Here is a 60,948-nt window from a genome sequence, read left to right as displayed (position 1 = left end):
GTACAAACGGTCAAAACTGGGGTCATCTCGGGGTGGGCACTGCTCATTATCCTTATAATTTAAGAAGCGAAATATTGCCTCATAATGCATCCTGGACATGGCCATATGGTACATTGGGGGTATGGTATAAGATGTCCATGCTCCAGTAGGTCCTAATGGATGGCTTTTTCAGAAGCCCCATGTTCAAGTGAAGTCCCCAGAACTTGCCCAACTCTGCTACATCTACAGGGGTACACCTGTAGGATTGGGCATAAAATGATGTAGGGTTCTTAGTAATATACTGTTGGACATATAAATTTGTCTGGGAGACCATAAGATCTATAAAGTCATCAGTGAAGAAGAACTTGAAAAAGCCCATTTCACTGAGCCCTGCCGTATTAAATTTTAACTCTGGGATTTTGGGCTCATAAATGTCTGGTGTGGGGGTCCAAATGGGGGCTTGAACTGCGGCGGGGTTATTTCGCTCGGGGGTTTCAACTGCACTGGTGGTCAAGGGGCATCTCCTAGGAGGTTCCTCTTCTTCATCACTGGATGAGGAGGTGGATAAATAAAACAGAGTCTCACGATCCGACGACTCTGTGTCGGAGGCAAGAAATGAATATGCCTCTTCGGCACTAAATGTCCGTTGGGACATGTTTGATTGCTTTCCTAACTAGGAGCAATAGGCTGCTACCTAAACCAGCTCAAAAAATTGGTGTTTTTATAGAACGAGTGGGCTTCCCTGAGACTAAACCTAACAAGGGCGAGGGTTCCTAACACTAAACCTAACTAGATTTTATTTGAACTTCCCTGAGACTAAATCTAACTACGGCGACTATTCTCTGACACTAAACCTAACTAGATTATTCTGAGCTTCCCTAACACTAAACCTAACTACGGTGACGGGTGCCTGACACTAAACCTATCTAGATTATTCTGAGCTTCCCGGACGCTAAACCTAACTACTGTGATGGCCACTAACGCTAGATCTAACTATGGTGATGGATTCCTGACGCTATACCTAACTATGCTTTTTGACAGTTCCCTGACACTAACTAACACTAATACTAAACTAACTAGATAAATTGTCTAAATTAACAGGTTTTTTTTTCGTTTTTTTTTTTTTATATATATATTTTTATTTTATTTGTTTTATAAAGAAAAAAATAATCCCCAGGGACCAAGAAAATGGTCCTGAAGACTAAGAAGTGGTCAGTGATAGGAGATCACTGACCAAAAATGTGGGGCGAACACAAGGAGGAAGGGTAAAGGACTGGGTAGTGGATTGGGGAGGTGGGAAGCAGAAAAAAGTTGTCTTTTTTTCACTTTTTTTCACTCTTTTTCTTCTCTCCCTCTACTCACAACCGCTCTGAACGCCTCGCTATCTCCATCTCAGGGCGGGTGCGGCAGGATGTGATGTCAGGGAGAGGAAGTGAAGAGACCGATTGCCACTATTGGACAGTTACTCACTGACTGACCAATAGTGGCGATTGTGGAGGCGGGACCATCGCAATAGGTCCCGGCGTATTGAGCTGTGATAGCCTGCTGTCGGAAACAGCAGCTGTCACAGCTCGTGCACGCGCCGGTGGAAAATGGTGATGCATTTTCCCTGCAACATAATATTCCGTCGCTGAGCGCGAACGGGGCGGTCAGCGCGATGGAATATTACGATGCTGAGCTCGAAGGGGTTAAATACATTGAATACACAGTGCCAAGAAACTTTAATTTCACTTTTTCAATGGTTTTCAGTGACTTAAAGGAACAGTGTCATCACAAATTATTTTTTTATATGTTAAAGATGTTAGTGCTTTATTAAAAACGTTTATATTCATTTGTGTGTTTGTGTTTTACTTTTTCTTATTTTTACACTTTTTCTTCCCTATGGGGGCTGCCATTTTCTGTTCAATTTCTGTGTGTGTCGATTAACGACACATACAGACATGGAATACGGCAGCCACAGTCCCATAGGGACTGCGAACGGCTCCCGTCCCATTGACTTCAGTGTACGGCGTCTGTGTGGGAACTGCGCATGCGCCGCTTCCACACAGTCCAATTCGAAATTGGCGCCGTCCGGCGCCATTTTCCTGTGGACCGGAAGTCGCGGCCGGACAGTAATATTACTACTTCCGGTCGCGGCTTCCGGATTTGTGCACTTGGACCAGCGGCAGCAAACGGAGCGGACGGGCCGGAGGGAGCCGCGGCGGCAGGAGCAGGTAAGAGATTTCAATGTATGTTCGTGTTTGTGTGTGTTTACTACTGTATGTAAACCTACTACGCTGTGTGTTAGCTCAAAAAATGGCGACACACAGTGTAGGAGGTTACACCGTTCAAACCCCTCGTTTATCCCGGCACTAGCCAGGATAAAGGAGGGGGGGGGATGCTGAGAGCTCACTAGAGCGAGGGCTTTTAACCCAATTTTGCAATGCTGCAATTTTGGGAAATAGCTCCATCTAGTGACCAAAAATGGGTAGTATTATAAATTAGAAATAATTTATAATATTTCCTGACTCGTGAAAAAAATAAAAAAAATTTGAACAATGTTTAATCACCCACACACTAAATGTTTAATTAAAAAAAACAAACATGTTTTTCTGGCAACACCATGCCTTTAAGTGATAAATTATCACGCTGCAGCAAGTTATCAGAGTCAGGATAAGGATTGCTATATCTGTACATGACTCCAAACAAAGAAACAAGAAGTTCATCTGCTCACCAGGCCGTCCATGTGTCCAATAAACTCTCGGTGGGCGGATAATTGTCCGGTAACTTTATCCATTAAAATGGAGACGATCCAGAACTTAGGCTACATTCACACGACAGTGAAAAAAAATGGCCATTAAAAACTGATCAACTGTCAGTTTTTCATGGCCGTTTTGCATCATTGTGTCTGCAAATTTTTATACACTTCCAGTCCGTCTGTCCGTTTTTAATGGCCGTTTGACATCTATTTTGCATCCGTTTTTCATGGCCGTTAAAAAAACTGATGAATTTCATTTGTCTGGCTTCTTTTGTCCCAACCCCCTGAAAACACCCAAACAAAGGTCATTGTCAAGATTGTTTCACAGCCCCCCTGTAGATGATGCCACACAGCCCCCCTGTAGATGATGGCACACGGACCCCCTGTATATGATGGCACACAGCCCCCCTGTAGATGATGCCACACAGCCCCCCTGTAGATGATGGCACACGGACCCCCTGCATATGATGCCACACAGACCCCCTGTAGATGATGAAACACAGACCCCCTGTAGATGATGAAACACAGACCCCCTGTAGATGATGGCACACAGAACCCCTGAAGATGATGTCACACAGACCCCCTTTAGATGATGGCACACAGCCCCCCTGTAGATGATGGCACATAGCCCCCCTGTAGATGATGGCACACCACCCCATGTAGATGATGGCACACAGCCCCCTTGTAGACGATGGCACACAGCCCCCCTGTAGATGATGACACAGACACCTCTCCAGAGAAAGCACCACACCCCCCCTCCCTGTGGTAATTACCCGGGACTCTCTCTGTAAATTCAGGACCGTGCCGAAAAATTTGCTACAGTAGACAACAATGTCCCCTGTACTAGCGCCATGCTACCATAGTAGTGAGCGCAACAATATCCGTAATTTTTGTCCGCCTGAATGCCCTACATACTCACCGATGCATGACCGTCTACGTCACGAGTGATCTCTAGTCTCACTGGTTCTGCGAAGGCGACGCGAGGACGTCATCTCGTCACCTTCGCAGAACCCATGAGACTAGAGACCACACCTGTAGAGGGCGGCGCTGCATCGGTGAGTATGTGTCATTGCGCCGCCGATTACCAGCAAGGGAGCCAATAGTTCCCTTGGCTCTTGAATCCCCAAATCACAGAACCGTTTTTAACGTCTGTTACATGTATTGACGGCCGTTAAAAATTCATCCATTGACTTCTATGGGGGCCGTCTGGCCGTGAAAGCGGCCAAAAATAGGACATGTTCTATTTTTTGACGGCCAATATTCACGGGTGGTTAAAAAAAGGCCGTGTGAATATACCCATAGAACATCATTGTTCTGAAAGCGGACGTTTTTTACTGTTGTGTGAATGTAGCCTAAAACGAATTTCAATAAAATGTATCCTTTATTAGTTCAGATGTTGCCGTCTTTACCTTGACTTTTAACGCATTAAATAAACAATCCCTTATCTTGACTTTTTCAATGGCTTTTGTTGTGTGATATCACGCTGCAACAAATGATATTTTATTTCACATATAGCGAAAAGTAGTAATCCAAAAATAGGTTTTTAACGTTTCGGTCTATACATTCAACCTTCTTTAGACACGGATATGCGGCGCTTGTGACCTCGGTCGCTGTTGGGTAATGGCGCCATTATTTTTGGATTACTACTTTTCGCTATATGTGAAATCAAATATCAATTATTGCATAATACCTTGGAGTGCTGAGTTCCCATTTTTTACACATTGGCGTGGAAGCCTACTCACGCACACTTGAAACACGGAGTGCTGCGGGATCAAGAAAGTATCACGCTGCAACAAGTTATCAGAGTCAAGTTAAAGATGGCTATATCTGTATTACAGTATAAAATCCATCTAGTAACAGATTACACGTTTCATACATTACATGTTCTTAGTCATAGCCCCTATAACCACACATGTATCTTTCTTCCATGTTTATAAACAGCAGTCCCATGTAACGCCTATATCCAGTGTATGCACAGACAGTCTATCCAGGCAGTAGGAGATAATTAGATGATGTAACAGATACTGCAGCCGCTTATGATGTCACTGATGATGTCATAGACAGTACTAGCCGTTAGGTTCTATGTGCAGCTGGATTACATATTTTTTACAATTTCTGCCAATGACGTCTGGACCGGGACTGTGTTTGACTGTGTGATTGACAGGTAAGATGCAGCATTTTATCATTAATTCTACAGTTACTGGACACATGAAATATATACGCTCTAGAATTCTCATATAAGGCCAGATTCACACTGGACATTACTGCAGCAATTTCTAACCACACCAACACCTCACCACAACTATATGATTGTAGAAGGATTTTTTTCTGGTGATTGTCGGGGGTTGTTTTTTTTTTTTAGACAAACAGTTCAAGTTCCAGTAAAATGTTTCTATTAATGCAAGTAACAACTGAACATTTTACATTCAGATTTCAATGTTTCATATTTTCTCATTAAAGTTACAACTCAGTACAACAGAGTATGTTCACACAGCCTATTTTCAGCCGTTTTCCTGGCCGTAAACACCCCGAAAAACAGCCGAAAATACGGAGGCTGGACGCCTCCAAACATCTGCCCATTGATTTCAATGGGAAAAACGTTTTTTTTTTTCCGATGGTGCATTTGACATGGGCGTTTGATAAAGCGGCGCATAAAAAACACCCTGTAAAAAGAAGTGCATTTCACTCCTTCGGCCGTTTTTGGAGCCGTTTTTCATTGTCTCAATAGAAAAACAGCTCCAAGAACGTTGGTAAAATCGCCTCAAAAAATGTTTGTGGTTTAAAAAAATGGCTGAAAATCAGAGGCTGTTTTCCCTTGAAATTTCCCTGTATTTTAGAGACGTTTTTTAGTTAAGTGTGTGAACATACCCTTACCATTGTCTGAGAATTGCAGCTGTCAGTAATGTGGAATGTGACTTCTCAGTCGTTTTCAATATGATGTCTAATTAAATTAAATTAAATAGTCTTAAAAAGCTACCGTATATTATCCTAATAAGGCTCAGCAGTAGCCAGGGCCGGCCTTAGGGGTGTGCGACCTGTGCCATTACATAGGGCGCATCCCTCCAGCAGGTGGAACGGGGCGCTGCGCTGGCTCCCTTCCACTGCTTGTGTTTTAGAAGCGGCCAGGCAACTCAGCAGCTGCCTTTCCGCCTGGGTGCTTCTCTCACTGACATCGCGTTTCTAGCAGCGAAAATCGGGATTCCTCTAGGAGATGGGGGCATTGGGGATTGGCATTTGTAAATTGCCCACATTGTGACCCCCCCCTAATGTCAGTCATGGACACCTGGGCCTGGGTGTGACTGCAACCTCTTCACCCCTATAGTTATGTTCCCTGGGTTTACACTAACATTACAAAATGTTTTCAATGTCTGACTCGTCCTGTGATAGAAAATGAAAGGTGTGAAAGTAAATATATTATTATTCATTCTAGATATGGGGTTATTTTATGTTTATTCCATTATGTATTTTACAGACATTTATGACATCTGAATATGTGGCACCAGTGACAGCCGACATGCTAGGACATACACTGTATATATGTAAGTATTATAGCAAATGACAACCTATAGAAATTCTATAATCTGATGTCATCCAGAATGTTCCTATAGAGACACATGACAAGACTGTGGGAACAAATTCCCCAATGTTGTTCATCCAGGGCCTGTCTTAGGGGTGTGCGACCTGTGCGGTTACACTGGGTGCATCACCTGTCACTAATGAATGGGGCGCCACTGGTCTTGATGTCTGGGGCACCCATTGCTTGAACACTCAATCCCACTCTTCATGTAAAAAAAGTAAAGGGCACTGCTCAGGATGCAGATACAATTCCTTGATAATGGATTACATTACAGTGTGGCAGACAATACTTGTCTGGCAGTGTTATTTGGGCACTGTATGATTGCAGTATTTGAGTACTATATTCTACGCCATAAAGCTGAATTCAGACGCTGCAGATTTGCTGCGCGGCAAAATTCACAAGTGTTACAGGTGAATAGTTACAGTCTCAAAAACTCATCCACATGTAGCAAAAGTAAACGCTGGGAATTTTGCTGCAGCTTTATATTATTATTATTATAGAAATGCTCCATAAAGAATATATTATGGTATTAGTAATATATAAGGGACTTGTTATTTATGTCATTTCCTAATACACATTTGGCTTATGGGGGAGCACACAGCGCACACAGAGTGTCTACATTACCAGTACTGCAGTCTGTGCGCCACCATACAGGTCCGTCCACATGAAGTTGCTGTGTACATGAGCCCTAATGTACATTTCCTTCATTGTTGGGTGGTCTATACTGAGCACACGTCTGTCTGGAGAAATAAAACGACACAATTATTGTTTTTTCCAGAACACCTTAAGATCGGCTGCCTGCTGCCAGGGGGACTCTCTGAAGCAATATTTCATCTATGCAAGGTGCGTCTCTTATTAGTTACTATATGCAGTATCCACCAATACCCTCCACAGTTAGAATGACACTTTTTGTATGTCCTGGCTCAGAATGCCCCTTTTGTATGGCCCCACAGTAATGAAGCCCCCTTTTCTAAGCCCCGACTCAGTCCTTTTATCCCCCATATTAATAGTGCCCCCTTTGCTCCTATAAAATAAAAAATTATACTCACCTAATAGACGACCAACCGGGTCAGACATTTCGCTTCCTCCCTGCGCCGTTATTGTTTGTCCAATTTCAGGGGCGTATGGAGCCATAGAGCTGTGGGCCACCCCAAATCCCTGGACCCCAGCCGGTCATCCTATTTACCCCTTTGGTAATTTTACACTGGTTGGGGACTGGACTCTGTTCTAGATAGAAATGTTGCCATTGATTGAGATTTGTCCTAATACATTGTCTTTCTTTCTCCTAGAATTAATTCCTCATAAGAGTTAATGATAACCACACGTCCCAGGAGGGCAGATCAAAGATTAAGCAGAGCCCTCCACCTCACATCACATAACGTTCTACATTCAGTCGGATGTATTCAGTAGGAGAGTCCAAGGTCAGTGTATTTTATTAACTGCATCTCTAAATGATCACATAGTGTGTATTACTGGTCAATACTGAAGAGGGCACTACCACCATAGATGGCCTGGGCACCCTCAACTTACACTGCCGATCCGGCATTTAGGGCCCAAACCTATAATATAAAAAAACAGAAAGATACAATCCCTAGTTTATTGACTGGGTGATGTTATTTGGGCACTGTATGATTAAATTATTTGGACACTACATGGTGCATCATAAGGGGGAGGACGTCACAGATACTGCACATGTCACCAATAAACCTAAGGCCGGCCCTGGATGTGACACAATAGCTGCCACGTGACATGCCATCCACACGGACATGACCGCTGTGGCCTAGCAACTAAAGACAACAGAACCACCAGCGCAGGAGCCACAGGGAATTTAAAAAATGAGTAGGGACAATTTGTTATTTTTAGCCATATGCGGCTTAGACTAAGGTTTATGAAACTGTCAGAAAACCCCTTTAATAATTATTTTGTCTGTTGAATCCAGAAATCCAATTTACCATTTTCTACTCTCTCTACTCCAGTCCAAAAGACTCCACAAAAGACAAATTAGAAGTTTTCCATTAAGGATTATATTATATAGAACAATAACAATAAGCTCCTGGTCCCTGATACAAAATCTATACCAGGGTCCTCCAACTATTATGTGCCATTATACTGCTGGTGTTATTTGTGTGGCAGAGGGGCATTGGACTCGCCCTGGGATAGAAAATGAAATGTGTGAAAGTAAATATATTATTATTCATTATAGATATGGGGTTATTTTATGTATGTGCATTAAACCCATTATGTATTTTACAGACATTTATAACATCTGAATATGTGGCACCAGTGACAGCCGACATGCTAGGAGATCCACTGTATATATGTAAGTATTATAGCAAATAACAACCTATAGAAATTCTATAATGTGATGTCATCCAGAATGTTCCTATAGAGACACATGACAAGACTGTGGGAACAATCTCCCTGATGTTTTCAATAGGCTGAACATATATTTGTTGATATGATGAACCATACTAAGCGCACGTCATAATATCTTCACAGTTTATACTTTTTGTTCCAGAATTTCTTGAGATCGGCTGCCTGCTGCCAGGGGGACTCTCTGAAGTAATATTTCATCTATATGCGGTATGTCCATCATTAGTTACTATATACAGTATCCACCAGTAGCTCTGTACATTGAAAAAGTCATGAGCGGGCAAAATGCCAAGAAAGGCGTAGCAGTGGGGAACCTTGGATAGTTGGTAGGAATAGGCATAATGTAAGTTAGGGGTATCTTTGTCCAAAATGCTGGCCACATGGCTCGGTTTGGGACTGAACGTAGGTGTAAGGTAATTGGGTGAGGGAGTGTAGGGGGATTTTAGACAGCTTTGGTCTGCCAAGAACATTTGCGATGTGCCAAGGCCTGGATGCAATAGACAAGGACTTAAGTGAGTTTCATTACACAGTCATAATCTGCAGGCATAGGTGATAATGGACACTGGCAGAATGTTTTTATATTTACAGCACTCAAGCGGAAAGCAATGGAAGGTGCCAGGATATTGCCACGTATAGAGCCCCCACAAGTCATGCAGCACAAGGACCTGGACTTGGGGTGTACTGGATTGTTTGGAGCAAATGGCATCAAGGAAGCAAGGCAGGTATCCTCAATGGTATCATTCTAGCAAAAATTTGAGGGAACATGGCACGATGATGGGCCAAGTGCCAGGATCCTTGCGCAGGGATCCAGGGTCGATGAAGGCAGCAATATCCCAGTAGGGCCTCATAATCTCAACATGGTAGAGGGACACCTTGGGGTTGCCAAAATGTTTAGAACACAGGGTACTGGCACAATGTTTGGAATTACAGGAGCAGCGCATCTGGATGTAAAGAGAAGCAGAAGAAGGCAACAGTAGCTGGTTGAGTCTGATTCTGATCTGTCAGATGATAATAAGTGGTCTGATGTTGGGGATAGATGGGCTAATGGGCAAGACGTTTAAGATGCTGAAAAAAATGTTTACGCAGGATTAAGTAAAAAGGTAAAAGCGAGGAGGCGTGATACCGAAAGCCAATCCTTTACTGGAAAGAGGGGGTAAAGTTTGGGGCAAGGAAACATGTTTGTTGATTTCTACCTACACACACTTGTCCCAGGAAATGTTGGGAAACATAAGGGAGGAAAGGCTTGTCTAGTTTTTATGATGTCTATGGAAGATTTTGTTTAGTATTGCAGTGTTATGGTGGTGGAGCAAGGACCCCCTTATTGATCAGGTGCCAATAAAAAGGGATGGTGCCTGTGAAGCAGGCTGGTAAGTATAAAAAAAATACATCTGTCGCATCTAAAAGAGGCATCAGTAAACGATGAAATAGACAAGGAGTTGAGTGAGTTGCATCATTAAAGCAGAATCTGCAGGCACGGATGACAATGGATACTTGCAGAATGTTTTTTGTGCCTACAGGACTCAAGTGAGAAGCAGTGGAAAGGACACGGATATCGCCACGGATAGGGCGTCCACGAGTCATGCAGCACAAGGAACTGGACTTCTGATGTAATTGACTGTTTGGAGGAAATGGCGTACATTTGAGAAGAATGTAGTTGGCTTTCGAAGCGCGTAAGCAGTCTTGTATCATCACTTCAACATGCCGTGTGGTTTATAAAATGTTTTTCTAATAAAGTCATCACATTGTCATGAGGATTGCTGGACCGTATTTTCTTCTGTTTACTGTATATTTATTGGACAGTGCTAACGCCATACAGCCCTCCCTGTAGAGAAAGCCATACAGCCCTCCTGTAGAGAACGCCATACAGTCCCCCTGCAGAGAATGCCATACAGCCCCCCCTGTAGAGAACGCCATACAGCCCCCTGTAGAGAACGCCATACAGCCCCCCCTGTAGGGAACGCCATACATCCCCCCCTGTAGAGAACGCCATAGAGCCCCCCCTGTAGGGAACGCCATACAGCCCCCCCTGTAGGGAACGCCATATAGCCCCCCCTGTAGGGAATGCCATACAGCGTTCCCCCCCCTGTAGGGAACGCCATACAGCGTCCCCCCTCCCAAAAAAATGCGACCTACAGTGTGTCCTACAAAATACATGTATCCCCTATCCACAGGATAGGGGATACATGTGTGATCGCTGGCAGCGAAAGCTGCTTCTATCCTCTCCTCAGGGTCCCCGGCAGTCACTGACAGCCGGAGACCCGACATTCAGCAGCCAGATCGCACGGGCAGTAAGTTAAAACCAGAGTCGTAAAAAGTCTATGGCTCGGGTTTTAAGGACCCTGACCGCTGGCCGTAAAAATGCAGCCAGCGGTCGGGAACCAGTTAATGGCAGAGCGGGGAGATACCTCCCTGCTCTGCCGTAGTGTTCAGTGGTGTCCCGCTGTAGCAGCCATAGCGGCTGCACAGCGGAGCCTCCGGCCATGGTGGGGGCCCGTGCCGGCGGGCGACACGGGCCCCCTCATGCCGCGGGCCCCGTAGCAGCCTCTACGGCTGCTACAGCGGTAGGTACGCCACTGCTCAGTACATATATACAACACCAAAAAAAATCTCAGTGTTATGACTGCGGACCTCTGTCGCTCACCCTGTGATGAACGGCCGCGACCACAACTTCCTGGCCACCTCCCCAGAGACCACGGCTGGCGCGGCCTTCCCTTCCTGGAGTGTGCGAGGAGTGCCTTAAAGGGCCAGCGTGCGCACTTCCTAAAAGTTTCCTATCCTACCCCAGTGCACCCTGGATTATAAAAAGGTCTCTGCCCTTCCACTCCTTGCTTGAGCGTTGTTTGTACTTTTCCCATGTTTGTATTGCAAAGGGTCCCTTAGTATTTTCCTGCTTGATCCCAGAGTTCCCGTTCCCTGCATCCTATTTCCTGTATCCCTTGCTGTTTCCTAACTGTGCCTGCCTTTTATCAGAGTCGTGTGGTACCGCCGGCTGGATATGCCACGTCTGTGTGTCATCTACCATTCCTGGTGCCATCCGCTTCGTCTGGCGCAACATGCCACACCTAGCCCTATCTGAGCCGGAGCCCACGGCCTAGTGGGTCCACATACGGATGTAGCCATCTTTAACTTGACTCTGATAACTTGTTGCAGCGTGATATAACACAAAAATAACCATTGAGAAGTCATTGAAAAGGTCAAGATAAGGGATCTTTCCACTGTGTATTTAATGCGTTATTAGTCAAGCTAAAGTCAGCTACATATGTTCCCTAGATTGTGACAGTACGCTCAGGCCATGGAACCCGCTGGCCAGCCTCAGACCACAGTTCAGGTCATACAGACGGATATGCGTGACCTATATGCACGTCAGCAATTACTAAGGGGTGGACCCCAATAATATATATTATATCTATATGCACGTCAGGATCAACTCCTCGTGGCTGTAAACTCCATCATCGCCCGACTGGATCAACTCCCTGTTCCTTCCCCAGAGACTGCTGCCGTTCCACTGCCTAATACTCCTACTGTCTGTTTTCCGGATCCACAGTTGCACTGCCTCTTTTTCCTCGCTATGACTGCGTGCTCACCATTTCTCCTCTGCTGAGGTCAAGGTAGCGTTCATTATTTCCCTCCTCGCTGGCAAGTCCCTCGCATGGGCGAACCCCATACTGGAATGACAGGGGCCCAAATTTTCGGACTTAGCCCTGTTCTTACAGACTTTTTGTGACGTGTTCAAGAAGCCGGGCCGAACATCCTTAGCAGCAGCCACTCTGCTAACCCTCAAGCAAGGGGGTCCACAGCAGGAGAGTATGACATCTCCTTCCGTACCCTGGCAGCAGAGTTGGCATGGAACAATGAAGCATTGGTGGCGACCTATGACATGGACTGTCCTCACACACCATGGACGAGCTGGCAGCCCGCGACCTCCCACCTACCTTGGATGCCCATATCCTGTTGGCTACCCGGGTCAACATGAGGATCCAGGAACGCGATGAGGAGGTTCGGTGGAGAGACGTTTTCACAGATTAGCACCCTCGTTCCAGAGACCACTACTGCCCCCTCTTGTTGCTCTACCTGAGGAACCAATGCAGGTAGACAGAGTCAAGTTGTCCGAGCAGGAGAAACAGCGCTGACGCTCTTCAGGTCTGTGTTTGTATTGCGGCCTTAAAGACCCTTTCGTGCGCCAGTGTCCACAAAAGCCGGGAAACTCCAGCTCCTAGAGAGGCAACTCTAGGTGGGATGATGCCAAACATCAAAACCTCTTCCAAATTATCTATTCCTGTGACCATCATCTCGGGAGAGACATCACACTTCTCCTCTGCCTATTTTGACTCCAGGGCAGCTGCAGATTTCATCCAGCAGGATTTAGTAGACCGACTACATCTACCCACAGTTCTTCTAGAGAGATCCCTTGCTGTTGCTTCTGTAAATGGACTACCATTGCCCGATCCTATTGTGGCTATCATGAAACCACTTACGTTACAAATCGGAGTCCTTCACTCAGAACAGATCAACTTCCTCGTCCTGCCTAAAGCCATCAAACCGGTTCTGCTGGGTCTGCCTTGGCTTCGTCTACACGCCCAGGTCCTTCACTGGAGTTCTGGAGAGGTCCCCCAATGGAGGCCAAGATGCCTTAGCCGCTGCCTGCAACAGGTTCGCCCTGTTTTGCCTCCACTGCCTAAGTCACTCTCCGATCTACCATCTCATTAAGCCAGTTTTGAGGACATCTTCAGTAAGACCAGGTAGATAAAAACAGTGGGAACCAGGTGGGATCCACTGTAAAAAAGAGACACCATACAGGCGCAATACTTTTTTGAGAAAAAATATATATATAATTAATTGTCTAAAACAATAGATCATAATAAAACATACATAAAAAAGAGAGATAGAGGGTCTCTTGAGGTACAACGCGTTTAGTGGAAACAGAACCACTTTATCAAGTAAACATGAGACCATAAAGTTTTTTCCAGAGAACCCCTTTAATGACCACCGTGAAAAGGCGTATTGTCATTAAGGGGTTAAATTCGCAGTGTTGGACGGTCATCTCCAGTTTACTGTTGTATCATTATTATACCGAAATTTATATTATATTATATAATATAATAATATATTATATAATATATATATTATTATATTATACCTGTTAGGAGATGATGTCACCCCCAGATGAAGGCTGTGCCGAAACGTGCGTCGTGGTTGGCGCCATCCCGGTTGTGTCATATAGATGGGTATACATTGAGGCATGTTATTTCATATGCTGTACTCTTTTGAACATGTGTTGCACCTATCCTAGGACCATCACTAATTGTATTTAGCTTCTTGTCCATGTCCTTGTCCATCCTGCAGTATTGTAAAGACAATTTATATTATATATGGTATATATATCCTTATTTCATATATATTGCTTAGCACTATACACTTTATAAATAAGATGTATCTGTATTGTTATGGGCATGTGTTCACCCTGTGTATTTCACTCTGGAGATGTTGCTATATCTATTGTGTGACACTTTTTATTCATTTGTCCTCTATATTTAATAAAGTTTTTTGATACTTTTCAAAAGCATCACTATTGGTGTTTGGTGCCATTATTGTTTAGGTCAGGTTTGCCCCCTGCCGCTAGGGGCTGTGGGGTAGCACAGCAGGAGGCGTGTGCAGATGCCTGAGGGACTCAGTGGTGTGCCTGCTGAACATGGTGGGCGGTTCCCTGGTGAAGGGTGCGGGTCCATCCCAGGTTTTCGCGTGGGCGGTCCTGTAAAACATTTTCCCTTGTTAACCCTCTTCCGGTGAGTTATGAGGCGGTTGCGGTCTCAGTCCAGAAGAGGCTGGAAGCAGCCTGCAGGGCTTAGGAAGGAAGCCACCATGACGGACCTAGTAGGGAAAGGCTTAACTACGAGGGAGAGTTAGAAGGAGGTGGATTAGAGACAGGGAGGAGTTAGGGGGCCGTTACCAGGCTTCCCGCTGTTTTCGGCATTGAGCCGGAAGCAGCGGGAGGAGTAACACGTACATTCATAAGCTCCCCGTTGTCCCGCTCTGTGTCATGTCGGAGGCCGACATTCTTGCGCAGCTGCGCGCTGCTGCTGTGCACCACGGTCCCGGCTGGTTGGAGGAGACCGTGGCGGCACTCACCAGGATCCCGGACGCCGAATCGCCACGTCAGGCCCGGCAAACAAGGTCTGTTGCTGATGGGGACAGGCTCCCCCCCCTTCCTAGCAGTAATATGGCGGCGGGGGGGAGTCGGCAAAACCCGCTCCTGCTCAGAGGAGGCAGAGAGCGTCGCCAGGGGCGGCGGGGACTCAGGCCGGGTCTACTCGTCGCTCCAGGCGGTCTCGCCCTCCAGAACGCCTCAGCCCTGAGGTGGTCCCGCGGACACGGCGTCGCAGGGGGAGCCCTAAAATGGACGCTGCAGGCCAGGCAGCTGGGAGGGCCGCCTCTTCCCAGGCCCTGCGTACTGGCAGGAATCTCCAGCCGCGACGGGGTCCGGCGGTAATCAGGGAGTCGCAGGCCGGGCTCCCTGTCACCCCTCCCCCATCGGATGCAAGATTTGGAGGACAATCTATGGCCGCCCCGCCGGGTGATGTTCCGGCCAGGGGGCAGGCTTCATCGGGATCGTCAAGACGGACGCTTAGACCTGCAGCGACGACGAGGCAACAGGTCTGGTCGGAAGTCTGGGTCCCAGCGGTCGGGCGGCAGGTTGCTGGCCCATCTGTCAGCGCGTCATTATCCCCGTGTAGGAGATGTCGGTGGGATGGCCAGTCGTCTGCGAGAGAGGAGCTGGACGAAGGTGAACTGGACGTTTATCGGCGAGGTCAGGATGGTCCGTCTGACGGGAACACAGCGCCTGTGCAGCCCGGTGAGTGCATAACTCCGTCTTTGTCATATCCAGCGATTTTTATGTCGGGTGTCGGCGGGGGGGCTGCTAGCGTCGCAACGGCCGCGGGAGCTGGTCGGGCGTTTAGATAAGGCGGCGGCTCCAGTAGTTACGGAGGTGTCCCCGGCGGTAGTTTGGGAAGGCCCCGGTTGGCGGCTAAAGAGGCGGTCGCGGTGTCAGTACAGACCGAGGCCCAAAAGAAAGGCGATAGGGTGTGTATTGATGATCGTGCTCAGGGGGAGGTGTATGTTTGCTTCAAAGGTCCGTTGGGGGCGCATTTAAAGCAGGAGGTGCGCGAGCGGATCTGGAAGGACGAATATGTCGAGATTTTTTCTCTCCTGCCGCTTGCTAAATTCAATTTGGATAAGAGCAAGCGGGACGAGAGTAAGAAGGATGAGGAGGAACGTCGGCGGTATTGGCTTATCCCGCAGACGTTCGTCAATTGGTCGCAGGCGTTTGCCATATTAGCCAGTGTAATAGGGGAAAAGGCGCCGGAAAATTGTTAGGCGTTGTTTTGCTATTTTGATGCCATTGGGGAGGCTCATAGGGCGTACGGGGGGCAGGCGTGGCTAAGATACGACGAGCAATTCCGAAAAGCGGTTCGGCCGGCGATTAGGTGGGACCAGAAGGATATTGCTCTCTGGTTAAGGGTTACGGCTCCGGTTAGGCAGTCCTTTCCCGGGAGCGTCGGCCAGGGAGGCCAGTCCAGCCGGGTCGGGCAAGGCGTCGGGGCAAAGCTGGGATTCTGCTGGCAATTCAACGATGGCCAGTGTAAGTTCGGGGCCACGTGCAAGTTCAAGCACGTGTGTTCAGAGTGTAATGGTGCATCCCACGGGGCCGGAAAATGTATGCGAAAGAAGAGGTCAGGGAACCAGCCCTCCTCGGCTAGTCAAGGGGTTGTCACCGGTGAGGGTGGAAAGGATGGTCCCTTATCTAAATGAGTATCCGGATAGGGCGGCGGCCAAGTTACTTTACGAGGGGTTTTGTGTTGGTTTTATTATTCCTCCGCCTCCTTATGAGGTCCCGGTTACGCGGAGGAACCTTAAGTCGGCCTACTTGCATGCCCAGGTCGTGTCAGAAAAATTGTTTAAAGAGGTTTCGTTAGGTCGCATGGCGGGGCCTTTCGTTGATCCGCCGACGAAAGATTTAGTGGTGTCCCCATTGGGTATTGTTCCAAAGCGCGAGCCTCGGAAATTTCGTTTAATTCAGCATTTATCGTTTCCCAGGGGTTCGTCGGTGAATGACGCGATTGATCACGAGTTGTGCTCCGTAGTGTATACCTCATTCGATAAGGCGGTGGGGTTGGTTCGTGCTGCGGGTCCCGGCGCGCTGTTAGCGAAAACCGACATCGAGGCGGCTTTCCGGTTGTTGCCAGTTCATCCAAAGTGCCAACGGCTGTTGGGTTGTTTTTGGAATGGGGCTTTTTACGTGGATAGGTGCCTTCCGATGGGATGTTCCCTTTCTTGCGCATACTTCGAGGCGTTTAGTAGCTTCGTTGAGTGGGTGACGAAGGGAGTAGCTGGGGTCGACTCTTTGATACATTACTTGGACGATTTCTTGTGCGTCGGCCCGGGGGGTTCGCCGCTTTGCTGTAATTTGCTTCATGCACTGCAGAAGGTGGCGAGGGATTTTGGGATCCCTTTGGCGCCAGAAAAGACTGAGGGCCCGGTGCCTACGATTTGCTTTTTGGGTATTGAAATCGATTCGGTGGCAATGGAGTGTCGTCTTCCCGCGGATAAGTTGGGGGCTTTGATTCAGGAGGTACGCCGGGCTTGTAGGTTAAAGAAAATTACGCTGCGCGAGCTTCAGTCGTTGCTGGGGAAGTTGAATTTCACTTGCCGGATCATGCCAATGGGGAGGGTATTTAGTAGACGTTTGGCGGCGGCAACGGCAGGGGGGATGACTTCTTGGGCCAGTATAACGGTCGCTCGCTATGGATGGCTCCAGCACAGGATACGAGTGATTTAAATATTTTTACGGATGCGGCTGGGGCGGGCGGTTTTGGAGCTTACGGGGGGGGTCCGTGGTGCGCAGGTCAATGGCCGGCTAGCTGGGTGTCCAGTGGACTCACGCGGAATCTGGCCCTGCTCGAGCTGTTCCCCATCGTGGTTGCGGCAACCATTTGGGGGGATCGGCTCAGGGATAAGAAGGTTCGTTTTTACTGCGATAACATGGGGGTGATGCTGGCCATTAATAACATCACGGCATCCTCTCCTCCGGTAGTTCAGTTGTTGCGACATTTAGTGTTGGTGTGCTTGTCGTTGAACGCGTGGGTGGTGGCGGTTCATGTGCCGGGAGTAAGGAATTGTATCGCTGATGCTCTTTCTCGCTCGCAGTGGGATCGGTTTCGGCAATTGGCACCAGAAGCGGACCGTCTCGGTTTGGCTTGTCCGGAACATCTCTGGGATCTGGTCTCTGTCCCGTAGAACGATTGGTGGAAAGGTCTTTGGCGCGCACAACGTGGAGTGCTTATTCTGCTTGTTGGAGGCAGTGGGAGGAGTGGGTAAGAGAGTTGGGTGACGTCAACACGGATAGAGACAGGTTGGTGGCACTTTTGTACTGGTTAGGGGACGCCTGGGAGGCGGGGTTTTCATTGGCAAAGGTTAATCGTTTCATGTCTGCGTTCGCGTTTGGTTTTAAGTTGCGGGGTTTTCGGGATATATCTAGGGAATTTTTAGTGGGACAGGCTTTGAAGGGTCTGCGCCGAGGTAGGGTCGAGGCGGATCGTAGAAGGCCTGTGTTGTTTGCTCTGCTTAGCTCTTTGGGCGGATCTTTAGCATCGGTCTGTCGTTCTTCGGCCGAGATGGAGTTGTTTCGGTTAGCATTTTCTTTAGCGTTCTTTGGGGCATTTAGAATTGGCGAGCTGGTGTCGCCTAGTACCAAGCGGGCAGGGGGGTTGAGACTGGGGGAGGTGAGCCTACATGCGGATCGGCTCGAGGTATGGTTGCGCCGGTCAAAAACTGACCAATTGGGAAAGGGAAAGCTGATAGTTCTGTTCGCCCTCCCGGGTTCGGCTATGTGCCCGGTCGCTTGCATGAGGGGTTTTAAGTCACGAGGGGGGTCTCCAGAGTTGCCATTGTTATGTCATGAGGATGGGTCATTTTTGTCCAGATTTCAATTTGGAGCTGTATTTAAAAAATGTTTGGCATCGGTCGGTGTCGCGGCGGGCCCGTATTCATCTCATTCATTCAGGATTGGCGCAGCTACAGAAGCAGGGCACTGGGGGTTGGATGATGAAGGGGTGCGGCGCATCGGGCGTTGGGAGTTCAACAGATTTAGGTCTTATGTCCGCCCCCATTTGTTATGAGTCATGTTGTTAGCGTTTAAAAAATGTTTGTGTGCTGGTATCTAACTTTCTTTTTCGTTTCAGATCCGCCTCCGTGTCTGGTGTGGTTGTTGGGCCACTCTTACGTGCATTGGGGGGCTTTGAGGGCGGACGTCCGCCCGGACGGTCGCCAGTTGCGCATTCCGCTGCAGGATGCGGTTTTGCATTGGCTGGGATTTAGAGGTATGTCATGGAGCAGGGTGTTAGCAGAATTCCAGACATATGCCCGGCTGGATAGGGTCCCAGAGGTTTTGGTATTGCACGTGGGTGGGAATGACTTGGGGGTCCGCCCCTTTCATGAGTTGGTGCGGGATATTAAACACGATATGTTGTGTTTGTTGGTTTCTTATCCCAGGTTGGTGATAGTGTGGTCGGACATTGTCCCAAGGAAACATTGGCGACTGGCTAGGTCAGTGGAAAGAGTCAATAAGGCTCGCATTAAAGTTAATCGGGCGGTGTCCCGTTTTGTAGCCAAAAATGGGGGCATTTGCGTGCGGCACAGGGATTTGGAGTCAGGAGTGGGTAACTACTGGAGGAGTGATGGGGTTCATTTGACCGAGGTTGGGATTGATCTGTGGAGCCTGGCAATAGCAGAGGGAATTGAAAGGGCGGTGGTGGTGTGGCGGAACTCACAGGCTTAAGGTGGTCAAGGCCTGTTTTGCTGTGGCGGGGGGAGTCCTTGAGGTCAGTCAGTACAAAATGGTGGGGGGGTCGCATCGGGGGTATGCGTCCCCCAAAAAAGGTACATGGTTGAAGACTTCATCGGGTGTTATCCCTTTGAAGTGGTCTTCTGGTGGTTGGAGCCATCTGCAGAGGTGAGCGGTGCCTCCGAGCTGGTTTACGGCTAGAGGTAATTGGTTGGTGGTGGTTGCAGATGGCTAACTCGGGGTGTTTAAAAAGGAATATCTAAAATGGCTTCGAGGACTTCCCCTGCTCGGATTAATGTTAATGTTAAATTGTTATTTATGATTCTGACCCATGTTGGGTCATGTGAATTATTAGGAGGAATTCTCCGGTTGGATTCCTAATTAGTTATCCGAATGTTTCGGATTTAAATTGTATTCTATTAAACTGTGAAATTAATAAACGGCTGCTGTGGCCATTTCACATCCAACCTCGGTGTCACGTGTCTTTTCTAAAAGGTGGGGTGGAGGGATAGGAAGGGATAAGTGAAGGTTCACTGACACACGACTCTACTTAGGCAGGTCAAGAAGAGGCTGGAAGCAGCCTGCAGGGCTTAGGAAGGAAGCCTCCATGACGGACCTAGTAGGGAAAGGGTTAACTACGAGGGAGAGTTAGAAGGAGGTGGATTAGAGACAGGGAGGAGTTAGGGGGCCGTTACCAGACTTCCCGCTGTTTTCGGCATTGAGCTGGAAGCAGCGGGAGGAGTAACATGTACATTCATAAGCTCCCACCCTCCCGCCCTTTGTTCGTTATCCCTTGTGGTCTTTATGTGAGTCCGTCTATGAGTGTTTATTTTTACTGTGTGCTTATCTAAAATGTTGTTTTATTTTTATTCGGAGCAGGTCCAGGTGTCATAGCAGCTGGCGGGGGGAGTCCTTGAGGTCAGTCAGTACAAAATGGTGGGGGGGTCGCATCGGGGGTATGCGTTCCCCAAAAAAGGTACATGGTTGAAGACTTCATCGGGTGTTATCCCTTTGAAGTGGTCTTCTGGTGGTTGGAGCCATCTGCAGAGGTGAGCGGTGCCTCCGAGCTGGTTTACGGCTGGAGGTAATTGGTTGGTGGTGGTTGCAGATGGCTAACTCGGGGTGTTTAAAAAGGAATATCTAAAATGGCTTCAAGGACTTCCCCTGCTCGGATTAATGTTAACGTTAAATTGTTATTTATGATTCTGACCCATGTTGGGTCATGTGAATTATTAGGAGGAATTCTCTGGTTGGATTCCTAATTAGTTATCCGAATGTTTCGGATTTAAATTGTATTCTATTAAACTGTGAAATTAATAAACGGCTGCTGTGGCCATTTCACATCCAACCTCGGTGTCACGTGTCTTTTCTAAAAGGTGGGGTGGAGGGATAGGAAGGGATAAGTGAAGGTTCACTAACACACGACTCTACTTAGGCAGGTCAAGACTGAGACACCTAATTAGGTAAACAGGGATAACTTGGCTGTGTATGTCTGTTTCGAGGGATCGGTGCCCATCTTAAGCAGGAGGTCAGGAAACAAATAGGGAAGGATGAGTATGTGGAGATGTTCTCCCTCCTCCCCTTGGAGAAGTTCTATCTGGATCAGGGGAAGAGGGGCTAGAGCATAAAAGAAGGAGGAGGAGAAAAGGCATTATCTCCTGATTCCGCAAATGTTTACCAATTGGTTAATATGGTGAACGTTTTCATTTGCGATTCTAGCTAGAGTGATTTGCGAAAAGACCCCGGAGCACTGCTCGGCCCTTTTATATTTTATGGATTCTATTGGGGAAGCATATAGGGTGTATAAGGGCCTGGTATGGCTCCGTTATTGTAAAGGGAAGTGTCCATATGTATGTATATATGTGTATATATATATATATATATATATATATATATGTATATATATATATATATATATATATATATATATATATATATATATGTATATATATATATATATGTATATATATATATATATATATATATATATGTATATATATATGTATATAGTATGTATGTATACAGTGTGTGTGTATATATACTTATACACATATATATAATATATATGTGTATGTATAGTACATATAATGTATCATGAGCCAGGGCTGTAACTACAACAGCCCTGGTCATGAATGCGGTTGGAAGCAGAGCAGGACAATTAGCATGTCCCTGCTTTGTTAGGAAACCATGGAGACAAGGGATAGTTATCCCCTGTCTCCATTTCAAGTCTCCCGCGCGCACGGACTGTCTCGTGCTGGCTCTCATGAGTCGGCTGGTGATACATTATCACCATGCCGACCCATGCTAGCCTGGGGCAAGCGCCACACTCTCCGCTGCGAGCGTACCGACAGGGTTAAACAGCCCTGCATCGGTAAGCTCAGGAGCCGAGCTCAGGAGCCGAAGCTGAAGAAGATCAGCTGAGAGCTGCCTTCACACACCACCGACCTCTCTCTCTCTCCTCCAAAGACCTGGGTTCTTGCTGCTGCCTCTGCTGCTCCACAAAGTCACCAAGTGTAGCAGCAGCTACACTTAACCCTGTCTCTCCCTGTCTCCTCCTGCTGTAACCCTTGCTTCCCTGAGTTACTGTCCCTACTGTCCCTGAGTTAACCCTTGCTTCCCTGAGTTAACCCCTTGATACTGTCCCTACTGTCCCTGAGTTAACCCTTGCTTCCCTGAGTTAACCCCTTACTCTCCCTGAGTAAGTTAACCCCTTGCTCTCCCTAAGTTAACCCTTGCGTCCCTGAGTTCCTGAGTTAACCCTTGCTTCCCTGAGTTAACCCTTGCTTCCCTGAGTTAACCCCTTGCTCTCCCTGAGTTAACCCTTGCTGTCCCAGAGTCCCTGAGTTAACCCCTTGCTGTCCCCTTGTTCCTCCTTATCCCATATTAACCCTTAGTGTATAGGGAAAGTTATATTAGGAGGGAGTGGGATAGAGATAGAGAGCGTGTGAGAATCACAAGTAACTTATGTTTATTGTGTTGTAACGTAACTGTATTCTGTGTATGTTTATGTAAGTGGGTGGCGGTATAATATCTTGATACCGTGTTTATACTGTACAGTGATTAGTTACTGTATTATACATATGAGAGTGATTACTGTATGTTAATAAATATTACCTTTATTTACTATACGGTCTTATTCCCTTGAGTAGCCGCTAAAGCAATTAGATCGACGTTAGTATAAGGAAAAGGTAGGGGAACTAGGCATAACCCTAGTGACCCTGTTTATAAAGGCGGTAGTAATAGTGGGTGTCACTAACCAGTGAATCCCGCTATTACCTCAATCCCCTTTAACATTGGCGAGCCAGCCAGAACTGCTTTAAATTTATTTCTGTTACATAGTTACATAGTTACATAGTTAGTACGGCTGAAAAAAGACACATGTCCATCAAGTTCAACCAAGGGAAGGGAAAAGGGAAGGAAAAATTTCTACACATAGGAGCTAATATTTTTTTGTTCTAGGAAATTATCTAACCCTTTTTTAAAGCCATCTACTGTCCCTGCTGTGACCAGCTCCTGCGGTAGGCTATTCCATAAATTCACAGTTCTCACTGTAAAGAAGCCTTGTCGCCTCTGCAGCTTGAACCTTTTTTTCTCCAGACGGAGGGAGTGCCCCCTTGTTTTTTGAGGGGGTTTTACAAGGAACAGGATTTCACCATATTTTTTGTATGTGCCATTAATATATTTATATAAGTTAATCATGTCCCCCCTTAGTCTTCTTTTTTCAAGGCTAAATAGGTTTAATTCTTTCAATCTTTCCTCATAACTTAAATTCTCCATGCCCCTTATTAGCTTCGTTGCTCTTCTTTGTATTTTTTCCAACTCCAGGGCATCCTTTCTATGAACTGGAGCCCAGAACTGAACTGCATATTCTAGATGAGGCCTCACTAATGCTTTGTAAAGTGGCATTATTACATCCCTGTCCCGCGAGTCCATGCCTCTTTTAATACACGACAATATCCTGCTGGCCTTTGAAGCAGCTGATTGACACTGCATGCTGTTATTGAGTTTATGATTTACAAGTACACCCAGATCCTTCTCAACAAGTGAATCCGCCAGTGTAGCGCCCCCTAGGACATATGATGCATGCAGGTTGTTGGTACCAAGATGCATAACTTTACATTTATCTACATTAAACTTCATTTGCCAAGTGGACGCCCAAACACTTAGTTTGTTTAAATCTGCCTGTAATTCATGAACATCTTCCATAGTCTGAACTATATTACATAGCTTGGTGTCATCTGCAAAAATAGAAATAGTGCTATTAATCCCTTCCTCTATATCATTAATAAATAAGTTGAATAATAGTGGTCCCAGCACTGAACCCTGGGGTACACCACTTATAACCGGGGACCATTCAGAGAAGGAATCATTGACCACAACCCTCTGGATACGGTCCTTGAGCCAATTCTCAATCCAATTACAAACTATGTTTTCTAAACCTATAGTCCTTAATTTACCCATTAGGCGTCTATGGGGGACAGTGTCAAATGCCTTTGCAAAGTCCAAAAACACTAAATCCACAGCGGCCCCTCTGTCTAGACTTCTGCTCACCTCTTCATAAAAACAGATTAGGTTAGTTTGACAACTTCTGTCCTTAGTAAAACCGTGCTGGCTGTCACTTATAATGCTATTTATTGTCACATAAACCTGTATATAGTCCCTCAGTTCTGTCTTTTGTACAATAAAACTGTGTTAAAACGTGAACTGCAGATAGGCGGCGAGGCGTGGACAGGTAACGTACGTACACGGTGTAGTGTCGTGTTATGCTGTGCGCCTAGACCTTTTTGAAGTTCAGACGAGTAACACAATTTTATTTAAGGCTTGGTACAGGATACAATTGAACAGCAAACGTATTGTTTTTTGTTTTGTTTTCTGAGGTATTAACGTCTTTTATTTTGCTTTGCGGTGTGCTGCTCTACGGCGACGAATCGTCGGGCGAGCGAGCAACTTACACAAAAGAGTTTGCAGAAGTATCAACGTCGGTGTTCTTCCGGTGAAATCCAGCTGATCGGGAAAAGGCGTTCCGGAAGAAAAGGACCTTTTTCAAAACATCGGGTGACAAGGAGGACAACGCAGACGGAGATGACTTCTGGAACAGTGAGTATGGACTTCTCCACACTTAAACACCTCGCCAAAAACAGTAAATTTAATCCAGTAACACCCACGACATACAAGTCAGCAGGAATGCTGTGGTCCACTCTGCTGGACGAGGCTTATGCACATGATAAGTTGTGAATTAGCAAGAGTAGTGTTCTTAACAAAACCTCCAAACGTCTCCACATGCTCGCTAAATTAATCTGTGTGTGAGGAGACGTGGAAGCCTGAACACTCAGAAATGAAGAGTGATTCCCCAAATCTTCACTGCCATTGTTGTGTCAACAATGTGAAGCAGGTTTGTGATTTGCAGACACAACTGGCAGAGAATGCCCAATGTAGAGATCAGAAAATTTGCATGCTGGAATCGCAGGTGATAGATTTGAGAAATCATGGTGATGATATTGATGCACAGCTGACTGGGTCTTATGCTGTGATCAATGCATTTAAGGTTAAGGCAGCATCTACGGATGCCATCATTGCCAAGTTGAATGATGAGCTTGCTACTAGGTCACAATTGGTTGCCAGTATGCAAAACATCATAAAAGATTTCTCAAAAATGTTACCGGGTTTGTCTTTTTCAAGGCCTGATTCTGCTGTAAGTTTGCCCTCTACAGGGCAAAAAGGGGGGAGTAGTAAGAGTGATGGATCAGATGTCCCAAATCGTGATCCCATCCGGAATCCTGAAGGTAACATTGTTACGAAAGTGTTACGCAGATGTAAGCGTACAATATTTAGAAGTGCGTCCCTAGCCATGCAGAACTTTAAGAGATCATGCACTGCTGACTGCCCTAAGTCCAGCAGAGCATGTACTGTTAAATGTTTTGCATGTGCCGGATCAGGCCACATTGCGAAGTACTGCGAGTCTTTGAGTACTAAGAAATGTGGTCCTGTTAAATGCTTTAAATGTGGTCAGATGGGACATATTGCGAGGAACTGCCACGGCATAAGCAACCATGGAAAGCCCAGCGAAATGGCAATAGAAAATGGCCACGTCACAACAAAACGTGGGTTTAGACAAAATGGCTGAACAAGAGTCTCCTTACAGCCTTATGTGCTCCGCCACGTACTTAAGGGTCTAAATGACCGACCACAAATAGGGAGGAGTTTAGGTAGTTGGCCATAAATTGCTTGTTCAGTCTGGTGTTACGTCTGTAATGGTTGTTTATGGTCTGTTGTGTTTGTCCCCAGTTGTCCGTTTGTTTTCATTTGTGTTTTCATTTTGTGGTTCTTTCACATATTCTATTGTGGTATATCCCTGGTTATCAGTAATATGTATTTATACTATTTGGGTGTTGCCTGTATTTATAATGTATAATTAGAAAACCACTCCAGGAAAACAACTGGAGAATCAACCATTGGATAGTGGTGTATTTGCGCCCAATGTTTTAATTGCTCTCTATTAGGATAACGATGAAGTTGTTATTATACTGTGAACTCAGGTTGGGCGGTGCAAGCAGGTAACATAAGTTCACGGTGTAGTGTTTTATGTTATTCTGTGCACCTAGACCTGGGGGGTTCAGACAGGTAACACAACTTCATCTGAGGCCTAATGCGAGTGCAATTAAATACAGCGAATAACAGTATGGCTGATTCTTTTGTGTTTAACTGGAGTTAGGAAACTTTGGACAGGGGGAGGTAACCCTGGCATTACACCCATATCTTGATTTTAGATAATGGGTTTGGTAAGACAGGGATATAGTTCAACAAACCTGAGAATTGTGAGGAACCACAAAAACAGTGCTTCATCCACAGCTCCCCTCGGATATCCTGACCTACACCAGTGTTGGGATACCGAGGGGTCCTGTGAAATGAAGGCCAACCCAATACCCTCTTCAAACTTAAACTACATAGGTCAAGGATATTGGTGCTGGTATCAAATACAGAACGTTCATATACTATCCACGCGACTAACTGCACCGAAAGAGGCATACTCCTCCCCGGAGCATACTGTACCCTTAATCCTGTATTAGGCGTTGATGTGGCGGATCAAAAGGGAAGAACTCCGGTGACACCTGAAAAACGGCTCGACATCTGTGCGCCTAGACCTTTTTGAAGTTCAGACGAGTAACACAATTTTATTTAAGGCTTGGTACAGGATACAATTGAACAGCAAACGTATTGTTTTTTGTTTTGTTTTCTGAGGTATTAACGTCTTTTATTTTGCTTTGCGGTGTGCTGCTCTACGGCGACGAATCGTCGGGCGAGCGAGCAACTTACACAAAAGAGTTTGCAGAAGTATCAACGTCGGTGTTCTTCCGGTGAAATCCAGCTGATCGGGAAAAGGCGTTCCGGAAGAAAAGGACCTTTTTCAAAACATCGGGTGACAAGGAGGACAACGCAGACGGAGATGACTTCTGGAACAGTGAGTATGGACTTCTCCACACTTAAACACCTCGCCAAAAACAGTAAATTTAATCCAGTAACACCCACGACATACAAGTCAGCAGGAATGCTGTGGTCCACTTGTAGTGTCCTGACAATACCATAGAGGAGTATTGTTTACATTGTAATGCATTGAACATAATGTTATATGTTGTGTTATGCTGCCACCTAGTGATGCAAATCTATTTTTCCAGCCTGTAAAGGGTGTGGCTGGAGAGGAGGGTCTGAGGCAGTTCCCATGAGGCTTTGCAGCAGAAAGTAGTAGAGGAGTCGGTTCCAGGAGAGGAACGAGGGAAGACAGCCTGTGAGGAGAGCTGAGATAATACTGGGCCTCACAGCATATTTAGTTCAGAAAGCTTCTGGCCTGAACTAGAAATTAATACAGGGAAACAAACCTGCTTAAAGAGAAGGAAAGCAAGAGAGAAGAAAGTTCATTTTGCTGCTTGCAGATAGGAAACTGTCCCAGCCTGACTCATCCCGCCTGCCCTAGCTGGATAATAACTTCTATGTGGAGCCAAGCTGCAGCCTGCAATCTTCCAGTAAAGAAACTGTGAGTTATTATTATACCAAGTTACATCACCGTCTCCTGCGTGTTAATCTGCACTGCACCCACTAACAACAAGGGCACCCCATATCCCATCCACCAGGAGACAGCACCACAGGGTGTGCCCCAGGGGGAATCAACAACTACCACCCATACATATGCAGATCCCCCTCCTTCACTGTGCCAGCTCCGCAGGAGTGTGAGAGGACTACAGCCACCGTGAGTACTACAACTCCCAACATTGGTCTCCGCACTTTCCCTCATGCCCATCGGGCTGTTGCACATAAATTGGCGTCACGAACAGGATTAACACACCTCTGTGCCTGCTAAAGAGACTTTATTGTTGCAAGAAATTATCACCAGCACATGTGGGGTTAAGCAGCCATCTTGGAAAGACTGTTACTTATGGAACTTGTGATAGAAATTGCTGTACTGACAGTGAATGTGATTAGAGACTTTTACATTGAATTGATCATTGTTTTAGCAGAAGAAAAGTGACATTAGAGACTGTTTGCATTGAATTGTCTGCTGCATCACAACTGCTCTTAGTTCCACCCCCGCTCACTTGAAGGCGGGAAAGCAGAGAATCTGCCCAGCAACAGCAAGGAACCTCATGTTACAGACCACTACAGTGGAACCAAAGTTCCTACCTACTGTTGCAGTGGGGAAGGAGAAACCAGCCGGAACCACCGGAAGTAGATGGGCGCCGCCATCTTGAAAAGTACAGAATCTGAGTCACAGCGGCCGCTTATATTTCAAAAAGACAGAGAAAGAGGTTCCAGCTCCAAAACAGTGAGTACCGCTGAAAGTTTTTACAATTCAGCCCAAGTAAAGATGAACTTGTCGCATCAGTGAGCACAAATAAGAGACTTACTACACATTCTGCTACTGAGCATCTCTTTGCTAGGGGCAACGATAGGAATTTATATTAGAAATGTCTGACGACAGCGATAACGGCTCCCCCAGCCGAGGTGGATCACCCACCACCAGGCATATGATGACGCTGACCATGCCGTATTATTTTGGAGCACCCTGGCTCCCCCGCTACAAAGGTGAATCACATACCCTGAGAGAATTTAAAGGGAAAATGCTTGCTATGTTCCGGTTATATCCAGTGTCAACAGAACAGAAGGTGGAAATTCTCATTGGCCAGCTAGGGGGCGCTGCATTGAGAGAGGTAAAGTCATGGCCTCATTCAGAAAGAAAGACAGTAGAACAGATTCTTGAAAGACTACTGGTCACCTTTGAAACCAGGACGGTATCAGAATTGAAAATGCGCTTCTTTAGCAAGAAACAACAGCCCGGTGAGTCCCTTAGAGACTATGCTTTATCCCTACAGGAGGCACTGAGGGCCGTTATAGAAGTGGACCCACGTGAAGCACAGAATGCAGATAACACACTGCGGGAGCAGTTTATTGAAGGAGCTGAAACAAAGTCTCTGAAAAGTCAACTAAAGATGCTGTCTGCTCAACATCCTGAAAGTACGTTCCTGGATTTTAAAGAATTGTCCATCAGAATCCTGGGGGTAGAACTCAACCAAGAATCAACCAAATTTGCTGTGTGTCCTGCTGACAGTTATGGAGATGCTAAGCTCATGTGTCCTGTGTCTCCAGGAAATTTTACTCTCCTTGCTGCCCAGGGTGCACAAGTACAGATTCCAGATGCAGTGGCTGATTTAAAGGACCAAGTCGCAATCCTGACTAAGAGCTTGGAGAAGGTGTGTCATAAGCTTGAACAGTTAGAGATGTGTCCTCAGCCAGAGTGTGAGTCCCCACAGCATAGGAGTCGTCCTACTGACAGTGCGAGCAAGGGATACTACAGGAGATCTGGAAGATTGCCTACAGACAGGTTTGATACTCATGGAAGGCCCATCTGCAGACACTGCCACAAAAGTGGTCATGTGGAGAGAGAGTGCTGGCGGTCAAAAGAACATCCCTCGGGTGGAAGAACACTAGGTCCAGAAGATCCAAATTGGCTGACCAGGTATGTCGGGCCCCATCCATTAGTCACCATCCACATTAATGGGGTACCCTTTACAGCTCTGCTGGACACTGGTTCGCAAGTCACCACCATACAGAAAGCCATGTTTGAGAAATACTGGAGCAGCGACCTATTGATGCAGCCACCAGAAGTTTGGCTGAATGTTATTGCAAGCAATGGTCAGACAGTACCCCTGCAAGGTTACTGGGAACCCACCGTTCAAGTGGGAGAGACTAACCTAACACAGCAAGGTGTGATCGTTGTAAAGGTCCATGATGAAGACATGCCTCCAGTGGTGCTCGGAATGAACATCCTAAGGAATTGTTATGGGGAAATGCTAGATGCCCTACACCGATCCCTGCCAACAGCTTCACACTCTGCGCAGAAAGTAATCCAACAGACTATTCGTGTGCTGTGCGCTCAGCAGAAGTTTGCCAACATCAGAGGAGAGATCTGCCGTGCCCGCATTAGAGATGTCCGTCCAGTGATCCTGAAACCCGGTACTGAAACCCTGCTGTGGTGCCATGCTCGCCCAGGGATACGAGGCCAAGACTACCAAGCCTTAGTAGAACCCCTCCATCTTGAAGAACATCCTATGGTGCTTGCTGCAAGAAGTCTAGTGACCGTTTCCCACGGAAAGGTACCCATCCGCCTCTTGAATCTGAGTGACATCCCTGTGGAATTAAAGAAATACTACTCTGTTGCCCAGTTATTACAGGTCACATTCCAAGACATTGTGGAAGTTTCAACAGTAGCTGCCCAACAGTCCACTCAAATACAGAGTACACAAGAAGAGAATTCCTCTACACCATGGTGGTCAGAAATTTGTGTTGGGGATATTGCCACGCCTGCTGAACAAATTGAAGGAGTATTGGAAGTCTCAAGAGAATACCATCAGGCCTTCAGTAAACATTCCCTGGACTTCGGGAAGACCAGCATAATGAAGCACAATATCCCAACTGGCTCTCATCCTCCAATTAAAGAGAGATACCGGCCCATACCACCCACTATGTACCAACCTGTCAAGAAGATGATAAAAGAAATGAAGGATGCCAAGGTGATTCGGGACAGTCACAGCCCTTGGGCTGCACCTATTGTCTTAGTCAAAAAGAAAGATGGCAAGATGCGATTCTGCGTAGACTACCGGAAAATTAACAATATAACCCACAAAGATGCCTATCCTCTACCACGCATAGAAGAGTCCTTGACTGCTTTGGGAAAAGCTGCTTATTTCTCCACCCTGGATTTGACAAGTGGGTACTGGCAGGTACCTATGGCCCCAGAAGACATTGAGAAGACAGCATTTACCACTCCCATGGGCCTATTTGAATTCAATTGCATGCCCTTTGGACTCTGTAACGCACCTGGAACTTTTCAGAGGTTGATGGAGCGCTGTCTGGGCCACAAGAATTTTGAGACTGTTCTGCTGTATTTGGATGACGTGATCATCTACTCTAAGTCCTATGAAGACCACCTACAACATCTGGCTGAGGTCTTCCAGGTTCTCATTAAGCATGGTCTCAAGGTGAAACCCTCCAAGTGCCATCTGCTGAAGCCACAAGTCAACTACTTGGGACACGTTGTTAGCTCTGAGGGTGTGATGCCTGACCCAGAAAAGATTGCTGTTGTGAAGGATTGGCCTACTCCCACCACAGTAAAAGAGGTGAGAAGTTTCCTGGGATTCGCAGGTTATTACAGGCGCTTTATACCCTATTTCGCCCAGATTGCAGAGCCTCTACAAGAGCTTCTTAGAGGACACTCAAAGGAACATCTGAAAAGACCAATTCCTATTGAATGGACTGAGGATCAAGAGATTGCCTTCCAGCTGCTGAAACAGAAGCTGATTGAGCCACCCATCCTTGGTTATCCAGACTACAGTCAACCTTTCTGCCTCTACACGGATGCCAGCAAGAAAGGTCTTGGAGCCATCCTGACCCAAATGCAAGAGGGAAGAGAACGGGTAATAGCCTTTGGCAGCCGAGGGCTTAAAGGGACTGAACGAAATGACCAAAATTACAGCTCGTTCAAATTGGAGTTCCTCGCGTTAGTGTGGGCTGTAACCGAGAAGTACAAAGACTACCTCGCGGCAACACCATTCGTAGTCTACACAGACAACAACCCCCTTGCACATCTGAACACAGCCAGGCTGGGAGCCCTAGAGCAAAGGTGGGCATCTCGTCTTGCAAACTACGACTTCGTGGTCAGGTACAGAACCGGCAAATCCAATGAGAATGCGGACGCATTATCCCGCCTGCCAACCGATGAAGTACCTGCTCAGAATGAAGAAGACTGGGAAGAAGTAGAAATGCCATCCTTCTACACCCGCTTCACACAGCAGAACACAATCACCATCATGGAGAAAGGACTTTGCTCGCAGCAACAGAGTTCAGAATCACTCCAAGAGAAGGAGCAATGGATTAAACTTCAAGCAGAGAGTCGGGTGATGGGAGAGCTGCAAGATTTTCTCGTTAGTAGAAGAGTACCTGAGAGACTTCGTCGTGGCAATGTAGACCCTGAATTAATCCGTCTCTGGAGACAGAGGAGACGACTCTTCATAAAAAAAGGTCTGATGCTACGCAGCGCTCTGGATCCCATCACTGGTGACCGTCTACATCAAGTAGTAGTACCCCGTCGAGATGCAAGAACAGTACTAGAAGCCTACCATGACAGATCGGGACACTTCGGTGTACAAAAAACAGAAGCCACAATCCGCAGACGCTTCTATTGGATAGGAATGCGTGAAGATATTGAGAATTGGTGCAGAGAGTGTCAAGCTTGTGCTCTAAGCAGAGGTGAAAAACATGATCAGAAGGCTCCATTACATCCCATCGTAAGTCACCGACCTTTGGAGATCGTGGCCATAGATCATGTCAAATTTGAGCCTAGCAGATCTGGATACACATATGCAATGACCATCATCGATCACTACACCAAGTTTGCGGTTGCAGTACCTGTCCGAGACTTGACAGCCAAAACCACTGCCGCTGTTTTCTGGAAAAACTTCATGCTACCCTATGGATGTCCTGAGAAGATCCTGACTGACAGAGGGTCAGCATTTGAATCTCAGCTATTCCAAGAACTGTGTTCTCTCTACAGTTGTCAGAAGCTCCGTACAACAGCTTACCACCCACAAGGCAATGGCCTCTGTGAAAAGATGAACAAGACGCTTATAGAGATGCTGAGGACTGTGCCATCTCACAGGAGGACTAATTGGCCAACCCTGCTACCAGAGTTAGTTTACATGTACAACAACACTGTACACTGTTCCACTGGGTACACTCCCTACTACCTCATGTTTGGTCGTCAGGGCAAATTACCAGCTGACTTAGACCTGGATGTGTCAGTGCCTGATGCCATCAACCCGTTGCCACAAACCGATTGGGTGAGTGACCACCAAAGACGTCTGGCTGATGCCAACAAAATTGTTGAAAGTCGAATGGAGGAAGCCCGCAAGAAGCAACAAATGGACTTTGACTTGCATGCTAGAGCCGAGCCTTTTAAGATTGGTGATCATGTTTGGCTCAAGAATAATCACAGAACGAGCAAACTGGACACCAAGTGGGAAACAGAACCGTACACCATCAAAGCCATCCCATATCCTGACACAGCCGTGTACGAAATAGTGAAAGAAGGCCGAGCACCTCAAGTAGTCCATCGTAACAGACTTAAATTGTGTCAAAAAGAGTTTGTTCCTGCAGAGGCTGAAATCGTTGGGAAACCTCCTGTTGTTGAGAAACTTTTACCGTCACCAGAGACGCAGATGCCTGATTTTTCTCGTTTGGATTGGTTCTTTGGGCCTTTAATTTCCTTCATTGTCCCTGACAAAAGTGTTCCGGATCAAGTTGAGACTCCGATAACATCACAGCCAGGGTCTTCAGCCAGCCCAGAGCAACAGATGAACCCAGAACCAGCTTTCTTCGAGGAAGAACCTATTAGAAGACCAGAGAGGAGCACCAGGGGTAAATTACCCGCCAGGTATCTCGACTAACTGTTTCATCATAGACTTGAACATTTTCTCTACCTCATACTTTTTACTTGAACATTGAAGGACTTTGCTATATTTACCCAAGTTATTCTGTGCCGAACTTTTGGACACTGTCCCGGTTGAGTTAAGAACTCTTGCACCCCACAAGTTTATATGAGGAATCCACATCCCTGTTCCCCAACAGTTGATACAGGAACTTTACATTGAACAAGAGTCGTCACCCATATTCCTTATTCTAGTGCCTTAAAGGACTGATGAGACTCTTCGTGAAAGTAATATATTGCACTGTTTTAATATATGCTTGATATGTGCCTGACTTTTCCATTCTTAGGGTTGCAGTTCCTCCATCGTTGCAGACGCCGAGGACGGCTTTTGTTAAAGCAGGGGTGTATGTAGTGTCCTGACAATACCATAGAGGAGTATTGTTTACATTGTAATGCATTGAACATAATGTTATATGTTGTGTTATGCTGCCACCTAGTGATGCAAATCTATTTTTCCAGCCTGTAAAGGGTGTGGCTGGAGAGGAGGGTCTGAGGCAGTTCCCATGAGGCTTTGCAGCAGAAAGTAGTAGAGGAGTCGGTTCCAGGAGAGGAACGAGGGAAGACAGCCTGTGAGGAGAGCTGAGATAATACTGGGCCTCACAGCATATTTAGTTCAGAAAGCTTCTGGCCTGAACTAGAAATTAATACAGGGAAACAAACCTGCTTAAAGAGAAGGAAAGCAAGAGAGAAGAAAGTTCATTTTGCTGCTTGCAGATAGGAAACTGCCTCCGCCTGCCTCATCCCGCCTGCCCTAGCTGGATAATAACTTCTATGTGGAGCCGAGCTGCAGCCTGCAATCTTCCAGTAAAGAAACTGTGAGTTATTATTATACCAAGTTACATCACCGTCTCCTGCGTGTTAATCTGCACTGCACCCACTAACAACAAGGGCACCCCATATCCCATCCACCAGGAGACAGCACAACAGGGTGTGCCCCAGGGGGAATCAACAACTACCACCCATACATATGCAGATCCCCCTCCTTCACTGTGCCAGCTCCGCAGGAGTGTGAGAGGACTACAGCCACCGTGAGTACTACAACTCCCAACATTGGTCTCCGCACTTTCCCTCATCCCCATCGGGCTGTTGCACACTCTGCTGGACGAGGCTTATGCACATGATAAGTTGTGCATTAGCAAGAGTAGTGTTCTTAACAAAACCTCCAAACGTCTCCACATGCTCGCTAAATTAATCTGTGTGTATGAGGAGACGTGGAAGCCTGAACACTCAGAAATGAAGAGTGATTCCCCAAATCTTCACTGCCATTGTTGTGTCAACAATGTGAAGCAGGTTTGTGATTAGCAGACACAACTGGCAGAGAATGCCCAATGTAGAGATCAGAAAATTTGCATGCTGGAATCGCAGGTGATAGATTTGAGAAATCATGGTGATTATATTGATGCACAGCTGACTGGGTCTTATGCTGTGATCAATGCATTTAAGGTTAAGGCAGCATCTACGGATGCCATCATTGCCAAGTTGAATGATGAGCTTGCTACTAGGTCACAATTGGTTGCCAGTATGCAAAACATCATAAAAGATTTCTCAAAAATGTTACCGGGTTTGTCTTTTTCAAGGCCTGATTCTGCTGTAAGTTTGCCCTCTACAGGGCAAAAAGGGGGGAGTAGTAAGAGTGATGGATCAGATGTCCCAAATCGTGATCCCATCCGGAATCCTGAAGGTAACATTGTTACGAAAGTGTTACGCAGATGTAAGCGTACAATATTTAGAAGTGCGTCCCTAGCCATGCAGAACTTTAAGAGATCATGCACTGCTGACTGCCCTAAGTCCAGCAGAGCATGTACTGTTAAATGTTTTGCATGTGCCGGATCAGGCCACATTGCGAAGTACTGCGAGTCTTTGAGTACTAAGAAATGTGGTCCTGTTAAATGCTTTAAATGTGGTCAGATGGGACATATTGCGAGGAACTGCCACGGCATAAGCAACCATGGAAAGCCCAGCGAAATGGCAATAGAAAATGGCCACGTCACAACAAAACGTGGGTTTAGACAAAATGGCTGAACAAGAGTCTCCTTACAGCCTTATGTGCTCCGCCACGTACTTAAGGGTCTAAATGACCGACCACAAATAGGGAGGAGTTTAGGTAGTTGGCCATAAATTGCTTGTTCAGTCTGGTGTTACGTCTGTAATGGTTGTTTATGGTCTGTTGTGTTTGTCCCCAGTTGTCCGTTTGTTTTCATTTGTGTTTTCATTTTGTGGTTCTTTCACATATTCTATTGTGGTATATCCCTGGTTATCAGTAATATGTATTTATACTATTTGGGTGTTGCCTGTATTTATAATGTATAATTAGAAAACCACTCCAGGAAAACAACTGCAGAATCAACCATTGGATAGTGGTGTATTTGCGCCCAATGTTTTAATTGCTCTCTATTAGGATAACGATGAAGTTGTTATTATACTGTGAACTCAGGTTGGGCGGTGCAAGCAGGTAACATAAGTTCACGGTGTAGTGTTTTATGTTATTCTGTGCACCTAGACCTGGGGGGTTCAGACAGGTAACACAACTTCATCTGAGGCCTAATGCGAGTGCAATTAAATACAGCGAATAACAGTATGGCTGATTCTTTTGTGTTTAACTGGAGTTAGGAAACTTTGGACAGGGGGAGGTAACCCTGGCATTACACCCATATCTTGATTTTAAGATAATGGGTTTGGTAAGACAGGGATATAGTTCAACAAACCTGAGAATTGTGAGGAACCACAAAAACAGTGCTTCATCCACAGCTCCCCTCGGATATCCTGACCTACACCAGTGTTGGGATACCGAGGGGTCCTGTGAAATGAAGGCCAACCCAATACCCTCTTCAAACTTAAAATACATAGGTCAAGGATATTGGTGCTGGTATCAAATACAGAACGTTCATATACTATCCACGCGACTAACTGCACCGAAAGAGGCATACTCCTCCCCGGAGCATACTGTACCCTTAATCCTGTATTAGGCGTTGATGTGGCGGATCAAAAGGAAAGAACTCCGGTGACACCTGAAAAAAGGCTCGACATCCGTCCAGACACCCCTGTGAGACTCCAGACGATTCCTCTTGGGTTTGGCATCGAACTAAGAAATCTCCTGCTAGACTTCAATGAGGAAGAGGATATCGTGGAGAAACTGAAAGATTCCCAACACCAAGCCACTATTCAGTTGGAACATGACACTAAAAAGATCACAGGAATTGTGAACAACCTTGACGCGGACGCGGAAGTGTCTTGGTGGGAGAGCTTGTTCGGATATAGTCCCAAGGCCACTTCCTTCTTCAACTTGCTCATCCACCCAGTGATAATCCTTCTCACTCTTGTGGCGATTATGTACGTTGGACTGTTCTGCGTGTACCGACGAATGAAAGGACTGGTTGACCAAATACAACGAGGTCAAGCAGAAAGCCACGAATACATTCGTAGACGGGGTCTAAGGACATAGTGATACAGTCCTGCGACCCAGAATTGTTTATTATTGTATGTGTATATATATATTTGTAAAGTGTAAATCTTAATCAATGGGTCGTACAAAATTTTCAAGGTGTACATATAGACATTCTAGGTGTTGATATGTGTCCGCAACATAGGCATACTCAGTGAGGACGTGCCCGTTCCACAGTGAGTGAGTATGTACATGGAGGCGGGCATATATTTACAGCCTGTAGTCACCCCATTTGCATGTGTACCTTGCACGTGTTTATGGAGGAGTAGTGTGAGATGCTGTTTGAGCATGAATCTCTATATGTACATATACCTATGGTTGGTGGGGGAATATTTTTGTATGTTTGGTTATTTTTCACTTTGTTTGTATGATTGGGTAGTGTGTAGGTACCCTTAGGGACAGGTAAGGTATTCACACACCCTTGTAGGTATTTGCCACCTCAACCTGAGAACTGGTATGGTCAATATGATGATGGATTGAATGTCAGAGGGGAAATGGAAGGCGATGCTCCACCCCACAGTAGATTCCTGGGTACCAAGACCTCACCTCCTCCTCGGGGATGATAACCTGCCATGATGAAGACCTGGATATCGGCCCACAAAGATTGTTTCGTCTTCAATCAAGATGCTGGGAAAAGTTGGAAAAGTAATGGATCACGTACAAAAGGTTGTTGAAAGGCGGACTAAGACATTCCAAGGCTGACCATATGAGGGCACAAGTAGTCTTACACGGGTCGGCATGCTAAAATTGGATCGGCCACTGGAAAGACCTGCTGACGCCACTTAAGAGGAAGAAACTCCAAGCAAGAAAGAACAAGAAATCTGCGGTTCATGGACTTTGAGGTTTTCAAATGAGCTTTGTTCGTTTGATGAGCTTTGAGGCTTCGTTCTATGGACTGTGAGTTTATTTCAACCCCGTTCTATGGACTATGAAGGTTTCTTCGTTCTATGGACTATGAAGGTTTCATTTCAACTTCGTCTGATGAGCTTCGAGGCTTCGTTCTATGGACTATGAAGGTTTCTTCGTTCTATGGACTATGAAGGTTTCATTTCAACTTCGTCTGATGAGCTACGAGGCTCCGTTCTATGGACTATGAAGGTTTCATTTCAACTTTGTCTGATGAGCTTCGAGGCTTCGTTCTATGGACTGTGAGTTTTATCTCAACTTCGTTCTATGGACTAAGAGATTTAATTTCATCTTCATTCTGTGAACTTTGAGGTTTTGTTTCTTTGGACACTAGACTCCAGAGTCAGAGGACTGGCGGGAAGGTGTCCTTGAGGAGATAGCTGATGTCGAATATCTAGGTCTAATAGTATACTTCCTTCCATCTCAGACCATTACCAGTAACCGGGGAGGTTGAGGGGGTAAATAGAACCCCACAAACACTTCCCCAAATTGCATTGTCGAGTCCCCGACAACAGGGGGATTGTAAAGGGAAGTGTCCATATGTATGTATATATGTATAGTTGTGACCCCATTTTAAAAACTACACCCCTTAAGACATTCATCTAGAGGTGTAGTGAGCCTTTTGACCCCACAGGTACTGTGTAAAAGATAATGCGCAGCAGATGGGGCAGAGTGAGATTTGCAATTTTCTATATATATATGGCATGTCCGTGCCCGATATATTGTGCCCAGCATGTGCCACTGGAGATATACACACCATAAGATGTAATGTGGGTTCTCCCGGGTACGGCAATACCCTACATGTGGCTGTTATTAGCTGCCTGGGCACACAGCAGGGCTCAGAAGGGAAAGATGAGGGGCATAAGCTGTGCGGAGTGTAGCAGGGTAAATAAAAAATTAAGGGATGTATGATAAATTCGAAAACAATCTTTCATACAGAGCCCTGGTTTTTCGGGACACGTGTCGCATTCGTATATTGTTTACCTCCTTATCCCCCTCTTTGAGCAGACTCTGCACCTCTTTTGACTTTTTCCCTTCTTGCCAGTTTGGGGAACTTCTCCTGGAAAGTGTTGCCCTGGTACGATGCGTGTGGCCTCGCTTCCAGAAGTACTGGATGCTCCCTATTCTTGGTCCTAAAGATTAGGTTCTTGATAATCACCTCTTGAAATTCCAGGAAAGTTCCCCTCTGGCCTGCACATCGACGTAACACATACGCATTGTACAATGCCATCTGTATGATGTGCACGGCCAGATTCTTATACCAAACCCTCGATTTCCACATGGCGCTGTAGGGCTTCAGAACTTGATCTGACAAGTCAACCCCTCCCATGTACCTATTGTAGTCCAGGATGCAGTCTGGTTTGGGGGTCTCTATACTGGTACCTCGTACAGGTACATGGGTACTGGTGTGGCCATGTATTGTTGTTAATACAAGGACATCTCTCTTGTCCTTGTACTTGACACACAATATGTTGCTGCTAGATTGTGCCTTGCTCTCACCCCTTCTGAGTGTTTGCCCAAGCAGAGTCTTAGGGAGGCCTCTCAGATTTTTTCTAGCAGTGCCGCATGCCGCAGGACTTCTGGAAGCGAGGCACTTGAAGAGTGGGACGCTGGTATAAAAATTATCCAAGTAGAGGTGGTAACCCTGGTCCAGCAGTGGGTGCACCAAATCCCACACAATTTTTGCATTAATTCCCAGTAAGGGGGGGCATTCTGGGGGCTGAATACTGCTGTCCTTCCCTTCATACATCCTAAATTTGTAGGTATACCCTGATGCACTCTCGCACAACTTATACATCTTTACGCCATACCTTGCCCTCTTACTCGGCAGGTACTGGCGGAATTGAAGCCTCCCTTTAAAATGTACCAGGGACTCATCAATAGAAATACACTTCTCGGGGGTGTATGCTTGGGCAAACCGAGCAATGAAATGGTCTAATAGGGGTCTCAGTTTGTACAAACGGTCAAAACTGGGGTCATCTCGGGGTGGGCACTGCTCATTATCCTTATAATTTAAGAAGCGAAATATTGCCTCATAATGCATCCTGGACATGGCCATACGGTACATTGGGGGTATGGTATAAGATGTCCATGCTCCAGTAGGTCCTAATGGATGGCTTTTTCAGAAGCCCCATGTTCAAGTGAAGTCCCCAGATCTTGCCCAACTCTGCTACATCTACAGGGGTACACCTGTAGGATTGGGCATAAAATGATGTAGGGTTCTTAGTAATATACTGTTGGACATATAAATTTGTCTGGGAGACCATAAGATCTATAAAGTCATCAGTGAAGAAGAACTTGAAAAAGCTCATTTCACTGAGCCCTGCCGTATTAAATTTTAACTCTGGGATTTTGGGCTCATAAATGTCTGGTGTGGGGGTCCAAATGGGGGCTTGAACTGCGGCGGGGTTATTTCGCTCGGGGGTTTCAACTGCACTGGTGGTCAAGGGGCATCTCCTAGGAGGTTCCTCTTCTTCATCACTGGATGAGGAGGTGGATAAATAAAACAGAGTCTCACGATCCGACGACTCTGTGTCGGAGGCAAGAAATGAATATGCCTCTTCGGCACTAAATGTCCGTTGGGACATGTTTGATTGCTTTCCTAACTAGGATCAATAGGCTGCTACCTAAACCAGCTCAAAAAATTGGTGTTTTTATAGAACGAGTGGGCTTCCCTGAGACTAAACCTAACAAGGGCGAGGGTTCCTAACACTAAACCTAACTAGATTTTATTTGAACTTCCCTGAGACTAAATCTAACTACGGCGACTATTCTCTGACACTAAACCTAACTAGATTATTCTGAGCTTCCCTAACACTAAACCTAACTACGGTGACGGGTGCCTGACACTAAACCTATCTAGATTATTCTGAGCTTCCCGGACGCTAAACCTAACTACTGTGATGGCCCCTAACGCTAGATCTAACTATGGTGATGGATTCCTGACGCTATACCTAACTATGCTTTTTGACGGTTCCCTGACACTAACTAACACTAATACTAAACTAACTAGATAAATTGTCTAAATTAACAGGTTTTTTTTTCGTTTTTTTTTTTTATATATATATTTTTATTTTATTTGTTTTATAAAGAAAAAAATAATCCCCAGGGACCAAGAAATTGGTCCTGAAGACTAAGAAGTGGTCAGTGATAGGAGATCACTGACCAAAAATGTGGGGCGAACACAAGGAGGAAGGGTAAAGGACTGGGTAGTGGATTGGGGAGGTGGGAAGCAGAAAAAAGTTGTCTTTTTTTCACTTTTTTTCACTCTTTTTCTTCTCTCCCTCTACTCACAACCGCTCTGAACGCCTCGCTATCTCCATCTCAGGGCGGGTGCGGCAGGATGTGATGTCAGGGAGAGGAAGTGAAGAGACCGATCGCCACTATTGGACAGTTACTCACTGACTGACCAATAGTGGCGATTGTGGAGGCGGGACCATCGCAATAGGTCCCGGCATATTGAGCTGTGATAGCCTGCTGTCGGAAACAGCAGCTGTCACAGCTCGTGCACGCGCCGGTGGAAAATGGCGATGCATTTTCCCTGCAACATAATATTCCGTCGCTGAGCGCGAACGGGGCGGTCAGCGCGACGGAATATTACGATGCTGAGCTCGAAGGGGTTAAATACATTGAATACACAGTGTCAAGAAACTTTAATTTCACTTTTTCAATGGTTTTCAGTGACTTAAGTGATAAATTATCACGCTGCAGCAAGTTATCAGAGTCAGGATAAGGATTGCTATATCTGTACATGACTCCAAACAAAGAAACAAGAAGTTCATCTGCTCACCCAGGCCGTCCATGTGTCCAATAAACTCTCGGTGGGCGGATAATTGTCCGGTAACTTTATCCATTAAAATGGAGACGATCCAGAACTTAGGCTACATTCACACGACAGTGAAAAAAAATGGCCATTAAAAACTGATCAACTGTCAGTTTTTCATGGCCGTTTTGCATCATTGTGTCTGCAAATTTTTATACACTTCCAGTCCGTCTGTCCGTTTTTAATGGCCGTTTGACATCCATTTTGCATCCGTTTTTCATGGCCGTTAAAAAAACTGACGAATTTCATTTGTCTGGCTTCTTTTGTCCCAACCCCCTGAAAACACCCAAACAAAGGTCATTGACATGATTGTTTCACAGCCCCCCTGTAGATGATGCCACACAGCCCCCCTGTAGATGATGGCACACGGACCCCCTGTATATGATGGCACACAGCCCCCCTGTAGATGATGCCACACAGCCCCCCTGTAGATGATGGCATACGGACCCCCTGCATATGATGCCACACAGACCCACTGTAGATGATGAAACACAGACCCCCTGTAGATGATGAAACACAGACCCCCTGTAGATGATGGCACACAGAACCACTGAAGATGATGTCACACAGACCCCCTTTAGATGATGGCACACAGCCCCCCTGTAGATGATGGCACATAGCCCCCCTGTAGATGATGGCACACAGCCCCCCTGTAGATGATGGCACATAGCCCCCCTGTAGATGATGGCACACCACCCCATGTAGATGATGGCACACAGCCCCCTTGTAGACGATGGCACACAGCCCCCCTGTAGATGATGACACAGACACCTCTCCAGAGAAAGCACCACACCCCCCCTCCCTGTGGTAATTACCCGGGACTCTCTCTGTAAATTCAGGACCGTGCCGAAAAATTTGCTACAGTAGACAACAATGTCCCCTGTACTAGCGCCATGCTACCATAGTAGTGAGCGCAACAATATCCGTAATTTTTGTCCGCCTGAATGCCCTACATACTCACCGATGCATGACCGTCTACGTCACGAGTGATCTCTAGTCTCACTGGTTCTGCGAAGGCGACGCGAGGACGTCATCTCGTCACCTTCGCAGAAGACATGAGACTAGAGACCACACCTGTAGAGGGCGGCGCTGCATCGGTGAGTATGTGTCATTGCGCCGCCGATTACCAGCAAGGGAGCCAATAGTTCCCTTGGCTCTTGAATCCCCAAATCACAGAACCGTTTTTAACGTCTGTTACATGTATTGACGGCCGTTAAAAATTGATCCATTGACTTCTATGGGCGCCGTCTGGCCGTGAAAGCGGCCAAAAATAGGACATGTTCTATTTTTTGACGGCCAATATTCACGGGTGGTTAAAAAAAGGCCGTGTGAATATACCCATAGAGCATCATTGTTCTGAAAGCGGACGTTTTTTACTGTTGTGTGAATGTAGCCTAAAACGAAATTCAATAAAATGTATCCTTTATTAGTTCAGATGTTGCCGTCTTTACCTTGACTTTTAACGCATTAAATAAACAATCCCTTATCTTGACTTTTTCAATGGCTTTTGTTGTGTGATATCACGCTGCAACAAATGATATTTTATTTCACATATAGCGAAAAGTAGTAATCCAAAAATAGGTTTTTAACGTTTCGGTCTATACATTCAACCTTCTTTAGACACGGATATGCGGCGCTTGTGACCTCGGTCGCTGTTGGGTAATGGCGCCATTATTTTTGGATTACTACTTTTCGCTATATGTGAAATCAAATATCAATTATTGCATAATACCTTGGAGTGCTGAGTTCCCATTTTTTACACATTGGCGTGGAAGCCTACTCACGCACACTTGAAACGCGGAGTGCTGCGGGATCAAGAAAGTATCACGCTGCAACAAGTTATCAGAGTCAAGTTAAAGATGGCTACATCTGTATTACAGTATAAAATCCATCTAGTAACAGATTACACGTTTCATACATTACATGTTCTTAGTCATAGCCCCTATAACCACACATGTATCTTTCTTCCATGTTTATAAACAGCAGTCCCATGTAACGCCTATATCCAGTGTATGCACAGACAGTCTATCCAGGCAGTAGGAGATAATTAGATGATGTAACAGATACTGCAGCCGCTTATGATGTCACTGATGATGTCATAGACAGTACTAGCCGTTAGGTTCTATGTGCAGCTGGATTACATATTGTTTACAATTTCTGCCAATGACGTCTGGACCGGGACTGTGATTGACTGTGTGATTGACAGGTAAGATGCAGCATTTTATCATGAATTCTACATGTTACTGGACACATGAAATATATACGCTCTAGAATTCTCATATAAGGCCAGATTCACACTGGACATTACTGCAGCAATTTCTAACCACACCATCACCTCACCACAACTATATGATTGTAGAAGGATTTCTTTCTGGTGATTGTCGGGGGTTGTTTTTTTTTTTTAGACAAACAGTTCAAGTTCCAGTAAAATGTTTCTATTAATGCAAGTAACAACTGAACATTTTACATTCAGATTTCAATGTTTCATATTTTCTCATTAAAGTTACAACTCAGTACAACAGAGTATGTTCACACAGCCAATTTTCAGCCGTTTTCCTGGCCGTAAACACCCCGAAAAACAGCCGAAAATACGGAGGCTGGACGCCTCCAAACATCTGCCCATTGATTTCAATGGGAAAAACTTTTTTTTTTTTCCGATGGTGCATTTTACGTGGGCGTTTGATAAAGCGGCGCATAAAAAACACCCTGTAAAAAGAAGTGCATTTCACTCCTTCGGCCGTTTTTGGAGCCGTTTTTCATTGTCTCAATAGAAAAACAGCTCCAAGAACGTTGGTAAAAACGCCTCAAAAAATGTTTGTGGTTTAAAAAATGGCTGAAAATCAGAGGCTGTTTTCCCTTGAAAAGAGCTCTGTATTTTAGAGACGTTTTTTAGTTAAGTGTGTGAACATACCCTTACCATTGTCTGAGAATTGCAGCTGTCAGTAATGTGGAATGTGACTTCTCAGTCGTTTTCAATATGATGTCTAATTTAATTTAATTAAATAGTCTTAAAAAGCTACCGTATATTATCCTAATAAGGCTCAGCAGTAGCCAGGGCCGGCCTTAGGGGTGTGCGACCTGTGCCATTACATAGGGCGCATCCCTCCAGCAGGTGGAACGGGGCGCTGCGCTGGCTCCCTTCCACTGCTTGTGTTTTAGAAGCGGCCGGGCAACTCAGCAGCTGCCTTTCCGCCTGGGTGCTTCTCTCACTGACATCGCGTTTCTAGCAGCGAAAATCGGGATTCCTCTAGGAGATGGGGGCATTGGGGATTGGCATTTGTAAATTGCCCACATTGTGACCCCCCCCTAATATCAGTCATGGACACCTGGGCCTGGGTGTGACTGCAACCTCTTCACCCCTATAATTATGTTCCCTGGGTTTACACTAACATTACAAAATGTTTTCAATGTCTGACTCGTCCTGTGATAGAAAATGAAAGGTGTGAAAGTAAATATATTATTATTCATTCTAGATATGGGGTTATTTTATGTTTATTCCATTATGTATTTTACAGACATTTATGACATCTGAATATGTGGCACCAGTGACAGCCGACATGCTAGGACATACACTGTATATATGTAAGTATTATAGCAAATGACAACCTATAGAAATTCTATAATCTGATGTCATCCAGAATGTTCCTATAGAGACACATGACAAGACTGTGGGAACAAATTCCCCAATGTTGTTCATCCAGGGCCTGTCTTAGGGGTGTGCGACCTGTGCGGTTACACTGGGTGCATCACCTGTCACTAATGAATGGGGCGCCACTGGTCTTGATGTCTGGGGCACCCATTGCTTGAACACTCAATCCCACTCTTCATGTAAAAAAAGTAAAGGGCACTGCTCAGGAAGCAGATACAATTCCTTGATAATGGATTACATTACAGTGTGGCAGACAATACTTGTCTGGCAGTGTTATTTGGGCACTGTATGATTGCAGTATTTGAGTACTATATTCTACGCCATAAAGCTGAATTCAGACGCTGCAGATTTGCTGCGCGGCAAAATTCACAAGTGTTACAGGTGAATAGTTACAGTCTCAAAAACTCATCCACATGTAGCAAAAGTAAACGCTGGGAATTTTGCTGCAGCTTTATATTATTATTATTATAGAAATGCTCCATAAAGAAGATATTATGGTATTAGTAATATATAAGGGACTTGTTATTTATGTCATTTCCTAATACACATTTGGCTTATGGGGGAGCACACAGCGCACACAGTGTCTACATTACCAGTACTGCAGTCTGTGCGCCACCATACAGGTCCGTCCACATGAAGTTGCTGTGTACATGAGCCCTAATGTACATTTCCTTCATTGTTGGGTGGTCTATACTGAGCACACGTCTGTCTGGAGAAATAAAACGACACAATTATTGTTTTTTCCAGAACACCTTAAGATCGGCTGCCTGCTGCCAGGGGGACTCTCTGAAGCAATATTTCATCTATGCAAGGTGCGTCTCTTATTAGTTACTATATGCAGTATCCACCAATACCCTCCACAGTTAGAATGACACTTTTTGTATGTCCTGGCTCAGAATGCCCCTTTTGTATGGCCCCACAGTAATGAAGCCCCCTTTTCTAAGCCCCGACTCAGTCCTTTTATCCCCCAAATTAATAGTGCCCCCTTTGCTCCTATAAAATAAAAAATTATACTCACCTAATAGACCAACCGGGTCAGACATTTCGCTTCCTCCCTGCGCCGTTATTGTTTGTCCAATTTCAGGGGCGTATGGAGCCCCAGAGCTGTGGGCCACCCCAAATCCCTGGACCCCAGCCGGTCATCCTATTTACCCCTTTGGTAATTTTACACTGGTTGGGGACTGGACTCTGTTCTAGATAGAAATGTTGCCATTGATTGAGATTTGTCCTAATACATTGTCTTTCTTTCTCCTAGAATTAATTCCTCATAAGAGTTAATGATAACCACACGTCCCAGGAGGGCAGATCAAAGATTAAGCAGAGCCCTCCACCTCACATCACATAACGTTCTACATTCAGTCGGATTTATTCAGTAGGAGAGTCCAAGGTCAGTGTATTTTATTAACTGCATCTCTAAATGATCACATAGTGTGCATTACTGGTCAATACTGAAGAGGGCACTACCACCATAGATGGCCTGGGCACCCTCAACTTATACTGCCGATCCGGCATTTAGGGCCCAAACCTATAATATAAAAAAACAGAAAGATACAATCCCTAGTTTATTGACTGGGTGATGTTATTTGGGCACTGTATGATTAAATTATTTGGACACTACATGGTGCATCATAAGGGGGAGGACGTCACAGATACTGCACATGTCACCAATAAACCTAAGGCCGGCCCTGGATGTGACACAATAGCTGCCACGTGACATGCCATCCACACGGACATGACCGCTGTGGCCTAGCAACTAAAGACAACAGAACCACCAGCGCAGGAGCCACAGGGAATTTAAAAAATGAGTAGGGACAATTTGTTATTTTTAGCCATATGCGGCTTAGACTAAGGTTTATGAAACAGTCAGAAAACCCCTTTAATAATTATTTTGTCTGTTGAATCCAGAAATCCAATTTACCATTTTCTACTCTCTCTACTCCAGTCCAAAAGACTCCACAAAAGACAAATTAGAAGTTTTCCATTAAGGATAAGATTATATAGAAGAATAACAATAAGCTCCTGGTCCCTGATACAAAATCTATACCAGGGTCCTCCAACTATTATGTGCCATTATACTGCTGGTGTTATTTGTGTGGCAGAGGGGCATTGGACTCGCCCTGGGATAGAAAATGAAATGTGTGAAAGTAAATATATTATTATTCATTATAGATATGGGGTTATTTTATATATGTGCATTAAACCCATTATGTATTTTACAGACATTTATAACATCTGAATATGTGGCACCAGTGACAGCCGACATGCTAGAAGATCCACTGTATATATGTAAGTATTATAGCAAATAACAACCTATAGAAATTCTATAATGTGATGTCATCCAGAATGTTCCTATAGAGACACATGACAAGACTGTGGGAACAATCTCCCTGATGTTTTCAATAGGCTGAACATATATTTGTTGATATGATGAACCATACTAAGCGCACGTCATAATATCTTCACAGTTTATACTTTTTGTTCCAGAATTTCTTGAGATCGGCTGCCTGCTGCCAGGGGGACTCTCTGAAGTAATATTTCATCTATATGCGGTATGTCCATCATTAGTTACTATATACAGTATCCACCAGTAGCTCTGTACATTGAAAAAGTAATGAGCGGGCAAAATGCCAAGAAAGGCGTAGCAGTGGGGAACCTTGGATAGTTGGTAGGAATAGGCATAATGTAAGTTAGGGGTATCTTTGTCCAAAATGCTGGCCACATGGCTCGGTTTGGGACTGAACGTAGGTGTAAGGTAATTGGGTGAGGGAGTGTAGGGGGATTTTAGACAGCTTTGGTCTGCCAAGAACATTTGCGATGTGTCAAGGCCTGGATGCAATAGACAAGGACTTAAAGGGAATGTGTTGCCAGCAAAACATGTTTGTTTTTTTTTTAGTTAAACAATTAGTGTGTAGGTGATTAAACATTGTTCTAATTTTTTTTTTTTTTTCACGAGTCAGGAAATATTATAAATTGGATTCAATTTATAATATTTCCCAGCACTGGTCACTAGATGGAGCCATTCCCAAAATTGCAGCATTGCATGTGGTAAAGCAACCACATTGCTTTATGCTGCAAAATTGGGTAAAAATCCCTCGCTCTAGTAAGCTTTCAGAATCCCCCCTCCTTTATCCTGGCTAGTGCCGGGATAAAAGAGGGGTTTGAACGGTCTAACCTCCTACACTGTGTGTCGCCATTTTTTGAGCTAACACACAGTGTAGAAGGTTTACATACAGTAGTAAACACACTGAAACACGAACATACATAGAAATAACTTACCTGCTCCAGTCGCTGCCGCTCCCTCCGGTCCATCCGCTCCGTCTGCTGCTGCTGCTCCATGTGCACAAGTCCGGAAGCCGCGACCGGAAGTAGTAAGCTTACTGTCCGGCCGCGACTTCCGGTCCACAGGAAAATGGCGCCGGACGGCGCGCATTTCAAATTGAACTGTGTGGGAGCGGCTGGGACTGGAGCTGCCGTATTCCATGTCTGTATGTGTCGTTAATCGACACATACAGAAATGGAAAAAAAAATGGCAGCCCCCATAGGGAAGAAAAAGTGTAAAAATAAAAAAAAGTAACACACAAACACACAAATTAATCCAAACGTTTTTAATAAAGCACTAACATCTTTAACATATTAAACAAAAAATCTTGGTGACACTGTTCCTTTAAGTGAGTTTCATTACACAGTCATAATCTGCAGGCATAGGTGATAATGGACACTGGCAGAATGTTTTTATATTTACAGCACTCAAGCGGAAAGCAATGGAAGGTGCCAGGATATTGCCACGTATAGAGCCCCCACAAGTCATGCAGCACAAGGACCTGGACTTGGGGTGTACTGGATTGTTTGGAGCAAATGGCATCAAGGAAGCAAGGCAGGTATCCTCAATGGTATCATTCTAGCAAAAATTTGAGGGAACATGGCACGATGATGGGCCAAGTGCCAGGATCCTTGCGCAGGGATCCAGGGTCGATGAAGGCAGCAATATCCCAGTAAGGCCTCATAATCTCAACATGGGAGAGGGACACCTTGGGGTTGCCAAAATGTTTAGAACACGGGGTACTGGCACAATGTTTGGAATTACAGGAGCAGCGCATCTGGATGTAAAGAGAAGCAGAAGAAGGCAACAGTAGCTGGTTGAGTCTGATTCTGATCTGTCAGATGATAATAAGTGGTCTGATGTTGGGGATAGATGGGCTAATGGGCAAGACGTTTAAGATGCTGAAAAAAATGTTTGCGCAGGATAAAGTAAAAAGGTAAAAGCGAGGAGGCGTGATACCGAAAGCCAATCCTTTACTGGAAAGAGGGGGTAAAGTTTGGGGCCAGGAAACATGTTTGTTGATTTCTACCTACACACACTTGTCCCAGGAAATGTTGGGAAACATAAGGGAGGAAAGGCTTGTCTAGTTTTTGTGATGTCTATGGAAGATTTTGTTTAGTATTGCAGTGTTATGGTGGTGGAGCAGGACCCCCTTATTGATCAGGTGCCAATAAAAAGGGATGGTGCCTGTGAAGCAGGCTGGTAAGTATAAAAAAAATACATCTGTCGCATCTAAAAGAGGCATCAGTAAACGATGAAATAGACAAGGAGTTGAGTGAGTTGCATCATTAAAGCAGAATCTGCAGGCACGGATGACAATGGATACTTGCAGAATGTTTTTTGTGCCTACAGGACTCAAGTGAGAAGCAGTGGAAAGGACACGGATATCACCACGGATAGGGCGTCCACGTGACATGCAGCACAAGGAACTGGACTTCTGATGTAATTGACTGTTTGGAGGAGATGGTGTACATTTGCGAAGAATGTAGTTGGCTTTCGAAGCGCGTAAGCAGTCTTGTATCATCACTTCAACATGCCGTGTGGTTTATAAAATGTTTTTCTAATAAAGTCATCACATTGTCATGAGGATTGCTGGACCGTATTTTCTTCTGTTTACTTTATATTTATTGGACAGTGCTAACGCCATACAGCCCTCCCTGTAGAGAACGCCATACAGCCCTCCCTGTAGAGAACGCCATACAGCCCTCCTGTAGAGAACGCCATACAGTCCCCCTGCAGAAAACGCCATACAGCCCCCCCTGTAGAGAACGCCATACAGCCCCCCCTGTAGAGAATGCCATACAGCCCCCCCTGTAGGGAACGCCATACATCCCCCCCTGTAGAGAACGCCATAGAGCCCCCCCTGTAGGGAACGCCATACAGCCCCCCCCTGTAGGGAACGCCATACAGCCCCCCCCTGTAGGGAACGCCATACAGCCCCCCCCTGTAGGGAACGCCATACAGCCCCCCCTGTAGGGAACGCCATACAGCCCCCCCTGTAGGGAACGCCATACAGCATCCCCCCTCCCTGTAGGGAACGCCATACAGCATCCCCCCTCCCAAAAAAATGCGACCTACAGTGTGTCCTACAAAATACATGTATCCCCTATCCACAGGATAGGGGATACATGTGTGATCGATGGCAGCGAAAGCTGCTTCTATCCTCTCCTCAGGGTCCCCGGCAGTCACTGACAGCCGGAGATCCGACATTCAGCAGCCCGATCGCGCGGGCAGTAAGTTAAAACCGGAGTCGTAAAAAGTCTATGGCTCGGGTTTTAAGGACCCTGACCGCTGGCCGTAAAAATACAGCCAGCGGTCGGGAACCAGTTAATGGCAGAGCGGGGAGATACCTCCCTGCTCTGCCGTAGTGTTCAGTGGCGTCCCGCTGTAGCAGCCATAGCGGCTGCCAGCGGAGCCTCCGGCCATGGTGGGGGCCCGTGCCGGCGGGCGACACGGGCCCCCTCATGCCGCGGGCCCCGTAGCAGCCGCTACGGCTGCTACGGCGATAGTTACGCCAATGCTCAGTACATATATACAACACCAAAAAAACTCTCAGTGTGATGAACGGCCGCGACCGCAACTTCCTGGCCACCTCCCCAGAGACCACGGCTGGCGCGGCCTTCCCTTCCTGGAGTGTGCGAGGAGTGCCTTAAAGGGCCAGCGTGCGCACTTCCTAAAAGTTTTCTATCCTACCCCAGTGCACCCTGGATTATAAAAAGGTCTCTGCCCTTCCAATCCTTGCTTAAACGTTGTTTGTACTTTTCCCATGTTTGTATTGCAAAGGGTCCCTTAGTATTTTCCTGCTTGATCCCAGAGTTCCCGTTGCCTGCATCCTATTTCCTGTATCCCTTGCTGTTTCCTAACTGTGCCTGCCTTTTATCAGAGTCGTGTGGTACCGCCGGCTGGATATGCCACGTCTGTGTGTCATCTACCATTCCTGGTGCCATCCGCTTCGTCTGGCGCAACCTGCCACACCTAGCCCTATCTGAGCCGGAGCCCACGGCCTAGTGGGTCCACATACGGATGTAGCCATCTTTAACTTGACTCTGATAACTTGTTGCAGCGTGATATCACACAAAAATAACCATTGAGAAGTCATTGAAAAGGTCAAGATAAGGGATCTTTCCACTGTGTATTTAATGCGTTATTAGTCAAGCTAAAGTCAGCTACATATGTTCCCTAGATTGTGACAGTACGCTCATGGAACCCGCTGGCCAGCCTAAGACCACAGTTCAGGTCATACAGACGGATATGCGTGACCTATATGCACGTCAGCAATTACTAAGGGGTGGACCCCAATAGTATATATTGTATCTATATGCACGTCAGGATCAACTCCTCGTGGCTGTAAACTCCATCATCGCCCGACTGGATCAACTCCCTGTTCCTTCCCCAGAGACTGCTGCCGTTCCACTGCCTAATACTCCTACTGTCTGTTTTCCGGATCCACAGTTGCACTGCCTCTTTTTCCTCGCTATGACTGCATGCTCACCATTTCTCCTCTGATGAGGCCAAGGTAGTGTTCATTATTTCCCTCCTCGCTGGCAAGTCCCTCGCATGGGCGAACCCCATCCTGGAATGACAGGGGCCCAAATTTTCGGACTTAGCCCTGTTCTTACAGACTTTTTGTGACGTGTTCAAGAAGTCGGGTCGAACATCCTTAGCAGCAGCCACTCTGCTAACCCTCAAGCAAGGGGGTCCACAGCAGGAGAGTATGCCATCTCCTTCCGTACCCTGGCAGCAGAGTTGGCATGGAACAATGAAGCATTGGTGGCGACCTATGGCATGGACTGTCCTCACACACCATGGACGAGCTGGCAGCCCGCGACCTCCCACCTACCTTGGATGCCCATATCCTGTTGGCTACCCGGGTCAACATGAGGATCCAGGCAGGGGCGTAACTAGGAAAGACTGGGCCCCATAGCAAACTTTTGACTGGGGCCCCCCTCTGCTGGGTATTACACAACCCCCCCCCTTGTAGATAGTGCCTCCCTATAGATTCCACCACACCGCGCCCCCCTATAGATAGCACCATACACAGCCCCCTGTAGATAACGCCATACAGACCCCCTCAGTAGATAACACCATACAACCCCCTCTGTAGATAACACCATACAGACCCCCTCTGTAGATAACGCCATATAGCCCCCCCCCCAAAAAAAAAAAACGGCCTATAGTTTGTCCTACAAAAGACATGCATCCCCTATCCACAGGATAGGGGATACATGTGTGATCGCTGGTAGCGATAAGGAGAACTGGGGACTGAAAGTCCCCCGAATTTCTCCATGACTAACCTCGGACTTCTGGCGTCTGCGCAGTTCAATAAAAATGAAAGGAGCGCTGGTCACGCATGCGCACAAGCGCGACCGGCGCTCCATTCATTTCTACGGAGCTGCCGACACAGACCCCGGAAGTCCGAGGTTTGTCATGGAGAACTTAGGGGGGACTTTCGGTCCCCCGTTCTCCTCATCGCTGGGCGTCCCAGCGATCCCACATGTATCCCCTATCCTGTGGATAGGGGATGCATGTCTTTTGTAGGAACAACCCCTTCAGTGGCGTCGCGCTGTAGCAGCCATAGCGGCTGCTAGCGGAGCCTGCGGCCATGGGAGGGGGCCGTGCCGGCGGGTGCCACGGGCCCCCTCATGCTGCAGGCCCCGTAGAAGTCGCTACGGCTGCTATAGCGGTAGTTGCGCCACTGCGTATAGGTTTGTACGGTGTAAAACTACAGCTCCCAGCATGGCCGGAACAATGGTAAGGATATGCTGGGAGATGCGGTTTCACAAAAAAAAAATCATACCACCCATCATCTCGCTGCAGATCATACAGTGACTACAATACTGATTAGAGGCAGAATAAACATTTACATTAAGTGACTCACCGGTGACGTCTCAGATTCTAGTTCTTTTCTTCTCCCTCCGGTTGAGACATCTATGATGGATTTCTCCCGGCCATGACCCATTTCTGCAGTTTTCCGTTTAGATGTCTTCAGCTTCTCACTTTTAAAACATTTCTGCACCTATAAACAAAGTTACAATTCTCAACACATCTAAATATAACTGTCACACACACACACACACACACACACACACACACACACACACACACCGTGCCCCCTGTAGATAGTGACCTACATAGAAGCCCCTGTAGATAGTGCCCACATATGAACTCCAGAGCTGCAAGGCAATAGTGCTAACCACTGAGCTACCGTGCTGCCCTACATATAGCTTCCCCTATAGTTAGTGCTCCACGTATAGCCCACCTCTGTAGATAGTGTCTCACATATAGCTCCCCCTGTATATAGTGTCCCACATATAGCCCACCCCTGTAGACTGTGCACTACATATAGCCACCCTGTTGCTAGTGCCTCACAGGTAACCCACTCCTGTATATAGTGTCCCACACATAGCCCACCCCTATAGAAAGTACCCTAAAAAATAGCTCCCCTATAGATAGTGCTCTACATATAGCCCACCCTTGTATAGTGTCGCACATATACTGCCCCACATATAGAACCCCCTGTAGATAGTGGCCCACATCCCCACATACAGACCTCCCCTGTAGCTAGTGCCCCACATATAGACCCCCCCTGTATATAGTGGCCCACATATAGACCCCCCTGTATATAATGGCCCACATATAGAGCCCCCTGTATATAATGGCCCACATATAGAGCCCCCTGTATATAGTGGCCCACACCCCCACATATAGACCCCCCTGTAGCTACTGCCCCACATATAGACCCCCCTGTAGCTACTGCCCCACATATAGACCCCCTATATATAATAGCCCACATAAAGACGACCCCCCCCCTGTAGATAGACCCCCCCATTATAGGTAATGCCATTCACATTTTTGAGGGAAAAAAATAAAATAAACTTGACATACTCACATGATCCCGTTCCCACACTGTTCACTGGCGATGCAGACATGCTCTCTTCTGAGCATGTCTGCAGGAGCTGAACGAGTGTCCTCCAATCACACTGATTGGCGGGGCAGAATGACTTGCCCCGCCAATCAGCACCTTCCAAGCATGGAAGCGGCGCGATGATGTCATCGCGCCGCTAGCCAATCAGTGTCACTGTAAGGCACTGGATGGTCAGGCACGGAACATGCCCGGCCATTCAGTGCTAATACATGTATTTGGCTGCCGCTAGCACTGGGGCCCCCTCCGGTGCTAGCGACACCTACAGGCATGATGAGAGGGCCTGTGTAAGGCTCGGCGGCGCGGGCCCCACAGTAGCGGCGCTACCGCTGTAGCAGCCATAACGGCTGCTAGCGGCGCCACCGGGCATTTGGGTGGGCGTGTCAGCTGGCGGCACGGGCCCCCTCAAGCCCCGGGCCCCGTAGCAGCGGCTACTGCTGCTACCGCGGTAGTTACGCCACTGGATCCAGGAACGCGATGAGGAGGTTCGGTGGAGAGACGTTTTCACAGATTAGCACCCTCGTTCCAGAGACCACTACTGCCCCCTCTTGTTGCTCTACCTGAGGAACCAATGCAGGTAGACAGAGTCAAGTTGTCCGAGCAGGAGAAACAGCGCTGACGCTCTTCAGGTCTGTGTTTGTATTGCGGCCTTAAAGGCCCTTTCGTGCGCCAATGTCCACAAAAGCCGGGAAACTCCAGCTCCTAGAGAGGCAACTCTAGGTGGGATGATGCCAAACATCAAAACCTCTTCCAAATTATCTATTCCTGTGACCATCATCTCGGGAGAGACATCACACTTCTCCTCTGCCTATTTTGACTCCAGGGCAGCTGCAGATTTCATCCAGCAGGATTTAGTAGACCGACTACATCTACCCACAGTTCTTCTAGAGAGATCCCTTGCTGTTGCTTCTGTAAATGGACTACCATTGCCCGATCCTATTGTGGCTATCATGAAACCACTTACGTTACAAATCGGAGTCCTTCACTCAGAACAGATCAACTTCCTCGTCCTGCCTAAAGCCATCAACCCGGTTCTGCTGGGTCTGCCTTGGCTTCGTCTACACACCCAGGTCCTTCACTGGAGTTCTGGAGAGGTCCCCCAATGGGGGCCAAGATGCCTTAGCCGCTGCCTGCAACAGGTCCGCCCTTTTTTGCCTCCACTGCCTCAGTCACTCTCCGATCTACCATCTCATTAAGCCAGTTTTGAGGACATCTTCAGTAAGAGCAGGTAGATAAAAACAGTGGGAACCAGGTGGGATCCACTGTAAAAAAGAGACACCATCCAGGCGCAATACTTTTTTGAGAAAAAATATATATAGAATTAATTGTCTAAAACAATAGATCATAATAAAACATACATAAAAAAGAGAGATAGAGGGTCTCTTGAGGTACAACGCGTTTAGTGGAAACAGAACCACTTTATCAAGTAAACATGAGACCATAAAGTTTTTTCCAGAGAACCCCTTTAATGACCACCGTGAAAAGGCGTATTATCATTAAGGGGTTAAATTCGCAGTGTTGGACGGTCATCTCCAGTTTACTGTTGTATCATTATTATACCGAAATTTATATTATATTATATAATATAATAATATATTATATAATATATATATTATTATATTATACCTGTTAGGAGATGATGTCACCCCCAGATGAAGGCTGTGCCGAAACGTGCGTCGTGGTTGGCGCCATCCCGGTTGTGTCATATAGATGGGTATATATTGAGGCATGTTATTTCATATGCTGTACTCTTTTGAACAAAACCCTTGTTGGCAAGCACAGCAGTCAGACGTTTTTTGTAGTTGATGATGAGGTTTGCACACATGTTAGATGGAATTTTGGCCCACTCCTCTTTGCAGATCATCTGGAAATCTTTAAGATTTCGAGGCTGTCGCTTGGCAACTCGGATCTTCAGCTCCCTCCATAAGTTTTCGATGGGATTAAGGTCTGGAGACTGGCTAGGCCACTCCATGACCTTAATGTGCTTCTTTTTGAGCCACTCCTTTGTTGCCTTGGCTGTATGTTTTGGGTCATTGTCGTGCTGGAAGACCCAGCCACGAGCCATTTTTAATGTCCTGGTGGAGGGAAGGAGGTTGTCACTCAGGATTTGACGGTGCATGGCTCCATCCATTCTCCCATTGATGCGGTTAAGTAGTCCTGTGCCCTTAGCAGAGAAACACCCCCAAAACATAATGTTTCCACCTCCATGCTTGACAGTGGGGACGGTGTTCTTTGGGTCATAGGCAGCATTTCTCTTCCTCCAAACACGGCGAGTTGAGTTAATGCCAAAGAGCTCAATTTTAGTCTCATCTGACCACAGCACCTTCTCCCAATCACTCTCAGAATCATCCAGATGTTCATTTGCAAACTTCAGACGGGCCTGTACATGTGCCTTCTTGAGCAGGGGGACCTTGCGGGCACTGCAGGATTTTAATCCATTACGGCGTAATGTGTTACCAATGGTTTTCTTGGTGACTGTGGTCCCAGCTGCCTGAGCTCTCACCTTCCTCAGGATCAAGGATACCCCACGAGGTGAGATTTTGCATGGAGCCCCAGATCGATGTCGATTGACAGTCATTTTGTATGTCTTCCTGTTAAGGATCTGCCAGTCACAGCTTCTGTATCCACGCCCATAGGTAATCAGTCTGCACCTGCTTCTATGTCTGTGAGACTGACTCCATCTTCCACCACTCAGGATGGCAGGCTTAGGAGTGGGAGAGCCTATCACAGCCTGGCCAGACGGAGCTAGCTCCCGCCCTCTGTCTATTTATACCTGCCTTTCCTGTTCCTCCTTGCTTGTGATTCTTCTCTGTTGGTTTCCTGGCCCTGCTGCAGCTTCTTGAACTACTTGTCCCTGCTTCGTTTTGACCCTGGCCTACTGACTACTCTTCTGCTCTGCGTTTGGTACCTCGTACACTCCTGGTTTGACTCGGCTTGTTCACTACTCTCCAGCTCTGCATTTGGCACCTCGTACTCTCCTGGTTTGACTCGGCTCGTTTACTACTCTTGTTGCTCACGGTGTTGCCGTGGGCAACTGCCCCGTTTCCCTTGTTCTGTGTTTCCTTGTCTGGTTGTCTGTCGTGCACTTACTAAGTGTAGGGACCGTCGCCCAGTTGTACCCCGTCGCCTAGGGCGGGTCGTTGCAAGTAGGCAGGGACTGAGTGGCGGGTAGATTAGGGCTCACTTGTCTGTTTCCCTATCCCTGTCATTACACTTCCATTTTCTTACTATTGCACCAACAGTTGTCTCCTTCTCACCCAGCGTCTTACTTATGGTTTTATAGCCCATTCCAGCCTTGTGCAGGTCTATGATCTTGTCCCTGACATCCTTAGAAAGCTCTTTGGTCTTGCCCATGTTGTAGAGGTTAGAGTCAGACTGATTAATTGAGTCTGTGGACAGGAGTCTTTTATACAGGTGACCATTTAAGACAGCTGTCTTTAATTCAGGCACCAAGTTGATTTGGAGCGAGTAACTGGTCTGGAGGAGGCTGAACTCTTAATGGTTGGTAGGGGATCAAATACTTATTTCTCTGTGCACAATGCAAATAAATATATATAATTTTGACTGTGATTTTCTGTTTTGTTTTTTTTATATATAATCTATCTCTCACTGGTAAAATTAACCTAGCCTAAAAATTCCAGACTGTTCATGTCTTTGACAGTGGGCAAACTTACAAAATCAGCAAGGGGTCAAATACTTATTTCCTTCACTGTACATTTAAATTAAGAAAAATGCAAATTTTTGCAAATTTTCTATACATTTTTGTGTTTTTCCACTAATAAATACTAAATTTATCGACCAAATTTTTCCACTATCATAAAGTACAATATGTCACAAGAAAACAGTCTCAGAATCGCTTGGATAGGTAAAAGCATTCCCACATAAAGTGACACATCAGATTTGAAAAAATCGGCTGTGCCACAAGGCCAAAACAGGCTGTGTCCTAAAGGGGTTAATATACCCTAATATGTTGTTTTATTAAAAAAAAAAAAAAAGTGTGCAAAGGTTTACATAGCTTTTAATTATACATATTTCTGCAGACCTTCATGCACCATTACTGTTGATTTGCTGAATTTATCATAATAGGAAGACAGATGCAGAAATGGAGACACTTTTCCACTCAATACAATAATGTTTTTTTGTAAGATAAAGGGGCATTCCCATCATCATTCTCATCAATATTATGGCATATCGCTACGATATGTAATAACATGCTAATCGCTGGGTGTTTGACCTCTGGAACCCTCACCAATCCTGAGAACAAGGACACTTTAATTTTTCTCCTTCAAAAATCTCCTGCTTCTGACTACCCTATGTGAGGAGAAGTGCAACACAGCCCCATTCAAGCCATAGTGTTTAGCTATCGCTGCAGCTCCTTTATTCGTAGAATTGTGGGGGTCCCAACAGTGCTCAGCTTGGGGCACTTTGACTGACTCTGGGGGCACTTTGGCTAAGGTCCAAGCATTGCAGTTGATTCTGCAGGTACTATGGCGGATTGGGGCCCATGTTAGATGACTGTGGTTGGCGCTAGGGGCACTGTGGCTAGTGCTGCATGACAGTGATTGGCTCTGGGGGCTTCACATCAACATGGACTCCTACGGCCTATCTAAATGTTTCATTACATCTGACTTCCAGACTCAGCCCTGCTACAAATGTATTTATACACTGATTCTGGCTGCATCTCTTTACAAATATACTCTAAATGGAACTGCAGCTCCTTAACCCCTTAATGACCGGGCCTGAAAAGACCTAAATGACCAAGCCAGATTTGTTAAATCTGGTATGTCTGACTTTATCAGAGAATAACTGTGCGAAAGTTTTGAATATCCAAGTAATTCTGACATTGTTTTTTCGTCACATGTTGTACTTTATTTTAGTGGTAAAAGTAGACTGATACGATTTGCGGAAATTAATGAAAAAATAGAAAAATTGAAGAAATTTTGTAAAAATTATCATTTTTCCCTATTTTTAACTGCAATATGTCACATATGTACATACATACTGTACAATTTTTTTTTATTAAATATATATTTCCATCGCTTTACTCTATTTTGGCAGCACTTTTGAAAAAAAAACAATTTTTTTGAGCAATTTAGAAGACTTACAAGTTTAGTAATGATTTTATACATTTTGAAGTACATTTTGTTTTCCTGCACCAAGCCAGGTTTTCAGAGGCTCATAGGTGTCAGAATGGTGGAAACCCCCACAAGTGACAACATTTTGAAAACTACATCCCTTAAGGTATTTATTAAGGGGTGTTGTAAGTATTTTGACCCCACAGTTTTTTTGTAAGAATTCATGCAAAGCAGGCGTAAAAACATATAATTTCACTTTTTTCATAAAATGATCACTTTGAAGACCGATTTTTTTGTAAAGCGACCATGAGAATGAAGAAATGCACCCCAAAATCTATCACCCTGTTTCTCCTGTTTTCAAAAATGCCAACATTGTGACCCTAATGCGTTGCCTGGACACACGGCAGGGCCCGAAAGGAAGGGAGCAACTGGAGGCATTCAGGTCTCATTTTTGCTTGAAAATGTTTTAGGCCCCACTGTACATTTGGAGAGGTTTTGAACTACCAGAGCGATAGAATCTCCCCATAAACGACCCCATTTAGAAAACTAGACACCTTAAGGTATTTATCTAGGGCTGTAGTGAGTATTTTGACCCCACAGTTTTTTGCTAAATTGAATGCATAGCAGGTGAAATTAAAAAAAAACAACACTTTTTATATAAAAGTATCACTTTGAAGACCGATTTCTTTGTAAAGCGACCATCAGAATGAAGAAACACACCCCAAAATCTATCACCCTGTTTCTCCTGTTTTCAAAAATGCCCACATTGTGACCCTAATGCGTTGCCTGGACACACGGCAGGGCCCGAAAGGAAGGGAGCAACCGGAGGCATTCAGGTCTCATATTTTGCGTGAAAATGTTTTAGGCCCCACTGTACATTTGGAGAGGTTTTGAACTACCAGTACGGTAGAAACTCCCCATAAACGACCCCATTTAGAAAACTAGACCCCTTAAGGTATTTATCTAGGGCTGTAGTGAGTATTTTGACCCCACAGTTTTTTGCTAAATTGAATGCATAGCAGGTGAAATAAAAAAAACAAAACACTTTTTATATAAAAGTATCACTTTGAAGACCGATTTCTTTGTAAAGCGACCATGAGAATGAAGAAACACCCCCCTCCCAAAATCTATCACCCTGTTTCTCCCGTTTTCAAAAATGCCCCCATTGTGACCCTAATGCGTTGCCTGGACACACGGCAGGGCCCGAAAGGGAGGTAGCGCCCGAAGACTTTCAGGACACACATTTTGCTTGAAAATGTTTCAGGTCCCATTA

General features: G+C 46.0%; 2 long non-coding RNA genes across 2 annotated transcripts; both read left to right on the top strand.

The window, feature by feature from the left end:
* Nucleotides 1-4,844: 4,844 nt before the first annotated feature.
* Nucleotides 4,845-10,414, top strand: LOC142740418 (uncharacterized). The gene is made up of 7 exons (XR_012880652.1): nt 4,845-4,880; nt 6,189-6,255; nt 7,072-7,136; nt 7,583-7,714; nt 8,547-8,613; nt 8,812-8,876; nt 9,255-10,414. It is a non-coding gene; the product is annotated as an uncharacterized LOC142740418 (long non-coding RNA).
* Nucleotides 10,415-43,691: 33,277 nt separating this feature from the next.
* LOC142740417 (uncharacterized) lies at nt 43,692-47,967 on the top strand. Its single transcript, XR_012880651.1, has 6 exons — nt 43,692-43,915; nt 45,225-45,291; nt 46,106-46,170; nt 46,614-46,745; nt 47,578-47,644; nt 47,843-47,967. It is a non-coding gene; the product is annotated as an uncharacterized LOC142740417 (long non-coding RNA).
* Nucleotides 47,968-60,948: the final 12,981 nt, after the last annotated feature.

This window comes from Rhinoderma darwinii, chromosome 2 (assembly GCF_050947455.1).
Source record: "Rhinoderma darwinii isolate aRhiDar2 chromosome 2, aRhiDar2.hap1, whole genome shotgun sequence".
Classification (NCBI taxonomy): Eukaryota; Metazoa; Chordata; class Amphibia; order Anura; family Rhinodermatidae; genus Rhinoderma; species Rhinoderma darwinii.
The sequence above is the reverse complement of the archived record's forward strand: the minus strand, read 5'-3'. Positions and strand labels throughout refer to the sequence as shown.